General features: G+C 46.0%; 3 protein-coding genes and 1 pseudogene across 4 annotated transcripts in view; all 4 read left to right on the top strand.

Annotated features, from left to right (window-relative positions):
• The first annotated feature begins 258 nt into the window (after positions 1-258).
• Positions 259-8484, top strand: LOC310788599 (kinesin-like protein KIF3A pseudogene; annotated as a pseudogene). The gene is made up of 3 exons: positions 259-2150; positions 4502-4770; positions 8480-8484. The product of its transcript is annotated as a kinesin-like protein KIF3A pseudogene (transcript).
• Positions 8485-9578: 1094 nt separating this feature from the next.
• LOC310788598 (centrosomal protein 20-like) lies at positions 9579-10022 on the top strand (the record flags this gene model as incomplete). The annotated part of the gene is made up of 1 exon (XM_083650128.1): positions 9579-10022. The coding sequence occupies one exon, from the start codon at positions 9579-9581 to the stop codon at positions 10020-10022; it is 444 nt and encodes a 147-aa protein (XP_083506254.1).
• Positions 10023-13145: 3123 nt separating this feature from the next.
• Positions 13146-35860, top strand: sh2b1 (SH2B adaptor protein 1). The gene is made up of 10 exons (XM_083648574.1): positions 13146-13284; positions 14070-16213; positions 17945-18046; positions 18749-18840; positions 21410-21492; positions 23608-23784; positions 24343-24551; positions 26121-26295; positions 31829-31919; positions 35714-35860. Exons 2-10 carry the CDS (start codon positions 14495-14497, stop codon positions 35733-35735), a joined length of 2670 nt encoding a protein of 889 aa, XP_083504700.1. The 5' UTR covers positions 13146-13284; positions 14070-14494; the 3' UTR covers positions 35736-35860.
• Positions 35861-42860: 7000 nt separating this feature from the next.
• The window catches only part of atxn2l (ataxin 2-like), a 63103-nt gene continuing 45015 nt past the window's right edge, over positions 42861-60948 (top strand). Inside the window, 8 exon segments of the mRNA XM_083650244.1 lie at positions 42861-42964; positions 43408-43453; positions 43896-43952; positions 45504-45575; positions 49421-49610; positions 52810-52931; positions 56570-56661; positions 57448-57648. Of these exon segments, the coding sequence (XP_083506370.1) occupies positions 42948-42964; positions 43408-43453; positions 43896-43952; positions 45504-45575; positions 49421-49610; positions 52810-52931; positions 56570-56661; positions 57448-57648 (797 nt within the window). The 5' untranslated portion in view covers positions 42861-42947.

Here is a 60948-nt window from a genome sequence, read left to right as displayed (position 1 = left end):
TTACAATCTCGGTGACATCACTGATTACATCATCATGCAAGGATTTACGACAGAAACGGATGATGTCATAGACATTGTGATATCATAAATCCTTCCCTGCACAGGCTATAAGTAGGACCGGTAGAGTTTGTGTAAGCGCACTCAGTCCAAGTGAGTGAGTGAACGGGCACTGCACTAGTCAATACAACAATCACAACTTTACAGCGCTGGCATTATTAGAAGACAAATCAAATACTCGTCTTTCTGTAGTTTTTGCCCATGCCGAGCAATAAGGTTGATAAACCTGAGAAGTTGGAGGTCAGTGACCATGTGAAGGTGGTAGTGAGATGCCGTCCCCTAAACCAGGAAGAGAAAATGATGGGCCACAAGCATGCTGTCAGTGTGGACGAGAGTTTGTTGACCATAACTGTCAACAAACTTGAGACTCCCCACGAGCCTCCCAAGACCTTCACCTTTGACACGGTGTTCGGACCAGACAGCAAACAGCTGGATGTGTACAATCTCACAGCCCGCCCCATCATTGACTCCGTGTTAGAGGGTCACAATGGCACCATCTTTTCATACGGGCAAACTGGCACGGGGAAAACGTTCACCATGGAGGGTGTGAGAGCAAGTCCAGAAAACAGAGGGATCATCCCCAACTCATTTGCTCATGTCTTTGGCCACATCGCCAAGGCGGAGGGTGACACCCGCTTTTTGGTTCGTGTGTCATACCTGGAGATTTACAATGAGGAAGTGCGAGACTTGCTGCGCAAGGACCAGATGCAGAGGCTAGAGGTGAAAGAAAGGCCAGATGTTGGTGTATACATCAAAGACCTTTCTACTTGTGTGGTGAACAATGCTGACGACATGTACAGGATCATGACACTGGGGCACAAAAAACGTTCTGTTGGTGCCACCAACATGAACCAGCATAGCTCCCGCTCTCACACCATCTTCACCATCACCATAGAGTGCAGTGAGAAAGGTGTGGATGGAAACCAGCATGTGCGCACAGGCAAACTGCATCTGGTTGATCTCGCGGGTTTTGAGAGGCAGGGGAAGACTGGAGCCACAGGACAGCGGTTAAAGGAAGCAACAAAGACCAATCTCTCTCTTTCGACGCTGGGGAACGTCATCTCTGCCTTGGTGGATGGCAAGAATACACACGTACCCTACAGGAACTCTAAACTCACCCATCTGCTGCAGGATTCACTAGGAGGAAACTCCAAGACCATGATGTGTGCAAACATAGGCCCAGCAGACTACAATTACGATGAGACCATCAGTACCCTACGCTATGCCAATCGGGCCAAGAACATTAAGAACAAAGCCCGGATCAACAGAACTGGCCTTAAATGTGTAGACACATTTAAGGCCAGTTCTGTAGACCCGGGCCTTAATTTGGTAGCCACATTTAAGGCCAAGTACGAGGAGGTTGGCCCGCTTGGTAAAGGGGGCTATGGAACGGTCTATAGTGGTTATCGGAGGTCGGACGGTTTGCCTGTTGCAATAAAACATATTCACAAGGTAAATGTGCGCTACACACTAAGGCTTCGGAATGGTAAGTGGCATCGGGTTCCACTGGAGGTGGTACTGCTGCAGAAAGCAGGAAAGGGAGCTGAACCCAGGTCAGTTGGTAGCACTGTAGCCGTGACCCTGCTCGACTGGTTCGACCTGTCCAACGAGCTGGTCCTCGTGCTCGAGAGGCCCGTCCCGGCCGTGGACCTCAAAGCCTACCTGGAGGCCAGAGGAGGCCGCATCAAGGAACACAGGGCTAAGATCATCATGAAGCAGCTGGTTGACGCAGTGGCAGAGATTCAAGGCAAAGGAGTGTTTCACCGGGACATCAAGCTGCAGAACATTCTGATAGAAACGTGCTCCGATGCTCTGCGTGTACGGCTCATTGACTTCGGCTGTGGCTGCGTCCTGAAGAAAGGATCTTACACCACATTCTATGGAACCGAGGCCTACATCCCTCCAGAGTGGTATCAGCAAGGCTCCTACACAGCCGGTCCCACCACAGTGTGGGAGCTGGGGGTGCTGATGTTCAGGCTACTGGCTGGAGTTCTGCCATTTGACAAAAAGAGGCAGATTGTGCATAAAAATCCCAAACTGGGTGACGGCTTTTCCAAAAATTGTGAGGATTTTCTGAGAGGATGTCTGAAGAAGTGTGACTCTAGGCGTTTCACCCTGAAGCAGCTACAGCTCCACCCCTGGCTTCACCCTGGAGCAGCTGCAGGTCCACCCCTGGCTCGATTGATCAGGCCATCCTATAGAATGAGGAAAACTCTCCGTCCGTCTGTCTGAATAAATTTTTCTCCACAATGGGTTTATATATATACAGTATATATATGTGTTGGCCAATCATTCTGAAACTGCACATGAGCATTGAGCATCGCCATAGGCAGGGACTGACAGGACAGCCGATTTCCCATCTTCTATAGGGGGCACTGCACAGTGACCCACAATTACTCAACTGAGCATGCTCAGAATGCCGTCATCAGTGACACTTGGCACTGATGACATCACTCACTGATTACATCATTATAACATCACTCAATTGCGCAAGTAACATCACTGATGATGACAATCATCAAGGGCTCGAGTGACATCACTGGTGACATCTCCAATTGTATACACTGTGGGTTAGACCCACCCAGTCTGCTCAGCCAGGAAGGATGCCATCATCACTGATGACATCACTGATGAGATCATTGCTCGAGCGACATCACATTATTAGGTAATTAGGGCAATTACCTAATTAATGAAAAAATCCAGCTGTCAGGTCACCTGCACGGGTGCTCTTTACACTTCCTGAAAGTTTCAGCCTGATCGCATGTAAAACGGCATACAGTAGCTGTGGCCGCACAAAATTCTGCTCACACACACACACACACACACACACACACACACACACACACACACACACACACACACACAGAACCCCCCACCCCCCTGGGAGTTAGACCCACCCAGTCTGTTCAGCCAGGGAGGATGACATCACTGATGACATCATTGCTCGAGTGACATCACATCATTAGGTAATTAGGGCAATTACCCGATAAAAAAATCTGGCTCCATCAGGTCACCCGCACAGGTGCTCTTTACAATTTACCTGATCACACGTAAAACAGCATAGCTGTGTGGCTGGACAAAATTCTGCTCACACACCCACACACAGACACTTCTCATTCTTATTAGTATAGATATAGATACAGTAAGTGATATTGTGACGATCACCACGTCACGTCATTCAGGAGTTATCATTGATCAGATTAATGTCAGTCAAAAACAAAAGCCATTAAGACCTTAAAGTCGAGCTGAATCCAAAAATGACTTATTTTATTTTAGTTCAAATACCTGGGTATGCAGTGCACCTATTTAATAATGTATGCCAAAAAAAATCACAAAAATCTAATTTCTTTAGTTTTTCACACTTTTTCACATCAAAAGTTCATTTTTCAAGATTTCATTCATAACAGTAATCTACAGCTTGCTGACGTCACCTAGTACTATCAAATTTCTATCCCATTTCAACCAATCATATCACGACATGGCAGCTGTCAATCAAATCTTCATTTCAGGATAATTTTCTCTTCCAAAGAAAGAGAAAATGGCGCCTAGTGCCTGTCATCTGGCAGAATTCCTATCCCATAAACTAACTACTAACTTGGCCAATTGTATGTTGATATACACAATAAACTAAACTGTAATGCTTAAGAATGGAAAGAAATGTAACTGGCTCATTAAAACGCGCATTCCAGGAATATCGTATTTACAGCAATAGCGATAATCGCGCGCGCTTGAGAGCGTGGTTGTCAGGGGTCGCACCTCGGAGATTCCAGGCCGACGGGCTGCACTCTCCGCTCAGCAACACGAAGCAGCTGGCTGCCTGCGGCTCGCTGAGCTCCACTCAGCCACTAACCTCGCGTCAGCAGGCTCTTCCCGAGGAGAGCGCAACAACATGCTGAATCCCACTCGATTTGGAGGCGGAACCTGCCAGGATTGGCCAAAGCCCAATCCAGTCCCCAGAATTGTCAAATAAAATCATGGACATGATACTATGACCTGCCTCTCAACCTGTGATCTGACAAGTTATCTTTTCAGTCTGAAACGGACTCCGACGCACACGACGAACGGGTTCAGTTCGACTTTAAAGTTAATTTTAGGCTAAGCGAGCATGATAATGCTGCATGTAACATAAACTCGGACCGTAACCTATGAAATGTGATTTTTTTTTTGTCTTGTCATTTTTATCTTGTTTTACTGTCTATGTCTATATATTTGTTACCTTTGTATTTGAACTTGTGTACAATAAAGATAGTAAAAAAAATGTCATTCATTAACAGCTAATAGACTCATCGAGACGGCGATGAGTCTGCCTACAGACAGGAGGTTGAACGCCTGGCCCTCTGGTGTGGTCAAAACAACCTTGAACTGAACCAGCTCAAAACTGTAGAGATGATTGTAGACTTCAGGAAAAGCCCCCCTGCATTGCCCCCCTCACCATTTCCAACAGCACAGTGTCTACGGTGGACTCCTACAAGTTCCTGGGATCCATTATCTCCAAGGACCTAAAGTGGGAGGCCAACATTGGCTCCATCATCAAGAAGGCACAACAGAGGCTGTACTTCCTACGCCAGCTCAGGAAGTACAAACTGCCCCAGGAGCTGCTGGTACAGTTCTACACTGTCCTCTGCAACTCCATCTCTGTCTGGTTTGGCTCTGCCACCAAACAGGACAAGCGCAGACTTCAACGGACAGTCAAGACTGCAGAGAAGATCATCGGTGCCAACCTGCCCTCCATCCAAGACTTGTACTCCTCCAGAGTAAAAAAAAAAGGGCAGGAAAGATCATCACGGACCCATCTCACCCTGGCCACGACCTGTTTGAACTCCTCCCCTCGGGCAGACGCTTCAGAGCTCTGCACGCCAAAACCAATAGACGCAAAAACAGTTTCTACCCACAGGCCATTACTCTGCTGAACACCTTAAAACCACTTAAAACCACTTAAACCAGCCACTCACTTAATTTATGTTCATTGTTCACTGTGTTCACTGTAAACTCAAGCCTCGTTCACATTGAACGGCTCATATTTAAAATGCAATCCCTGTATAAGCCTTGTTTACAAACCTACGTAGCGTTGTTGCACTACTGTACATCCCCTTATATATTCATATATAAAATATATATATATAGATATAAATATATAATCTGTATAAACCTTGTTCACAAACGTTGTTGCACACCTACCGTACACTTTGACTGTACACTCCCTAATATATTCATATTTAAAAATAGCCACTTTACTACATTGTATATAGCACAGTCACCACATTGTATAGCAGTCACTGTAAAAAGAGTATTTTTACAAAGTATTTTTTACAAAGTATTCTTGCCTTGACTATGTGTAACCTTCTTTCTCCTTTTTTATTTTTCTCTATATGTGTGCACTTGTGTACTCTGTGTGTACTTGAGAGCAAAGCTAACCGGAGCCGAATTCCTTGTATGTGTTTGCATACTTGGCCAATAAAGCTGATTCTGATTCTGATTCTGATACATTGTTACAACCTTCTCTCCTATTCTAGATGTTACATTAGCCCTTTTCCAAACTGCGCTTTGTACCGCAAAATGACCGGAACGTGGTCTAATGCCTTCATGTGGGAAAGTTGTTGTTCCGGTATAAGCGCGACCCCGTCGTCGCGGACATTTCACCAGTTTCGAACCAGTCAGAAGAGCGGTATGCGCGATAACGGATACAAGTGAGAAACGGGTGCAGTCATTTTCCGCGACACCGGTCCTTCTCTGGGCGAGGTGTACACACGTTGCTTAACGTTCACTTCCAGCGTGCATCATCTAATCATTCGCGCACATCAAAGCAAACTACTTCCACATTTCGCTTTGTGCATTTGCTTTCTCTACATACATACAAGCGTTGGGCAGCTTGCAAGCCTCTGCCATTCTCGCTGTGTCTGTCCTGTGTGGCTGCTGCAAAGTGCGGAAGGACTGGTCTCTCTCGAGCAGAGAGGGGAGTTTTGCCGACCCCCCAAATAAGCTCCCCCCTCCCCCGCCCCCCAACATACAGGCAATTCCGCTGCTAGATTCCCACATGCGAGCGCTGAGGTGTGAAGGGAAATTCAGGGAAATGTCCGATATTGACTTACAGGTAATTTTCCGGTACGCATGTGGGAAAACGGCTATAGTTACAACCTTCTGTTACAACCGTCTCTCCCATTCTAGATGTTACATTGTTACAACCTTCAAGTTCAAGTTCAAGTTCAAGTTCAAGTTTATTCGTATGTCCCAGAAGGGCACTTTGGTTCACATCAGACAGTAGTGGATAATTACAACATCATTACTAGTTTGAGATTAGTAATAATGGCACACTTCAGAATTGAGATACATTATTACTAGTTTTAAAGTAATAAAGGCGCACTTCAATATTATACAATACATAAACATTTGTTGCATTATGTACAGATTCCAAAGGACCATCTACTGCCCTCAGCCGGGTCGCCACGTGCGCAGCGCCACCGTTGCATTAGCTCCTCAAACAACGCAAGTGGCTCGCTGTGATCAGCGCCAGATGGATGTATATCGGAGGAAGAGGGAGAGGGGGGGGGGGGGGTGGGGTGGATGGTGCAAGAGCTGAACAAGGCGGGGGGTTTGGGGGGGGGAAGAGCTCAGTTGCAGACGAAAATATCAGGAGAGCTGCGTCCTTGGCAGTAGAGAGTCCAGATTAGGATGAAATGTTTTGGTTGCCTGGAATTCCTTTCCGTCACACAGACCAGGGTCACACAGACCAGAAAGTCAACAGCAGGTGTCAAGTCTCTGATTGCCAACATTAGTTCATATTCTCCTTATTGCAGATCAGTGGAATTTCTCTGATATATCCAGATATAATCCATTTTTCACAGTTCAAATTCACAGTTCAAATTCACTGACCGCCCATCTCAATTTTCATGACGTCACAGCCTAGGGTCAATCGCTGTTGTCTTCCCGTGTCCCGTGGCGAAATCCGTCTGGGCAGAGGGTGGGGGTTCCCCGGACCCCAAAAGGTTTAGTTGATTTGCGTTGAGAGACCAGCTTATCCAATAAATCCATATTTGTCATTTCGAGTAGACAAATGCAAGTTTGCCCTGGGAGTTGTTGCAGGCAGAGGGAAAGAAGGGAGATAAGGGAGAGCGAGAAATAAAAGCGACTGCCCTGTTCAAGAGCTGGATGCGACCTTCTCTCCCATTCTAGATGTTACATTGTTACAACCTTCTCTCCCATTCTAGATGTTACATTGTTACAACCTTCTCTCCCATTCTAGTTGTTGAGTTGAGTTGAGTTGAGTTGAGTTGAGTTGAGAAAACTTTATTTATCCCCGGGGGGCAATTCAGTTTCTACAGTTCATCACCGTTGCAAGTAAACATAATGTATTTCATTTCGGTCACAAAATACAAAAATACATACATACACAAGAAGGGAAATAGGAAAGGAGCTCAGTGTGATCAGACCGAGATAGTGCATTTAGTTCCTCGTGTCCCTCCGCGTACATGGATCTGAGCCGCAAGGGTGCAGGACGCAACATTGTTTATACACATGTAAAGTGCATAGGGTGCATGTGTAAACAGTTGGTTTTAGAAATACATAAAAAATAAATAAAATAGAAAGTAAGATAAAAGGTAAAAAAATTTGCATACAGAAAAAAGTGCAAATGCTACGATACACAGTGTTATTGGTTCAGTGCCTACTGCATGCATACAGTCAGTGCAGTTTTCTACTTCTCTGCATTCAACAGCCGAATGGCTGAGGGAATGAAGGACTTGGAGTAACGGTTTGTTCTGCAGGAAGGTGCCCGATAGCGCCGTCCCAGCGGCAGGAGGGCAAATTTAGAGGACAGGATATGGTCAGGTTGGTCCATAAGACCTTTTGCTTTCTGAACCACTCGCTTCTTCCAAAGCGCGTTTATGTCACTCTGCTGAACTCCAATGATTTTGGAGCAGACTTTGACGATATTGTTAAGGCTATTTCTGTCCTTCACAGACAAACCGTTAAACCAACATATAAAGGAAAAAGTTATAAGGCTCTCAATATATGATCTGTAAACAGTGCACAGGATCGTTTTTGACACTTTGAAGGAGTTAATTTTCCTTAATAAATAGATTTTCTGTTGGCCTCTTTTAACAAGAGACTCTATGTTTGTGTCAAACTTGAGATGCGAGTCAAACACTGTTCCCAGGTATTTATAAGAATCAACAATCTGGACGTCTTCACCATGAATGGAGCTAGCGACAGGGTCAGCTTTCTTATTTCTAAGATCGATTATAAGCTCCTTTGTCTTTGATACGTTAAGATCAAGGAAGTTCTCATCACACCATTCGACAAAATCGGGAAGGGCACAACCGTGGTTCGACTCTGCCCCCTGGAGGAGCGACAGGAGTGCAGTGTCGTCAGAGTATTTGACTATAAGGCTGTTGTCCCTGTTAGATCTGCAGCTGTCTGTGTACAGGATGAAGAAGACTGATGAGAAAACGCTGCCCTGTGGGGAACCTGTGTTAGAAGTTGAAATACCAGACATAGAGCCATTTACTAGGACACGCTGTGTTCTATCCGTTAGAAAGTTTAAACACAGGAGCGAAAGTTGATCAGGGAAATTAAAATATGATTTAAACCTCTCTATTAGAATGTGGGGCTGCATTTTGTTAAACGCTGAGGAGAAGTCAGCAAATAGAATTCTGGCGTGAGATCCAGGTTTCTCTAGATGTTCATAGACTTTGTCGAGGATGAGGAGCTTGGCGTCCTCCACACCTTTGCCAGTTTGATAGGCAAACTGAAGTGGGTCTATCTTTTCAGCTGCCAGGGAGATGATCTCCTCCTTTAAGATTTTTTCTAGGTTTTTCATCACAATGGATGTTAATGCTATCGGTCTGAATTCGTTTAGTTCTCTAGGATTCTTTACCTTAGGAATGGGAATAATGGTGGACTTTTTCCAAATAGAGGGGAACTGACATTGGTCAACACACATCTGAAAGAGTTTTGTGAAAACCTCTCCACAGATGGTGTCGGGGCCTGCTGCCTTCTTTGGGTTTGTTCTTTTAAAGAGGCTAGTTGTTACAACCTTCTCTCCTATTCTAGATGTTACATTGTTACAACCTTCTCTCCTATTCTAGATGTTACATTGTTACAACCTTCTCTCCTATTCTAGATGTTACATTGTTACAACCTTCTCTCCTATTCTAGATGTTACATTGTTACAACCTTCTCTCCTATTCTAGATGTTACATTGTTACAACCTTCTCTCCTATTCTAGATGTTACATTGTTACAACCTTCTCTCCCATTCTAGATGTTACATTGTCATTGGTGCGGAGTTCCTCCATTTGCATAGTATCATACCGGGGAGCGGCCTCTCCCTCCGTTGACGTTTGGTTTGTAACATTACCAGTATTCTCTGTCTGTGACATCATCAGTGATGACATCAGACATTGTGGCATCGGCAGTGATGTCATAAATCCTTCCCTGCAGAGGCTATAAGTAGGACCGTAGGAATCACTAGTGTTTGCCTTACTTGTGCACACTCGCGTTTTTGTTTACACCACACTTGTTGCAATGGCGACCATCACTGAACTGAAATGCACCATGAGAGAAGCGCTGGAGTCCCACGGCGTCCTGAGCCAGCTGAAGGCTCGCATTAGGGCGGAGGTGTTCAACGCCCTGGATGCCCAGACTGACCCTCGCCCGCCGCTGTCCCACGAGAACCTGCTCATCAACGAGCTCATCCGGGAGTACCTTGAATTCAACAAGTACAGATATACTGCCTCGGTGCTGACTGCAGAATCAGGCCAACCTCAGGTTCCCCTGGACAGACAGTTCCTGGCAAATGAGCTGAAAGTAGCAGAGGATGCAGGTTCCAAATCTGTGCCCCTTCTGTATGGCTTGGTGTCCCATTTCCTGAGCAGTAGTGGTGAAAATGGATGGAAGGTGTTTCTGCGGAGCGCCTCTCTCCCAGCAGGCGCCACTGCCAGCAGCACACTGCCTGGACCTGAAGCCTAACATGATGATGCACTGGGTACGTTTTGCACAGCGTGGTCCAAAAAGCTGCTTCAGCACTATTCTGGATTATTGAATCTCGTTGCCCGTAGAAGCATGTTGTCCTGTTTGCACATTGTATCATAAAGTATCATTTTCAGCCATTAAGTTTGAATTTTGCTAAGCTGAATATGAATGAAGAAAACACTGCTTTTAAAATGTTACCAAATTATGTTCTCGTTCTATTCTGATTTTAATGTGTGGCTTAAACAATAAGTTGAATATTAAATTCAGTCAGATAAGGTGCTTTCGGACCGCAGGAACCTTTTCATAAATCTAGGAACAGTTGGGGGAGCTCTCCCCTTTTTGTTTTGTTCACAGGAAATTGGAACCATAGTAGTTCGTGGAACGCTGTTTAGAGGAACCGTTTTAGCTTCTACTCCACAGTAGCTACGTTTCCAGTACAACACGATTTTCAGACGGCAGCCCGTCTTTATTGTCACACAACACACTACAACACATGCATGCGGCCACAACACACACTCATGCTGACGGTGGCTGGTGAAATATGTCCTCTGCATTTGACCCATCCAGGCTTGTCCTTTCCTCCAGGGGGCAGGCCAGGAGCAGTGGTCGCTATTTCTTTCCAGCACCCGGGGACCTTCATTGGACGATCATTGGACCAACTTCAGATGTTGTCGTCACTGGTCAGATGACGATCTTCTGCATGTTTTTAGTGGGGGCTTATGTACGGAGGAACCCCCTGGGGGGTACGGGGAGAACATGCAAACTCCACACAGAAAGGCCCTTTCGACGAGATAGCCCACCTGGGCAGTAGGCACTGAAGATATGGGGGGGTCACAACTCCAGCCCACAGCGTCCCAGGTGGGAATCGAACCCAGGACCTTCGAGCTGTGAGGCGACAGCGCTTACCACTGCACCACCCCTACAAGAGGAACCTTTAGTGACTAAAGGTCTAAATCAGTCTAAATCAGAGATATGCACGTATTTACAAGTGTCACAGAAACATTTCAAAGCCACCTACCAAAGCAGAAGGGTTTGAATGCTGACTCACAAGCCTGAGGACAAATTGTCGATGCAAGAATAGATCGATAGATAATAATAGATAGAATAGATAGATAAATTTCACAAAGGAGTCGATGACATCACAACAGAGGGGGGTGATGTCATCACGCATATCTGGTCACAGATATCCACAGCTGGACCAACCGACCAACCATCCGACCAACCTACAGAGTAATTTATAGAGCTGCTGGCCAGCGTGCCAAATTTCAGCCTCCTAATAGGGCACAAACGGTGCCCGCTAAAGCGTGGTGAACCTTTTGTGGACCGACCAACGAACCAACAGAGTGACTTATAGAGCTGGACCATTGCTAGTCACAGCTAAAAATGTAATCCGGTAATTAACTACCTGTTAAACAATTTAATCAGTAACGTAATCCAAGTATCACAATGTAAAAAATAATGTAGCCTAACTGATTAGGCTACTTTCTGCTGCTCCCCAGGAGGACATGAAATGATCAATAATAATCAAAAAAAGTCCTGTAATACTAATTTCAGACCTTATGTGTCGGTTACAGCAGACGTTCAGCCAATCGAGCCTATCTGGTGTCGCCTGTTTCTCATTAATAATAATAAAACTAAGAACGAATCAGCGTGACATCATGGCCGCCCAGAAATGCGGAACCCCAGCAGTTAACGCTAAGTTGTGCCAAACAAACATTATCTCAAAAACTATACATCACATCGCTTATATTTGGACATTTCTGAGTGAGAGCAGAAAGCTCACAGGTCTGATGTATAATATAGCTACGGTATGTATACCGTATTAAAGTTGTGTGAACTGTCGCAGTTTTTAAAATGATGAAGTGAATTTAGTAAAAAGCACAGCCTGCTAGAGTGAGACACTCAAGGCTGGCTCCATAAGGTCCCATTATAAAGTTGCCCCCAGTAAGCCGTTTGTTTACCAACATTGCTCTCTCGTATAACATTATCCAGAATATCCAGGGGAAATATTTCCAGAGAGGCATGGTGGCACAGTGGTAGCGCTGTCTTCTCAGCAAGAAGGTCCTGGGTTTCGTTCCTGCCTGGGAGGCTGTGGGTGCTGGGGGTGTGTCCCTGTCCTCAGTGCATGTTGTGTATTCCTTTATAACTGGGAACTGGTAATCTTACGTTTCAAAGGTCATGAGCTGGGACGGTGACGTCACCAGAGCTGGTATTTCCCATTCCAAACTCGTAGGAGCCTCAGCAGCCCAGACCTCAAAAATCCAAGATGGCTGCGCCGCGCAACAATGGTAGTTATAATCGTAGTCAATGTTGTTTAGCACTTCTGTCTTGTTTGTGTCTCATTAAATCAGCTGTACACACAGCACTGCCTAACTTCTATCTGTGTGGACATGAGGCTGCAGTGTTTGTATGCGCAAAATGCCTTGTTATCAACTGTTATTGCTAACAATGGCTAGCCTGGCTAGCGACTGGATCTGACCAGTGAACAGTGAACTTCCCAGCTCAAGTTTTCTGCAAATGGAACGCTAACATAACGGATGTGACGTCATTTAGCCTCCACATCCCAGTTATTTTGCGATAAAGGAACGCAGGAATACTGCCCAGGTGGGCTCGTCAAAAGGGCCTCCAAGGGCCTTGGAGTTTGCATGTTCTCCCCGTGCTCCCCAGGAGGTTCCTCCATGTAGGAAGCCCCTGCTACAAAACATGAAAAAACTAACAATATTTCCATCTTCGGATTACAGTGCACTGATATTATCTGGTTAGTCTCTCTTTTTTGTGTGTTTTTTCTCTCCAGGTTTTTAGGTCTTTATTTATTTGCACTGCACCATCATATGATATCAAACATAAAGCAGACAATAAGAAGAGTCAATATTTACAGTGCACAGCCACTGGGATATTTACCTTTTTTTGTATCCTGAATACAGTAACGGGATTGCTGCTGCATCGTTACTTCCCAACCTGGGTCATTCATCAGAATCCAGCCAGCAGTCGGCGCCGATGCAACTTTGTGGCAGCTGTCAGACAGCATGAAGGAACACTGCGCTCACCGTCCACTATCGCGAGAAACCAACCGAGCAGTGCGAGAAGAACGGCTACAGGCAAGGCACAGCAATATTCATATTTAGCAACAACAACAGCAGCAACAACAACAACAACAACCATTATCAAATGATTATCACGCTAGCTGGTCTGGAAGAATGATGGTGCATAGTCCAGTTTCACAGAGACACGGATAGAAAGACTGGAGTGCGAAATACAGGTACAGAAAACGAGATGATATTGTGGTGAAGCAATATTGATAGCGAGCTAGCTAGCTGGTTTATTAATAGCTAGCTAACTGGCTAACGGTAGCGACATTAGCTTTAGTGTTAGCTCGCAAATAATCTGGTGAAAGACGATTCTGTGCTCATGTTAGCCAGTCAAGTAGCTCATTTACAGCTTACAGCAGAATCACAATGTTCGCTATACATCTAACTCGCTAAGCAGTGGAGTACATTCATGGAGGTCCGTAAGTAAGTAGCTAAACGTTAGGTAACGTTAGCTGTTGGCTAGCTGGGCAGCTAACGTTAACTTACACGTCTTAAAAGAAAGCTGAATGAGCAAGACTCACATTGCTTGCTAGTTAACGTTAGCAAGATAGCGAATGAAGCGAGCTGATTTCTCTAACTAGCTAGCTCTACGTTACTGGTGGATGTGCAATACATATGGGCAGTATATTGGCTTTGCTACTTGGCTAACGTTACTTGACGAGCAGTTTGTTTGTGTGACATGTAATGCTAGCTAATGATGGTAGATCAGCACCTATAAGAGCCAAAATGGTCAGATGTAACATCAGTTCGAAATCAAGCAAAAACAGACACCCTCTTGTTTTATACTGGGAAGACCAGCTAATAGAAGATCTAGCTAATAATGAGCAAAAATAATTGGTTAGTTAACCACTGAACATGAAAAATACAAGTTATATTTTGAATCATCTGAACCCAAATTCAGCTCTCTTGAGATGAATGACTATGCGTTTGTGCACAATGTGTTGTGTTTTGACAGGATGTGGCCATGCTCCTTTGGATGTATGACAGACGGTGAAGAAGAAGCAGTCCTTGTGAATCTCACACATCTATCCTCCTCTACCCTTCCATTGCCCGGATCACCAATACCAATTTATTTCTTTTTAAAATGTCAAATTATTTAACGTCATGAAAGAATGTAGCAAAGAGCTTAACCTTGTAAATATTTAACCTCTTCTAACCCCATCGTGCATGGGTTTGACACATTTCGTTTTTAACTGTTAAATCTAGATGGAGCTGAACACAACGCTTAAGTTCACACCCAATTGTAAATTATTAGACCAATGTGCCGTATTTGCCCCCAGTCAATTACCCCCAGCTGTGCAATCACTTCAGGTCTGCGTTGTATGTTTGAAGTGATTGGATAGATCATCAGTCAGTCAGTGCCACTGGCCTCTCAGGAGAATGAACGGCTCTCTTTTGACCCCGCCCAGCCCCCAGGCGGCAAACTCTTCTCCTCTGCCTCCATCACCCTCCCCATCCCCGTCCCCTCCGTCACCCTCTCTACTGCCCCTGTCCCCCCGGCCGCCTCCTCTGCCACCTCTGGTGAGCCCTCCACCCCAGGCTCACCCGTCCTCCCTGTCAGACACCCCCACGCCATCCCCTTCGCCTTGCCTGAGCTGGACCGAATTCTGTGAGCTGCATGCCCGCGTGGCGGCTGGTGACTTTGCCCGCCACTTCCGGGCTTTTCTCCTGGAGAACCCCCACTACTCCCCGGACTCAGCTGCTGCCTTCTGCCGCCGCTTCACCGACCGCTTTGTTCGTCACTTCCAGAGTGAGCTGGAGGGGGCGCCCCCGCCGAGCTGTGCCACTGGGAGTGAGGAAATGGGGAGCTGGGCTCCCCAATCAGATGCCACTTCCCTGGAAGAGGAGGCGGTCTCGCCCCTCGCCGTGTCTGGGGGAGCAGTCCTCCCGTGTGCCCCGACCAACCCGACACGGGCGTCAACCAAGCCTGCGCCGACACGGCTAGTGTTGGAGAACCGCAGCGGGGACAGGTTTCAAGACTCTTATGCCCACACCCAAATCCTGCCTCCATCCTCCTCCTCGTCTTGCTGCTCCTCAGTGGGAGGGAACAACGGGAGGCGTGAGGAGAGGGGGGCCATGGTTGCCCCTGGGAACGGGGAGGCTCCAGTTGAGGAGGAGGAGGACAGCTGGCTCGGGGTGGCGGCTGTTGGGGAAGATGTTGATCCAGAAGAGAGAGAGGCCGAGTCCACAGAGGTTTCCCTGGACAATACAGATCCCGCCCACACTCCTCAAATTCCACCTTCCTCCTCCACTCCTCCACCTGGCTCCAAGGGCAGCGGTACGCCCAAAGCAAAACTGAAGAAGCGCTTTTCACTGCGGAGCGTTGGCCGCAGCGTGCGGGGGAGCGTGCGCGGCATCCTGCACTGGCGAAGCTCCTCCAGCGACTCGGCTCCGAGCCAGAGCCAGCTGCCCTCCAGCTACAGCTACACTATGGGCGTGCAGGATGCCACCTTGGCTTCAGCCTCCAAGAGGAACTCTGGAACGCAGCCTCCGACGCCCACCTCCTCCATGCCCGTCTCCCTCTCCCTGCCCCTCTCTCTCCCGCACTCCTCCTCCTCCTCTCTGCCGCCCTCGTCCTCCAGCAGCGCCACATCTCTCTCGCTGTCCGAGGCGGCCCGGGACCGGCGGCGGAGCAACGGCGAAGGCGGCGAGAAGGAGAAGTGGAGCCATCGCCTGGAGAAGCTCAGGCTATCGCGCTCACCGCCTCCGGTCCTCACGTCGACGACCGTCGGCTCTCACTCCTCCACGCTGCCCCCCAGCAGCGCGGCCGCCGCTGCCATGGGGCCGCCCAGGAAGGTGGGCCGGCTAGTGCGGGAGGGCGGGGTGAGCGTCAGCTCGTCCAGCGACGAGTTCAGCGGGAGCCACGGCTTCACCGGCTTCTCCTTTGGCCTCCTGCATCACGGTACGGACAACAACAACGCTGCCTCCACGTCTGCTTCGGCGGCTCAGGCTGGGCCAGTGCAGCCTCTGGCCAGCGGGGGCAACGTGCCCTGGAGAGGAGGCCGCTGGCATAAATGTCGTCTGGTCCTTAGGGAGAGGGACAAAGAAGGTAGTGAGCGGGGAGAGGAGTACTACCTGGAGTTCTTCATCCCACCCAAGGTAAGTGAGCCCCCTCCTAAGAGACTTCAAATCATTTTGCCCACGGCTATTTTGTCAAGGTTGTATTTGATTATGTTTTATGTTTATTTATTAAAAAACGGACAATGCACATTAGTTAACATGTGCAACCAACTTACTCACCAAAGAGTAGCACTCAGCACAAGCTAGCTAAATGATGATAATGCTGACAGGCTGCCTGTAGCATCTGAAGCATAAAGATTACTGCCTTACATTCAATGGCAAGTGATATATAATGCACTTGTACCAGTGACTGCAATGATGCATGCAAAGGGAGAGTGACAGCAGGAGCAATGAAATGGAAAATCTACTTTGGCTGCTTTATTAGACTAGGAATTGCAAATGACATCAAGCCAACCTTCACAGTCCTCTCCCACAAGCCTCTAGGGTGGTGCTACTCAACCTTCACAGTCCTCTCTCCCACAAGCCTCTAGGGCGGTGCTACTCAACCTTCACAGTCCTCTCCCACAAGCCTCTAGGGTGGTGCTACTCAACCTTCACAGTCCTCTCCCACAAGCCTCTAGGGTGGTGCTACTCAACCTTCACAGTCCTCTCTCCCACAAGCCTCTAGGGTGGTGCTACTCAACCTTCACAGTCCTCTCCCACAAGCCTCTAGGGTGGTGCTACTCAACCTTCACAGTCCTCTCCCACAAGCCTCTAGGGCGGTGCTACTCAACCTTCACAGTCCTCTCCCACAAGCCTCTAGGGTGGTGCTACTCAACCTTCACAGTCCTCTCTCCCACAAGCCTCTAGGGTGGTGCTACTCAACCTTCACAGTCCTCTCCCACAAGCCTGTAGGACGGTGCTACTCAACCTTCACAGTCCTCTCCCACAAGCCTCTAGGGTGGTGCTACTCAACCTTCACAGTCCTCTCCCACAAGCCTCTAGGGTGGTGCTACTCAACCTTCACAGTCCTCTCCCACAAGCCTCTAGGGCCTCGCCTACTCAGGAGCCACATTGACACCAAAAAATTGTTGCAATCCACAAAATTCCCGTTCCTCTCCTTTTTTTATTTTATTTAGATTTTTATTTATTTATGTATTTGAAGTAGGACTTAAAAGAGCCACAACTACCCATAAAGGAGCCACATGTGGCTCTAGAGCCTCGGGTTGAGTATCACTGCTCTATTCATTCTCTACATCTCTTCCATGTCGTTTCTTAAAAACTTCAACTTATTTAGTAGTTAATTAGTATTAGTCTTATTTGGTAGGTAGTATTAGTCTGATTTAGTAGTTAATTAGTATTAGTCTGATTTAGTAGTTAATTAGTATTAGTCTGATTTAGTAGTTAATTAGTATTAGTCTGATTTAGTAGTTAATTAGTATTAGTCTGATTTAGTAGTTAATTAGTATTAGTCTCATTTAGTAGTTAATTAGTGGTAGTCTGATTTAGTAGTTAATTAGTATTAGTCTGATTTAGTAGTTAATTTGTATTAGTCTTATTTAGTAGTTAACTAGTATTAGTCTGATTTAGTAGTTAACTAGTATTAGTTGTGATGGGAGCTGTCAGTTGTGTTGTGATGGGAGCTGTCAGTTGTGATGGGAGCTGTCAGTTATGATGGGAGCTGTCAGTTGTGTTGTGATGGGAGCTGTCAGTTGTGTTGTGATGGGAGCTGTCAGTTGTGATGGGAGCTGTCAGTTATGATGGGAGCTGTCAGTTGTGTTGTGATGGGAGCTGTCAGTTGTTGATTTTGTCTTGTCTTTGTTGCCCCAGTCGTCCAAGCCCAGGCTGACTGTCCCATGCTGCTCTATTGTGGACGTGAGGAGCACCACAGCGCTGGAGGTCCCCGACAAGGAGAACACCTTCCTGCTGCAGGTAATCACTGCTCTGACTGTCTCTGTCTCTCTCTCTGACCTGTCCTCAATCTTACTCACTGCTCTGTCTCTGTCTCTGTCTCTGTCTCTGTCTCTGTCTCTGTCTCTGTCTCTGTCTCTGTCTCTGACCTGTCCTCAATCTTACTCACTGCTCTGTCTCTGTCTGTGTTCCTCACCCTGACCTGTCCCCAGTCTTACTCACTGCTCTGACTGTCTCTGTGTTCCTCGCTGTGACCTGTCCTCAATCTTACTCACTGCTCTGTCTCTGTCTGTGTTCCTCCCTCTCACCTGTCCCCAGTCTTAATCACTGCTCTGACTGTCTCACTGTGTTCCTCGCTCTGACCTGTCAACAGTCTTACACACTGCTCTGTCTCTGACTGTATCTCTTCCTCATGCTGATCTGTCCCCAGTCTTACTCACTGCTCGGACTGTCTCAGTTGAGCAGTGGAGCAGTTGGGGTTGAGGGCCTTGCTCAAGGGCACCTCAGTGGTGGTAATGAGAGAGGCGCAAGTGCTGCCTTTTCACTTTCCCCACCAGGCAGATTTATCCTGCCGGTCCCGGGGATTGAACAGACGACCTTCCGGTCACAAGCTCGTTTCTCTAACCGTTGGGCCACCACTGCCACAAATTTTCAACTAGCAGTTCCTCTACTTTTTTCCACCTCATTTGGATTCTCCCTTTATTTATTTTTTACCAATTTCAGCTGGAAGGCTCGGTGCAGTATGTGATTGAGACGCGTGACGCTGTGCAGATGAGAGCCTGGCTGAGTGACATCAGGAACGGCATCTGTCTCAGGTAAGCAGAGCATCACACACAGTGACATCAGGAACATCTGTCTCAGGTAAGCAGAGCATCACACACAGTGACATCAGGAACATCTGTCTCAGGTAAGCAGAGCATCACACACAGTGACATCAGGAACATCTGTCTCAGGTGAGCAGAGCATCACACACAGTGACATCAGGAACATCTGTCTCAGGTAAGCAGAGCATCACACACAGTGACATCAGGAACATCTGTCTCAGGTAAGCAGAGCATCACACACAGTGACATCAGGAACATCTGTCTCAGGTGAGCAGAGCATCACACACAGTGACATCAGGAACATCTGTCTCAGGTAAGCAGAGCATCACACACAGTGACATCAGGAACATCTGTCTCAGGTGAGCAGAGCATCACACACAGTGACATCAGGAACATCTGTCTCAGGTAAGCAGAGCATCACACACAGTGACATCAGGAACATCTGTCTCAGGTGAGGAGAGCATCACACACAGTGACATCAGGAACATCTGTCTCAGGTAAGCAGAGCATCACACACAGTGACATCAGGAACATCTGTCTCAGGTAAGCAGAGCATCACACACAGTGACATCAGGAACATCTGTCTCAGGTGAGCAGAGCATCACACACAGTGACATCAGGAACATCTGTCTCAGGTAAGCAGAGCATCACACACAGTGACATCAGGAACATCTGTCTCAGGTAAGCAGAGCATCACACACAGTGACATCAGGAACATCTGTCTCAGGTAAGCAGAGCATCACACACAGTGACATCAGGAACATCTGTCTCAGGTGAGCAGAGCATCACACACAGTGACATCAGGAACATCTGTCTCAGGTAAGCAGAGCATCACACACAGTGACATCAGGAACATCTGTCTCAGGTAAGCAGAGCATCACACACAGTGACATCAGGAACATCTGTCTCAGGTAAGCAGAGCATCACACACAGTGACATCAGGAACATCTGTCTCAGGTGAGGAGAGCATCACACACAGTGACATCAGGAACATCTGTCTCAGGTAAGCAGAGCATCACACACAGTGACATCAGGAACATCTGTCTCAGGTAAGCAGAGCATCACACACAGTGACATCAGGAACATCTGTCTCAGGTAAGCAGAGCATCACACACAGTGACATCAGGAACAACTGTCTCAGGTGAGGAGAGCATCACACACAGTGACATCAGGAACATCTGTCTCAGGTAAGCAGAGCATCACACACAGTGACATCACTAGAGGAGTCCTGGAGGAAAGGCCAGAGCAGCGCAGCGCCTGCTTGCTTCAGCTGGAAAGGTTGAAGTTGAATAAATCAGGAGGTTATCTGTCAGTAGTGTTTTACCGTTTGGTCTTAAGAAAACCTATCTATCATCAAAAGGTTGAACTCATTATGCTAAATTCCCTGATGATTTTTAAGTTGGATCGGAGTCTCTAGCTCTATGTACCGGTAGTTAAAATGGAGAGAGAATATAGAAGAAGTGGCCAAGAGTTTTGGCATGAAAAGTCATGTTAAACCTGTATCAGTACCATCCTTCTGATAAAGGATGGTTTTCGCCACAACAAAGGTAGTTTGTGGCTCAATATCACAGTTACCTAAAATATTCTTAAAATATGGTTTATGGCGTTGAATAGCAATAACATGTGTTCTCACTTCTCACCTGTCATTTTCATTTTGTTGTTGCAAACGTTGCCACCGAGGCTTTAGATTTTTCCATTTTCCTAACCTTTATTATCCAATTAAAAACAATGATTGTTTACAGTATTATTTTAATCCATTAATGTCCTCAGTGGAAGTTTATCATTTCCTTTCCGGGACAATTAGAATTAGCTGAGCTCAGCACAAATCCATTGACATTTTTCAAATTGGTCCAAGTATGAGGCCACGGCGCAGGTTTGAATGTAGAGAAATAAATGGAAGGTGAAAGTTTTTTTTTGTGTGTGTGTGTTTTTTTAAGAAAGTCAACTTTGTGTACCAATGAAGGCATGATCAATATGTGACATCAAAATGTCTTGTTTTGTCATGTCAAAAGAAAAACAATCACACCCAGGTGTTGAAGTAAGTGGTGCAGGTTTGCAGGTCAGACGCTTGTCCTCCACCTCCCTCTCTCTCCCCGCTCTCTGACAGGTGTGTGTGTGATTTGATTTGATTTGATTTGATTTGATTTGACGGTTACAAATTGAAATACAATATACTGAACAAAGTACAGACACGGATCTCAAAGAATAACATCAAGGATAAAGCACAATAAAGTCAAGACTTATTTCCATTGTGGTCCTTGGTCTAAAACAGGTGGATATAAAAAACAACAACAACAATATAAACATGAAATAATTAACAAAACAGTGCGTGTGTGTGTTTCGAGCTGGTCTCTCCAAAGTGCCAAATTCTCGCCAATGAGGACATTACTTATAGAACCGCCTGCACTGCTTAAGAAATCCGTAGGGCTTTTCCTTCCCATGCTAAATGTAGTGTTTGGACGTGAATGGCTTCATGTTAGGCTCCATGTTTGTGTTTCAGTACCATTCCATTGAGTCTGTGGGTTTGACCTTCATATCTGCTCTCTGTTTTCTCCCACAGTGAACAGGAAGACGTTGAAGGTGTGTGTGGCGGGGCGTTGGACATAAGCGGGACACCTGAGTTTGTCGATCGCCTTTCACAAGGTGTGTGTGTGTGTGTGTGTGTGTGTGTGTGTGTGTGTGCGTGTGTGCGTGCGTGCGAGCTTTACAAGATACTATGTTGCCATCCTGTGGGCCGCGAAGGGATTGCAAGTGGGCCACCAAATCATTTGCAAAACATTATGATCTTCGTGGGGGGGGGGGGGCATATATATAAATATAGGGCTGTCAATCGATTAAAATATTTAATCGCGATTAATCGCATGATTGTCCATAGTTCATCGCAATTAATCGCACAATTTTTTATCTGTTCTAAATCTACCTTAAACCGCTATACACGGTACTTACGCATCTCTGAGACTGCAGCGTCAGTCTGTTATCTAGTCTCGCTGGCCACAGGTGAGCGAGGCATAGCTCTCTCCCCGCCCCTCTCTCTCTCTCTCTCTCTCTCTCTCCCCGCCCCTCTCTCTCTCTCTCTCTCTCTCTCTCTCTCTCACTGTCTCGGACATCTTCTCAGTTTGCAGGACGTGTGAAGTCATGAAAATGCTGTGCAGTCCCTCACAAAGCAGGACATCTGCTCACCCTACTTGAAGCTGAACTTGCCATTTTATACCCATTTCTTCCTCCTTTTCTGCTCCTCACGGAGATTTATTTCTGCTTTACTTCCTCATTTCCAAAACTACGGGGCGGACCAAGGCACAAACCTCACAGAAAGTGCATGCGTTAATCGCGCGTTTTAAAAAAATAGTCGCGTTAAAAGGAATTTGCGTTAACGCGTTATTATCGCGTTAACTTTGACAGCCCTAATATATATATGTATATGTATATGTATATATATATATATATATATGTATGTATATATATGTATATGGTTCAAGTATACATACTACAGCATGCGCTGGGACGCGTCATCAGTGATGTTAACTGGGGTCGTGGGGTGTTTCGGGTCTGTCAACATCATACACCCTCGCCCAGTAGACCCAGCCGAGGCCGATTACGACCCCGACCCGCGTCCCAGGAGCAGCCGCTCACGGATCAGCCTTCCTACTCTGTCTGCAACGTTGCCCGCGGAAGGGTTGATCACGCCCAATCCGCTGCAATAGAGCTAGTGCTACACCGCAGCATTGTGAGACCTTCGGTGCATGGAGGTCTAAGGCTCTGTGGGGTGATTCCAGGCCGGGCACCTCCTTCGTCTCACCAGAACCTCCTGCGGAAAAAGGCAATCCTACCATGCCGTACCATGGGCAGGGAGGATGCCTCAAGGAGGCCTGTGCGCTGCACGTCATGCACCTGCGGCGAGCACCTCGCTCTAGCCTGAAGGACCCCAGGCCGCGTCGATGTTTACGCAGATTTTCAGGAGGCTAATCCGTAGCGTTTGTGGATTTCTCCCTCACGAGAGAGCCAGGCTGGGGTGCTAAAACCCATCCCGTACCGGATGCCGTCTCTCCGACCGTCAACTGTCTCTCCAGCTTGTCACCAAACTATACTTGGTTGTCACCTAGTCTATTCCCAAGTGTCACTGGCCAGGGGGAGCCAGGGGTTTCGGTTCAAGTATACATACTACTGCATGCGCTGGGACGCGTCATCAGTGATGTTAACTGGGGTCGTAAGGTGTTTCGGGTCTGTCAACATCATACACCCTCGCCCAGTAGACCCAGCCGAGGCCGATTAAGACCCCGACCCGCGTCCCAGAAGCAGCCGCTCACGGATCAGCCTTCCTACTCTGTATATATGTATATATATATATATATATATATATATATAGCCAAAAGACACTTCAAATCCTGCCTAAAAAAAGTGTAAACAGGGAAATGGCGATATTTAGGATTTGGGTTGAAACTCATGTCTCCAACTTTTTGAGGCTTACAATTAGTCACATATAAGACCCTTAATTACATTGTTAGAAGGTTTTTGTGGATTTAGGTTTCCAGGGTCTTTAATGGGTGCACTCTAATCAAAGCCTGTGTCAACACGCAGGTCATTGCACCTTCGATTCGCCGCAATATTCTTACCTTTCCCTCCAACAGTTTTCCTGAATCCTTTCATGAAGTGAAGTACTAACTACCTCTGTCCATACTGTGTTTCCTCTTATATACTGTATGTATTTAGTAGCCATGTATGAGTGACTGTCTCTTTGCTCTGCTGCTGCTGTTGTCTCAGTGTGTTATGGAGGCATCGGAGGCTCCTCCCCTTTGATGGACCCTCTCCCACCGGAGCTGCCGCCTCGAGCCCCTCTGGACGAACCAGACGGCCGGGTTCTCGGGGGAGGCGGGGCTAGTCTCGGGGGAGGCGGGGCTAGTCTGGGTACACCGTTTGCTGAGACGCCAGATGCCACAGGTCAACACTGTCTTCAGACTTTTTTTTTTATTCATATTTTTCTCTTTGAAGGAATGGAAAACGCTGTATCTTTCTTGAAATACAGAGCTGGGGTTGATTGGCATGGAGGAGATTGAAGTGCTTCACCCCATTTCATCTCCCTGTAATTCATAGTATGAATGGGGCTTCCGGATATTGCAGCGCTAGATTCCCTGCCTACCAGAGGGTCGCAGGTTCGAGCCCCCGTGTTGCCTCCGGCTTGTCCGTACGGGCACAATTGGCCGTGTCTACGGGTGGGAAGCCGGATTAAGGGTACGAGTCCTGGTCGCGGCACTCCACGACTGGGACAGCAGGGGGAATTGGCCGAGTACAATTGGGGAGAAATCTGAAAAACACCCGATTAAAAAAGAAATAAATCATTGTATGAATTACTGTGCTCCTGTATAATAAAAGCCTTTATATTAATGATTTACTACAACAGATACAACTTTGATATTTAGCTTTGATCAAAGAGGCAAAGAATTAAGATAGTAGATTGCAGTGAGCGTGACCCCTGGGCCCTTCCCTTCCCTTCCCCAGGCTCCTTCCTGTTCTCGGAGGTGTCTGTGGAGGCGGTGGAGCACCCGCTGAGTGAGTGCCAGTGGTTCCACGGCACGCTGTCCCGCCTGAAGGCTGCCCAGCTGGTGCTGGCCGGGGGCACAGCCAGCCACGGGGTCTTCCTGGTCCGCCAGAGTGAGACCAGGCGCGGAGAATACGTCCTCACCTTCAACTTCCAGGGCAAGGCCAAGGTGAGCTCGCTCTCTGTGTGTGTGTGTGTGTGTGTGTGTGTGTGTGTGAGAGAGAGAGAGAGAGAGAGAGAGACAGTCACACGCGCGCGCACGCACACAGGGTTTCTGCAAAGTCTTGAATGTTTGGAAAATGATTAATTTTAACAGTTGGATTTTTTTTTGTTAGGAATATGCTTGAATTTTAAAATACCCATTGAAAAATGCTTGATTTTCAACATATTTCATCTACACAATCACTCATGTAAACAAAAATATAGTAATATTTGAAATGAAACGATCGTGTCATCATATTTGTTTGTTTTCTCCAAGACGCAGAGTGGAGCGGACCCGAGCTAGACTGACTTGACTTCATGATTATTTAATCATGATCAAAACATACAATCCAAGTTAATGAACAGCTGGTAAAATAATCAGTGGCAATACTTTCACAATTAAATTTAAGTGTAACGGTTTAAATGTGATGATAAAGGCTTTGAGAGTCTGGAAAATGTTGGTTTAGAAAGTGCTTGAATTTGACTCTTAAAAAGCTGTAGGAACCCTAAGAAAGTTCCTAATTCAAGACATGAAGTGGATTTATTTTTGCCACGTACTGTATGCATCCATTCTTTTTGAAGGCTCATATCCATACGTTACTTTCACACTAGCTGTTGATATGTTGTGCCTGTATTCATTCTTTACACGTCAACCCTGCTAACAGCTCCCATGATGCACCACGTGCCCCCGCTGCTGTTTTGAGGGCGGGTCTAAGGGGTCAAAATTGAATGAGTGACAACTCATAGGCTAGCACCAATGAGAGAGTGGTTCATTTTCAAAAGTCAACAGTCAGGTTGGGTGGGCACGCCTGAAGTCGTTGATTCTGAATCACTGGCCAGGATTCCGACACCAGTTTGGGGCTAAAAGTGTCCCAGACCCAGAGAGAGATCTGCAGCATGCAGTAACATAGTGTATCAGACCCAGAGAGAGATCTGCAGCATGCAGTAACATAGTGTATCAGACCCAGAGACAGCTCTGCAGCATGCAGTAATGTAGTGTATCAGACCCAGAGAGAGATCTGCAGCATGCAGTAACATAGTGTATCAGACCCAGAGAAAGATCTGCAGCATGCAGTAACATAGTGTATCAGACCCAGAGAGAGATCTACAGCATGCAGTAATAACATAGTGTATCAGACCCAGAGAGAGCTCTGCAGCATGCAGTAACATAGTGTATCAGACCCAGAGAGAGATCTGCAGCATGCAGTAACATAGTGTATCAGACCCAGAGAGAGCTCTGCAGCATGCAGTAATGTAGTGTATCAGACCCAGAGAGAGATCTGCAGCATGCAGTAACATAGTGTATCAGACCCAGAGAAAGATCTGCAGCATGCAGTGACATAGTGTATCAGACCCAGAGAGAGATCTGCAGCATGCAGTAACATAGTGTATCAGACCCAGAGAGAGACCTACAGCATGCAGTAACATAGTGTATCAGAGTAAGAACTCTCATGGGTCTGGAGTTGAATCATGTGAATAAATGAATCCTATTTGCTGTTCTGGATGACTCATGACCTTGAACCTACCTCCCCCCCAGCACCTGCGTCTCTCCCTGAACGAGGACGGGCAGTGTCGCGTGCAGCACCTGTGGTTCCAGTCCATCTTTGACATGCTGGAGCACTTCCGGGTGCACCCCATCCCCCTGGAGTCTGGCGGCGCCTCGGACGTCACACTCATCAGCTTCGTGGGCGCCACCGCCGTCCGCCAGCCAGGTACGCTGAGAGCAAGCCCCGCCCCCAGTGGAAAGCCAGGTACGCCGAGAGCAAGCCCCGCCCCCAGTGGAAAGGGGTGGAGGGCAGGGTTTCCACTGCGTCCTTAAAATTTCCCTAAAAGTTGCATTAAGTTCAGTCTCGCTTTTAAATGTGTTTTTTGGGGGGGGGAAATGTGTATTGAGCACGCTGTAATAGAACTACAAAACCAAACATGTAGTCATTAACCACGAATGCAAACTGTGCAGTCCGGTCACAATTCATCGGAGCACATGTTGCGATATTTCTGGACTTCACACACGGTAGCTAAACATCAGTCATATAACAGCAAAGAAGACGTGAGCTGTTTCAAACCATGTTCCCTGATTCTGACATCGCTAAAATGTTCTTGCTAAAAATCGGCTGTCGTTTTTTTATGCCCCCGCCGGCAATAGCCAAGCCGGAGGCATTATGGTTTTAGGTTGTCCGTCCGTACGATGTTCGTTAACGCGATATTCGAAGAATGCCTTGATGGAATTTCATCAAATTTGACTCAAACGTCGACTTGGACTCAAGGATGAACTGATTAGATTTTAGTGGTCAAAGGTCAAGGTCACTGTGACCTCTCGAACGCCATTTTCAAGCTCGTTAACGCGATATCTCAGGAATGCCTTGATGGAATTTCTTAGAATTGGCCTCAAAGGTCCACTTTGACTCAAGGATGGACTGATTCGATTTGGGTGGTCAAAGGTCAAAGTTCAAGGTCACTGTGACCTCAAGACCACTCCTATCATGCTCGTTAATGCGATATCTCAGGAATGCCTTGACGGAATTTATTCAAATTTGCCTCAAACCTCTACTACAGAGGCTGAGAAATATACTGTATTTGTTGGTGAACATTGACAATTACTGCAGCACCAGTAAAGTTTAGCGATTGCCGTTTTGCAGTCCTCTGGAAATACAACGGCAAATTCGCCAAAACTGTCACTCAGCCAATGAGCCTTGGCTAGCGTGTCAACAGTCACATCATAATCTGGGTCTGAATCTTCTTATTCATTGATATCTTTGTCCTCAAGGTAACTCATACTCCGTTCAGGTCGTCAGCCTTTACTGTCTGAAACGTGGCTATGAGGGCTTTCTGAAACTTGGCAGAATTGCCAACGTTCACTAAAATCTTCAGGCTAATCAAAACATGAAATCAATGAATAAAGATTTTAAGGCTTGGGCTTTCATTTGTCAATATGGCTCCCGTCACTCGCATCGTCAGCCATGTCTAGTTGTAGTTCAGCTTTAAAAACGTTCCGCTCCATCAAAGAAAAAAGAAAAAACCCACAATGCATTTGGCCTTCCCTGCATACATTTCAGCGAATCACGATGCATTTCATCGGTCACATGTCTTGAAACAACGTTATACGTCACTGTTGACACCTGGGACTTGGGTGTTTCCCAGTGGAAAAGTCCCACCCCCCCACCGTCAAAGCATTCCAGAGCACAAAGGCAAAACGCAACCAAGAAACCAATAGCAAGACAGCTTAACAACGAGCAGAGCATCCTCCTTGCATATTTTTAAACGAAAATGAGGAGCAGCAACGACACATAAGGTTACAAACTCTATTATACATTTTATTTAGGCACTTCATACTTTGGACTACATACTCCATGGTTGTGGCCATTGTTGTGTGACGTCAGACAACTGATTCCCTAGCCTAGTGGGGGTAGATTTTTTTTCTCCCAGTTTTCAAGTCGGAGCTCCCACTTTGAGTGTCGTTCCAGCGCACTTTTCCTAATAGGAGGCCAGAGAATCCGGAGGTCTCAGTTGTCTGGAAGGCAGCATACGCCTCTGCGTTAAAGGGAAAACGACACATGCTGCTGCAGGTCTTAAAGGGATATACACACACATGCTGCATCAGGTAGCAATGGGTTAAGGGGACAGCGGCTATTTCACGATGCTCTTATGATTTTGGGATAGTGCTAACTGTGCTAAGTGTGCTAACTGTGCTAACTGGGAGAGATGTCATTAGAACAATAGAAGTTGAAGAAAAGGCTATAGAGAGGGGAAGGTCCTTTTAACTCATTCCCCACCAGAGTTTCAAAGGAAAAGGAAAAGTCACCAGTTTCTGATCATTTTCACTCATTTTACAAGGCCCACAGAATATTTTCTTCTATGACTATGTAAACACCAAATATCTTAAAGGAAGGAAGGAAACATCTACTTTCATAGAAAAAAAAAGTTTGATTCTACCTTCATCCGTTCTTTAGTTATCGACACTTGAATGTAGGTAGTGTTCACTGAAAATGTCGAGATTCATTTCTTGTTCTATTTGTACTGCTTATGATGAGGCAAGGGTTGTACTTTTTAGTCAAATGTCTTCAATTGATGTTGACTTTTTTGAGTTGGACGACTACGAGAAACTCGAGTTGTGTTTTAAACAAGGTATCTTCCTCACAGCAAACCTGACCTGCCAGGCATGTTTTAAACAAGGTATCTTCCTCACAGTAAACCTGACCTGCCAGCCATGTTTTAAACAAGGTATCTTCCTCACAGCAAACCTGACCTGCCAGGCATGTTTTAAACAAGGTATCTTCCTCACAGCAAACCTGACCTGCCAGGCATGTTTTAAACAAGGTATCTTCCTCACAGCAAACCTGACCTGCCAGGCATGTTTTAAACAAGGTATCTTCCTCACAGCAAACCTGACCTGCCAGGCATGTTTTAAACAAGGTATCTTCCTCACAGCAAACCTGACCTGCCAGGCATGTTTTAAACAAGGTATCTTCCTCACAGCAAACCTGACCTGCCAGGCATGGGAGCAAAGACAACACATTTTGTTTGGAGAGTGATGTATCGATCTGTTTCTGTGGGTCTGAGCAGTGTGTTGCTTTGCGTCTTATGTTGTTCTGAATGTACTGGTGCTGTGCTGTCTTTATTGTTTTTATTGCTGTATTCCCTGTGTGTCTTGTAGGCCCATGTGGGCGGGGCACCACAGTGTGCATGACACCTCAATCAATCAATCAATCAATCAATCAATCAATCATTCAATCAATCAATCAGTCATGATATCTGTGATGTCCAAAGGCATTCATGCTTCCCTCCACCTGCACATCCACACTGCCTTGTCTTCACCAGCCCTCCTCTTTTCACCTGTCTAGGGTCACATGTTGGAACCTCTGTGTGTGTGTGTGTGTGTGTGTGTGTGTGTGTGTGTGTGTGTGTGTGTGTGTGTGTGTGTGTAGCCGCTTTCACACTGGCCTTGAAAGCCGGAAAATGCACGGAAAATGGGATCCGCGCCTCCGATGTGAAAGTTGTGAATGCGGGTTGGTGGGTAATTCTCACAGCGCCGGGTTACCCTCCAACCTGCCTCCACTTGAAAGCGTAGGAGCGGCAAGACGGAACGGTGCGAATGGTCAGCTCATTCATTAAAAAAAATACAGGGGGTACCTAGTAAGTAGGTTAGGCTTTATGCTCAAACGATGTTGACATTAGTAGGTAAAATTAACGGATATAATAATAAGCTTCAGAGGACTATAGCTGTCTGTGGCGAGTTGGTCTGAGGATATTCCCTCTGCAAACCAGCTCCAGAACTGAAATCTGTCTAGCTAGCCAGTTGTGCATTCCCTTACAAAAACTACTAACGTTATAGTAGTCCTGTGCATTTATAGCCTATACTATTCCCCCGACGAACGTTATGCAGACTGCAGCGGGCGTGTCTTTCAGAACGGACGCTAATTAGGCTACTTCATGGGAATAATTTGCTTTACAAAAAACTGGAACCAAAATATAAGAATTAGCCTTGTACCTAATAGGCTACATGATGGTGCATCCATAAAGTGGATCAGATGAATATTGAAAGCTTTGTTACCCTGCGGCATGTGGACAACACTTTCCTGTTTTATCACTTTGATCCTTAACGAGCGCAGCTGCACGTCGTTGGCTGGCGTACATCGGCGATGTTTGGTTGTTGAATGAATTTGTTTATCATACAGTAGCCTAGGCTACACTAACCTATGAAAATATTAATTTGGGGTAGGAGGAGCTGGGTGGAAATGCCTCAGGTAACGGGGACTGGACTCGTGCTCTTCTTTGGTGACTCGTACTGGAACACTGGGGACTCCAGACTGGACTTTGACTCTGGATATAGTAGCTGCTTTCACACCGGCCTTGAAAGCGGTAAAAGATAGGGAAAATGTAATCCGCGGCGCGCCTCCGATGTGAAAGTTGTGAAAGTTGGTGGATAATTGTGTTACGCCTTTCGTTCCGCCAGTGGAGGTAGTCACAGCGCCGGATCGGCCGTCATCCCGTAGGAGTGGCGACACGGAACGGAGGTGCGAATGGTCAGCTCATTCATAAAAAAACTACAGGGGAAACCACCTCACACAGCAAGGAAGGCATAAGTGAACGTAAAAAAAAAAGTAGCCTATACAATCATGACTGCAACAGGGGCGCCAGGAGGAATGCTCCGTGCCTACACTATGAGTAAGTAGGTTAGGCTTTATGCTCAAACGATGTTGACATTAGTAGGTAAAATTAAGGGATATAATAATAAGCTTCAGAGGACGTCTCAGGCGAGCATCTGTCTGTGGCGAGTCGGTCTGAGGATATCTTCCCTCTGTTCATCTCTCCTCAAAACAATCCCAATTGGGGAAACCAGCTCCAGAACTGCAATCTGTCTAACCTGTTGTGCCTTTCCTTACAAAAACTACTAAGGTTATAGTATTCATGTGCATTTATAGCCTACTCCCCCGACGACGAGTAACGTACTGCAGACTGCAGCTGTTTGATATGCGGGCAAACGCACGCGAATTAGGCCACTTCATGGCAATAATTTGCTTTACAAAAAACTGGAGCCAAAAGATAAGAATGAGCCTTGTACCTAAAATACATGATGGTGCCTCTGTGATCCATAAAGTGGATCAGATGAATATTGAAAGCCTTGTTACCATGCTGCATGTGGACACTTTCTGTGTTGTGGGCATATTAAGGTGAGCTCTGATCAGACTCGTGTTTTATCACTTTGATGTTCTCACCTCAGCTGCAGGTTGAGAGCTGCTGGCGAACATCGTCCATGTTTGGTTGTTGAATGAATTTGTTTATCATACAGTAGCCTAGGCTACACTAACCTATGGAAATATTCATTTAGGCTACTAGGTGGAGCTGGGTGGAAATGCCTCCCCTCGCCTCATGTCAATGCGGGAGGGGTGGATGTCACCTGAAAGCACCACCCGGGGCGGAGGTTTGGTGGTGCCGCTTGGCTCTGTGTGAAAACAAATTCTGTGGCGAGGCTGCCGGCGTTGCGGGCCTTCTGAACTGCAATATTGCGCGATCTGTGTGTGAAAGTGCCTTCGAGACTGGTTGGAACATTTTAAATGAGCACTCCTGTAAACTCAATACTCCATCTCTAAGGACTTGTGTGTTTCTCTGAGAGGCATCAGATGATGATGAAGGTTGGTTTCCGCAGCAGAAGAGACTTCACCAGTGTAAGAGTCCACCATGTTGAATGCCTGGCTGTCTCTGTTGTTGTTGATGTTGTCTGTTGTTTGGTTGGCTCCTCCCTTGCAGGCCGGGACAGGGCAGGCAGCCGGCCCACAGTCTGTGATGTCATCACCACGCGCCATCCTGACTCTCCATCAACCCCCATCTCTGACTGTGTGTAAGTGATCAACCCCCATCTCTGACTGTGTGTAAGTGATCAACCCCCATCTCTGACTGTGTGTAAGTGATCAACCCCCATCTCTGACTGTGTGTAAGTGATCAACCCCCATCTCTGCCTGTGTGTAAGTGATCAACCCCCATCTCTGACTGTGTGTAAGTGAGACCACCACACGTGTGGGTGTGAGAGAGGGGAGATTAGACGTATTCACATGTTGCCCTGCGGAGGGAAGAAGCTGTAGTATAGACCTGGAAGAAGCTGTAGAATAGACCTGGAAGAAGCCGTAGTATAGACCTGGAAGAAGCTGTAGTATAGACCTGGAAGAAGCTGTAGCATAGACCTGGAAGAAGCTGTAGTATAGACCTGGAAGAAGCTGTAGTATAGACCTGGAAGAAGCTGTAGAATAGACCTGGAAGAAGCTGTAGTATAGACCTGGAAGAAGCTGTAGTATAGACCTGGAAGAAGCTGTAGTATAGACCTGGAAGAAGCTGTAGAATAGACCTGGAAGAAGCTGTAGAATAGACCTGGAAGAAGCTGTAGTATAGACCTGGAAGAAGCTGTAGAATAGACTTGGAAGAAGCTGTAGCATAGACCTGGAAGAAGCTGTAGTATAGACCTGGAAGAAGCTGTAGTATAGACTAGGGATGTTCATCAATTATCGAAAATCGATAATCGATCGTTAAGGATTGGAATCGATCCTGTGGCATTTGGATCGATTTTTTAATTATTAAAAAAAAAAAAAAAAAAAAAAAAAATTTTTTTTTTTTGGACTAGGTTTGGGTGGAATTCGTTCCTCCTCGCCCCACTCCATTGCACAGCCGACTAACGTGAGGTGGAGCTTCATATAGTCTCTAGTTTTCTGGCTGGGCACGGGCCTTTGTGCCAACAAAACTGTTTTAAACATGAGAAATTCACACCGGCATGCGCCGGGGACAGCAGTGTTGGAGAGGAGACACATTGAAATAAAGAGTTCATTGAGGAGAACACGTTGTCTTTCGTATTTTCTGCCATAGGCATTCATTTTGTTAAAAAAAAAAAAAAAAAAAAATTTAAAATTGAAAATATTGAAAATTTTCTAAGTATTAATAAAATCGATAATCGATAATTGATCGTTAATTCTCACCGATTATCGATTTTGGAAAATTTTCAAAATGAACATCCCTAGTATAGACCTGGAAGAAGCTGTAGAATAGACTTGGAAGAAGCTGTAGTATAGACCTGGAAGAAGCTGTAGTATAGACCTGGAAGAAGCTGTAGTATAGACCTGGAAGAAGCTGTAGTATAGACCTGGAAGAAGCTGTAGTATAGACCTGGAAGAAGCTGTAGAATAGACCTGGAAGAAGCTGTAGTATAGACCTGGAAGAAGCTGTAGAATAGACCTGGAAGAAGCTGTAGAATAGACCTGGAAGAAGCTGTAGTATAGACCTGGAAGAAGCTGTAGAATAGACCTGGAAGAAGCTGTAGAATAGACCTGGAAGAAGCTGTAGTATAGACCTGGAAGAAGCTGTAGAATAGACCTGGAAGAAGCTGTAGAATAGACCTGGAAGAAGCTGTAGAATAGACCTGGAAGAAGCTGTAGAATAGACCTGGAAGAAGCTGTAGAATAGACCTGGAAGAAGCTGTAGTATAGACCTGGAAGAAGCTGTAGAATAGACCTGGAAGAAGCTGTAGTATAGACCTGGAAGAAGCTGTAGAATAGACCTGGAAGAAGCTGTAGAATAGACCTGGAAGAAGCTGTAGTATAGACCTGGAAGAAGCTGTAGAATAGACCTGGAAGAAGCTGTAGAATAGACCTGGAAGAAGCTGTAGTATAGACCTGGAAGAAGCTGTAGTATAGACCTGGAAGAAGCTGTAGAATAGACCTGGAAGAAGCTGTAGTATAGACCTGGAAGAAGCTGTAGAATAGACCTGGAAGAAGCTGTAGTATAGACCTGGAAGAAGCTGTAGTATAGACCTGGAAGAAGCTGTAGTATAGACCTGGAAGAAGCTGTAGAATAGACCTGGAAGAAGCTGTAGAATAGACCTGGAAGAAGCTGTAGTATAGACCTGGAAGAAGCTGTAGTATAGACCTGGAAGAAGCTGTAGAATAGACCTGGAAGAAGCTGTAGAATAGACCTGGAAGAAGCTGTAGCATAGACCTGGAAGAAGCTGTAGCATAGACCTGGAAGAAGCTGTAGTATAGACCTGGAAGAAGCTGTAGAATAGACCTGGAAGAAGCTGTAGAATAGACCTGGAAGAAGCTGTAGAATAGACCTGGAAGAAGCTGTAGTATAGACCTGGAAGAAGCTGTAGTATAGACCTGGAAGAAGCTGTAGAATAGACCTGGAAGAAGCTGTAGAATAGACCTGGAAGAAGCTGTAGTATAGACCTGGAAGAAGCTGTAGTATAGACCTGGAAGAAGCTGTAGTATAGACCTGGAAGAAGCTGTAGTATAGACCTGGAAGAAGCTGTAGAATAGACCTGGAAGAAGCTGTAGAATAGACCTGGAAGAAGCTGTAGTATAGACCTGGAAGAAGCTGTAGTATAGACCTGGAAGAAGCTGTAGAATAGACCTGGAAGAAGCTGTAGAATAGACCTGGAAGAAGCTGTAGTATAGACCTGGAAGAAGCTGTAGAATAGACCTGGAAGAAGCTGTAGAATAGACCTGGAAGAAGCTGTAGCATAGACCTGGAAGAAGCTGTAGTATAGACCTGGAAGAAGCTGTAGTATAGACCTGGAAGAAGCTGTAGAATAGACCTGGAAGAAGCTGTAGAATAGACCTGGAAGAAGCTGTAGAATAGACCTGGAAGAAGCTGTAGAATAGACCTGGAAGAAGCTGTAGTATAGACCTGGAAGAAGCTGTAGAATAGACCTGGAAGAAGCTGTAGTATAGACCTGGAAGAAGCTGTAGTATAGACCTGGAAGAAGCTGTAGTATAGACCTGGAAGAAGCTGTAGTATAGACCTGGGAGAAGCTGTAGTATAGACCTGGAAGAAGCTGTAGTATAGACCTGGGAGAAGCTGTAGTATAGACCTGGAAGAAGCTGTAGAATAGACCTGGAAGAAGCTGTAGAATAGACCTGGAAGAAGCTGTAGAATAGACCTGGAAGAAGCTGTAGAATAGACCTGGAAGAAGCTGTAGTATAGACCTGGAAGAAGCTGTAGAATAGACCTGGAAGAAGCTGTAGTATAGACCTGGGCGGGTTGGGGGGGATTTCTTGAATGCACCGATGCATTCGTTGCAAATGTGTTCTTTCTTTACTCTGGATTGACCACTTTTATGGTTTTTGAAGCATCTTCTGGCGACAGCAATTTGTTGCGATCGCATTTACACTTCAGAAATCATGAAAGTGGTGTTCATTTGTGACGCTTATTTTCCTGAAAAAGACCTTAGAAAGCTTAGGTAAGACCTGTGTGTGTGTGTGTGTGTGTGTGTGTGTGTGTGTGTGTGTGTGCGTGCGTGCGTGTGTGTGTCAGTTTGGACTGCTTCCATGACTCCCATGGACTCCACGACCGCAGACGTCTCTCACTTTCATATTCTCTCTCCTCCCACCATGCTCTCTTTACCTTTTGCCCTCATTTCCTCCTCTTGCCTTCCCTTTATTTACACTTTTTTCTCTCTCTCTCTCTCTCTCTCTCTCTCCCTCACTCTTTCTCTCTCTCTCTCTCTCTCTCTCTCTCCCTCACTCTTTCTCTCTCTCTCTCTCTCTCTCTCTCCCTCACTCTTTCTCTCTCTCTCTCTCTCTCTCTCTCCCTCACTCTTTCTCTCTCTCTCCCCCTCTCTCCCCCTCTCTCCCCCTCTCTCCCTCTGTGCAGACTTGACCAGCAGACCCCGTAGCCCCCCTCAGCCCCCCCCTCCCCCGCTGCCGCCTGGGCGCCCACCGCCCCCCACCCCGCCGCAGGAGCGAGGGAGCGAGGCGGAGCCCGGAGGAGGAGGAGGAGGAGCCGCCCCGGTGACGACAGCACCCCCTGGTGGAGGAGGAGGAGGTGGCGGTGGCGGTGGAGGTGGCGGAGGTGGAGGAGGAGGAGGAGTGGAGGACTGGGAGGAGAGGGACAGGGACACGCCTCTCCGCCAACTGGAAGCCGCGGAGGGCGAAGAGCGCGAGGGAGCCAGAGCCCCACGTGCCATCGACAACCAGTACTCCTTCTTCTGAGGAAGAGAACAGCGAGGGGGAGGGGGGCGGAGTGTGTGTGTGGGGCGAGGGGGGGGGGGGGGGGGCGGAGTGTGTGTGTGGGGGGGGGGGGGGGGGGGGGGGGAGTGTGTGTGTGGGGCGAGCGGGGGGGGGGGGGGGGAGTGTGTGAGTGAGTGAAAGGGAGAGGGGATGAGGCGGCGTACATCATAGCCATTCATAACCAGTATTTGTTCTTTTGTTAGCAAGGTAGAGGTGAGGAGGAGGACGAGGTAGAAAAGTACTAACACTATATGAGAGAGAGAGAAGACTCTTAACGACGGAGAGCAGCTTTACAACACTAAATAACGGTACGTTTTTTTTTTTTTTTTTTTTTTGGTGTGGATTAAGCTTTTTGCCGGTACGCGTCACACAGCAGGCTCTCGTATGTGCAAATGAAATGCAGTGAGAGAGCTGAAGCCCTGTGAAGCCAGCAGTCCCAATACCTCACAGTGGTCCTGCCAAGACACAGCACACGCTAACCACACGCTAGCCACGCGCTAGCCACACGCTAGCCACACGCCAAACACTCTGCTAGTTCTACAGTGGCAAACCGCCCCGCCTCTCTCTCGTACGGAGAGGAACAATCTGCCGCTTTAAAGGTGCAACATGTAGCCTTTTAAATCATTCTGAGACACAAGTATCATCAGACTGGCCCTACAGGTTCCCCCTATAGAGTCGATGATCTGATTTTGCTGCATAGATTTGCATATTAATGAGGAAAGTCTGATTTTCTTGGAGCTACTACAATTTCTTCATGCTTCAGGATGCAGACTTCATATTAATGCCACGATGTGTGACGGCTGGGACACACCAGAAGCATCGAGCAGGAGCCTTGCCATTCACACCAGAAGCGCTCTGCTTTGCCCCGCGTGTTACAGCATGTCACACGATGTGTTACAGCATGTAACGCATTGTGTTACAGTGTCATACTGGTTAACACACTTACATACTGGTCGTCAAACCCGTCATTGGTAGAGCAGGTAGTTCTTGAGAGAGGCGGGCAGGGGCGGTCCCTTCCTAGAGCCGCCCACACTGAACGCCTGCACAGGTCCATCAGAGGGAGGGGCTCCGGATCGAGTCCGTTTATGTACCGGATTCGTATTTCGCAGTGTCCCCACACGGCGCTCACTGCGGGGTACACCTTCCTGCCCTCAAGTCCTCTGAACGCCGCCCCTAGATCATGTCCGTCCACTATGTAACCCAACGTCCCCTCGTCCATGTCCAAGACGACTAAGAGCGAGTCTGGTATTATGAAGGTGTCGTCGGGCTCCAGGGAGGCGGGGTAGGTTCTGCCCGCGTGGTTCTTGCCGTCGTGGTAGAGTTTACTCCGGCCCAGGTCCCAGGCCCAGGACTCGCTGTTGTTTCCCACCAGGGCCGTTTAGCCCACCGAATGCAGTGGTGCGTCGCCCGTGGCCACCCCGACCACGGCGTGGGACCGCCTCTGGCGCGTGGCCCAGCTGACCTCCCACACGTGCAGTCCCCGCGTGTAGCCCACCCGGCCGCGGATGGCGTACTGTAACACATACTACACATACTACACATACTGTAACACAATGTGTTACATACTGTAACACGATGTTGTAACACATTGTGTTACAGTATGTCACACATTGTGTTACAGTATGTGAAGACAAGTATGCTGCTGACAGGGAAATAGTTGGTAATTCATCCATTCATTTCAATCATTACCTCGTTAGCTTAACTGGTTATGTTTAAGTGGATGGATTATGGCCGGACATTAGGCAGCTTCTGGTACATTGTAGCCCACAGCGTCGGAGATTACGCTACAAAATAACCGTGTTTACTTTATTCCAGTTCATTTCTTTTCCACTTGATGTTTTAATACATTGATGAACAAGAAGAACAACAACACTGAACCTAAAACTAAAATATGTTTCATAAGGCTTTATATTTACCACAACAGCATCGATATCAAACTGAACAAACACAGATATAGATCAGCATATGCTGCAGCTGTGTGTGTTCCTTGTAAATGTGGCAGACAGCAAACCGCGGTGCTAAGGAGCTCATGGGACGACAGGGCAGAGGAAGACTCACTTGGGCTTGGTGAGGCTTTGTCTGTGCATCTGTAAGTTGGCAGGTGAAGATGGCTCATTCCTCCCTGCTCCTGCATGTAGGGAGAGGCCATGGCGAGTATGGTGCCATGTAGGGAGAGGCCATGGCGAGTATGGTGCCATGTAGGGAGAGGCCATGGCGAGTATGGTGCCATGTAGGGAGAGGCCATGGCGAGTATGGTGCCATCGTCGCTGAAGGCCAGCGAGGCGATGCTGGTCAGGAAGTGACACAGGCGCTTCTTGTTGAACAGGTCCCAGATCTTCTCTGAGCCACCTGTAGCAAAAGTGTTTCCAGTTCCATTTTAACTGCATACTTTCAACTTCATGTTAGCGGACATCTTTGGCTGGTCTTGCTCTTTTCGTGACAAGAGACTATGGATTCATGGAAGTGTGGGTTCAACGTGAAATTGCTGCATGTAGCACCTTGCTTATTGGCAAGCTACAGCTACAGCTAATGAAGCTACAGCTAATGAAGCGTCTGGTCAATTTGGCAAAGGCAACATTCAAACTGGCAGATTTGTGATGTTTTGTGAAACGGTCCCTTCAGACGAGAGAGACTGGAATGTGACGGGGCAAAGTGGCAAATACACTAGACAAGAAACATTTACCTCAATCACTCAGCAGCATCACTCAACCTCTCTCTCTCTCTCTCTCTCTCTCTCTCTCTACACTAACTTCTGGCTGTACCTTTATGGTAGAAAAGAAAAGGCTGAACTGGGAGAGATTTATTTTCTTTCAGAGAGAAATTATTGATAATGATACCCAAATACAATAATATTGATGGAAATAATGACGGTCGGAATAATAATAGTATTAATTTTATTTTTGTTTTTAAAGATACCTTTTTTTTGTATGCTTACTCCCATGTATGTGTAACACTTGTTCCAACCCCCCCCCCCCCCATATCCTGTTATTTCAGTTGAAATTTCTTTGTGCCTTGTTATTTTTGGGGGAAAGAAAGGAGAAAAGAAATTGCTATAACGCCTCATTCTCAAGGCTATCCCTCGCCCTCTCTCATGCTGTCCTCTTCTCCTCCTCAGCCTCATCCTCCGTTCATTAAGAAAATACAAAACAAAAGGCAGAAATAGCTGGAAAAAAAACGATAACGTCAATGAAAAAAATACCTACTTTTTCTACTTGTGCCTTTCTGTGTCTCGTCTCCTCTGGTCATCGGCCTTGGCCCTTAAGAGCTTGCCTGTTTCTTTCTGTCCCCCCCCCCCCCCCCCCTCTCTCTCTCACCTCTTTCTTTTGCTCAGAGTCATGTATTTGTCTGTATAAGCACCTCGCCCCCCCCCCCCCTCCCCAAATCCTGTTCTGTGTCCTTCTCTCAGTTTTCAAACTCTCTGTGCCTTTCTCTGTCTCTTTTCTCTCTTTGCTGGGACCGTGTTTTGAGGGCGGGCAAGTGTTGTCCACCCTGTGTGGTTAGTTTCAGGTACTACATTGAATTTAATGATAATGATATAATATAAATATAGTGAAACATACTGGTCTCTACTGTGTGATTTTTTCTTTATGTGATTTTGACATGGTTAGGAGATGGTTACGTCATGGGAAGTTGTCTCCACGATTTTTTTTTTCATCCTTATGTCCCCACCACTTTTCAACACCCGTGATCCATAAGGCAGGCGTGGCATATCCAGATGCTATTTAAACGTCGTGATTCAATTAAAACTGGACGGACAAACCCCGTCTTTATTTCTCACAAACACTGTGGCATGCAAACACGTGCACGGCAGCTAGTAGGCCTACACACACGCGCTTGGAGGCACAGTGAAATTTGTCCTCCACGTTTGACCCATCCTGGCTTGTCATCGTCCTCCGTGGTTCAGGTCAGGAGTGGTGAGCAGTGAAGCGCCCGGTGACCAACTTCTTCCAACGGTTGGAAGAAGTTGACCGCCGCTGGTCAGACGACCATCTTCTGCATGTTTTTAGTGGGGGGGTTATATATGGAGGAACCCCAGGGAGCAGGGGCGGACTGGGATCATAGTTCAGGCCGGGCATTGGATACCATGCAGGCCAGGCCAACACACGCGGACACACACAAAAATGTGGGCCGTTTGAAGCGAGATTTGGTGAATATAATGCTAACGTGATGTTACATCATGTTACCTATTTGTTCACTAATAGAATTCAACATTGCCTAGATAACTAAGTATAATATGAAGACGTAAAAACATGCCTCTGTACAAAAGCTTCACAGCAAACTTAATTTAAGGAAGAGTGCAGTCACAGTGTCCTGTCTTGGCTTGTCTGAGGTTAAATGCAAATACAAAAAATCTAACTGCTTCATCTCCACTTTAAACTGTATTGTGCAGTCCTGATAATCCCATAAAGCACATTAATGTGAAAGCAATAAGCATATAGCCTACATGTTTCACTTTATGCTCTGAAATTGTAGCCTACCTAAGGTTCCTCATTCTGATAAGTTCAACACCACCTCCAGCTCTGCAGGAGCACCTGCTGCAGTGCTAGTGCTGCTTCTGCCTCCTCCTCCACTTTTGTGAAGAAATCCCCAAAAGCAATCCAACCCATACTTTCAGTTTAGCCACTACTGTTTACATTTGACCAATGGGATTTGTTTTATATAGCATAATATAAATAGATAAATAAATACAAATTAGTGTTAATTTAATTTCTCTCTAATATTCTAGAGGCAATAGACAATTGTCTATGACTGATATTGTAGTTTAGGCCAAGACACAACATAGGCTCCTTGCTTTCCACCTCTCTGCACCTCTTTTCTTCTCCATTTTGGCACCATTGAACAACAAGCACCGCCCACCGGGGTCTCAGCAGCTTCTGACTGAAAAGTTAACTCATTCCTCCCTGCCTGCCTGCAATCTGCGCAACTAGGAACACGTATAGCCTACATACTGGCCTGCTGTTCAGTGAGTGGCCTGGCCTGCAATTTATTTTTTATTTTTTTGGCACGCCATGTCATGCCAGGCCACCGGGCATTTGCCCGAAGCGCCCGATTAGCCAGTCCGCCGCCTGCCTGGGAGCACAGGGAGAACATGCAAACTCCACACAGAAAGGCCCTTTCGACGAGATAGCCCACCTGGCTGTAGGCACTGAAGAGATGGGGGGGACCACAACCTCACCGCCCAAAGCTTCCCAGGTGGACTGGGAATCGAACCCAGGACCGATTATTGCACAGGTGTGCCTTTGGCTGGTTACAATATTGCTGCCTTCAAACGGGGTCGTATTTACCATGTTCACGAGAAGAGTCCATATGAATGCCCCCCTCCTGTGGTATTCACAACTTTGGAAGTGGGAATTTTCTGAAAACTCAAGTGTTCGAATACAAGAGCTAGCGACTATAGGAGGTTCCGGTGAGGTTTTTCAAAGTAAAAGAATGAATCTGCACAATTATAGAGCAGACAGAGGCGATTGGAAAATGATTATTTTCCACATTAAACTAATAAACTAAGCATTTAAATGAAGCTATACAATACAAATGATGTTTCTGTATGACAATAACAATAGAGGGTATGCATGTGATGTCACAGAGGCAGAAGTCACTGTGGGGTCACGCCCACTGAGTCACAGCAAGACTGAGCTTGAATGCAGTAATCAGCCTAGATAACTGACACCTGCTGCTCAGGGAGGAATTTGACGCCCGTGTTCCAGTGGGTGTGTATACCCTCTAGTCTATAGCATTATGTTTCAATAACATTGAGAACATTCTTCTCAGTATCTTAATATTATGTCAGGTATTAAAACAGTTGGTGTCAAACAGAAACATAATTTGTATTGTATACCTTCGTTTAGATGCTTTGTTCATTGTTTTAATCTGCGAACTAACCATTTTTCTATGCCTTTTAAAAACATGAATTACGCCGCTTTTACTCTGAAGGCTGAACGTCCAAACCGGAACTCTTATATTTGCTAGCTCCGTCAACCGGAAGTGTTATATTCCTTTATACGACGCAAGTAAAATGCTGCTCGGCTGATCCCTCCCACAATACATCCATCATGATCCATGGATCACTCGTATTGTGTATTTATTTGACCAACAACTAAACTTCCTGCTGATTGTGACAAAATAAATCCTCATGAATAATGAATTACATATGGGACAGTTTTCAGAGAAGAGCTCGCCCGCATTAGGATTGATAGGCGAACAAGCCAATGAGATGAAAGTTAAGAAATAATTGATGGAAAACGTATCCAATCGGCTTTAACAGACGAGCCATGGGTCGGGCTTGCAAAGAGATGCGTTCGTTAAACCAACTCGGTCGAGTTCGTTTGCACATGACTCCCAACTATGAAGTGCCACATATTTACGCATATTTCTTGATCACCTGCATTTGAAAAGCACGTTACATGTTTCTGTATTAGTGATATACAGACATGTTGTCATATTATAAAATATAACTATATAAAAGAAAAAGACTCGTTCGATTCGGGTGGCTGAACCCACTCCGCCACAGTTGACTCGTCAGTCGTCAAAGAGTATTTAAACAAAAGTAGCAACGGCGTACGGCCGTTTTGGCTTGGAAAAATGCCACCTTGGGCCAGTGTGACAACAGCACAGAACCATGACAGCCAATCAGACGCGTCTCCTTCAGGCCAAAATGGCGGATGTCCTGTGCGCTGATGTTGCAAGAGTCCCTTCGCTGCTCATAAATTCTTTTGTCGTCGTGTCACGTGATGAGTAGTTGCCGGGTTTGGGCAAATCGAGCGCACCTCGTGTCGTCCTGTGTTTTTGTTGTTGTTTTCGACAGACAGACAGACGGTGTGTGTGTCTGGCCTGTCATCTTCTGACTTTAACACTGAAGCGACGAGAGCGGAATAACAGGGATGCACATGACTAAAAAGTACACGTTCAATACTAACATCAGCTAATCTGTCAGTGTCTAATGTTAATCCAGTATCACTGCCAGATAACAACAATGTCTGTTTAATAACGTCGTGAGCAAGGCTAAGCTAACAGAAGCTAACGCTAGGTGAAGATATTACAACAACGTTAACGTGAGACAGTCTATTTCTCTAACTTCGTCAACAAAAAACTGTACGCTAGATGACCTTAGTTAACAAAGTCTGTACCGAATGGGTGGATGTCAGTCTTTACATTGCTCGCTCGCTAGCTAGCTAGCTAGCTAACTTAGTTTCCATGCCGCACAGGGCTGTGTGTATTGTCCTAGCCGGACCATAACACTGTTGTCTGTCTGTTAACGCCTTTGCAGAGGTAGAGGCCTAACGTTAACGTTACTGGCCGACATTCCGTTTCCAAACTCCCACTTTGTCTTTCTTTTTTTAGGACAAGGAACACGATGAAACCCCCCTCACAGACGCAGTCATCTCCTGTGAGTACTCAAGTGTTGACAACTCTGACGTGTTTATTAGAAAACTTAAGTCCTGAGTTGGTGGCTGCCAGAGAAAACCACTCCTTGATCTCAGCCAGGCTTCCTATTTCGGATCGGGGGGGTGAAGGAGTGAATTCTCCATGGTAGTAGCATTGCAAGGTTAGCTTGGATCCTGACCTGGCGAGTGTTGCCTTTTCCTCCTGTGGAGGCGAGAGTAAAAAACAACAACATATTTCTCCTGCAAGAGTATCAGAATAAACAACACACCAAAGAACAGCAGGGATGTAAACTAGTCACTTTTAGGTGACACAGTCACTTATTTTTTTTATTATCCCAAAATAAGTTAATGAATTCTGAGTGGTTTTGTGTATGTGTCACCTTTTTCACTCTGCATGCGTTGGCATCCCTGAACAGTGTGGCAGTTAGTGTTGTTTATTTGCAGGTATTTGAAGGTGTTTACAACAACGCCCGGATGCTTCACTTCCTCACTGCGGTAGTGGTAAGTAGCGTTCGCTCCTGTCATTCAATCTTTGCACCAAGAGTCTATCAGTCTGACGACGACTAAAATAAAACTCTGGGACAGACGGTTGATATTTCTGGGTTTCCGGTGGAGAGAGTTCTGCTTCTGTGCTTCACGGTCATTGTTTATAGTCCAGTTGTCATGGGAATGGAGTTGGAGTGGATGGATTATAAGTGGTTTTGGTCCAGACACATTTTGGCTAATCTCTATGAACAGATGACTGCATACAGTATGAGACTTCGTCGGACTGTCAACACCGACGGAAGCGGAAGTCTTTGGCGCGGACGTACCCACTATACCAGAAACCCCAAAATATCAGCCTTGTGTCCCAGAGTCCTAGTCGTCAGACTGATAGACAATCAGTCAATCAGTTTTAACCCTTAAAATACTCTGTTATATATATAAATAAATATATATATATATAGATAGATAGATAGATAGATAGATAGATAGATAGATATAGATGCAATTGTGCTTTGCTCATATTGTCATTGACTCTTTATTTCCTGTACATTCCTGTTGAGAGTAGCAGAGGACTTTGAAATTGATGCATTAAAAAGCACCAATGTGTGCATAAATATTCACCAGAATGCAGGAAATGAAGTATGTGACACTCAAAGTGTCATGGAGGAGGATCCCCAGACGTCAATGAATGCTTGATTAGTGGTCCGCGGTCATGGGGCTGCTGGCAAGATGTCCCTTAGTTTTCCACATTGAAGGTGGTAACCCTACTCAGTATTGTGATGTCAGCAATATTATTTATTTTATTGACATTTTAGATTTGTTTCCAGTGAGATATTGAGTTTATATAGTGACTTTGCTGTCGTAAACATTGCTGATGCTGCTCTAGAAGCATTTTAGTTATATTTAAAATATAAATGCAGTCTAATCATCTTTTGAGTTTATTCTTTAATAATATATATTTGTTTAAAGCAATTACTGAATTTAGTAATGAAAAATAACCAATAGGAGTATCGATCAAGAACCAAAGCAATAAGGATGAATGAGGGATGCAAACACAAGCTTCACCGCACAACCTGGACACCAGTAACAAAGAAGAAGGAAAAAAAAGTTCAGACCAAAAAATAAAAACCTGGCCAGCACACATGGTGTCCAGATTAAACCTGGCCAGCACACATGGTGTCCAGATTAAACCTGGCCAGCACACATGGTGTCCAGATTAAACCTGGCCAGCACACATGGTGTCCAGATTAAACCTGGCCAGCACACATGGTGTCCAGATTAAACCTGGCCAGCACACATGGTGTCCAGATTAAACCTGGCCAGCACACATGGTGTCCAGATTAAACCTGGCCAGCACACATGGTGTCCAGATTAAACCTGGCCAGCACACATGGTGTCCAGATTAAACCTGGCCAGCACACATGGTGTCCAGATTAAACCTGGCCAGCACACATGGTGTCCAGATTAAACCTGGCCAGCACACATGGGTGTCCAGATTAAACCCTGGCCAGCACACATGGGTGTCCAGATTGAGCTGCATCTCCTTTGTCTCCCTGCTGCTTGCAGGGCTCCACCTGTGACGTGAGAGTGAAGAACGGCACCGTGTACGAAGGCGTCTTCAAGACTCTGGGCTCACAGGTAAAACGCCTGTTGACATCGACATGGCCAGCGGAATGGCTTCATCGCCTCTATCGGCACTTTCTCTGGCTTGAAGTGTGAAGATGCTCTGTAAAACAGTATCACATGAACCAGCTCCGTGCACTAGAAGCAGGTCTTGAAATTAACACGTGTAGTGTAGAGGTAAAAGCACTTGCCTACCACCGCAGAGACCCGGGTTCAACTCCTGCCAGCGGCACTTCCGGCTTGGTCAGGCGTTCCTACAGACACAATTGGCCATGTCTGCGGGTGGGAAGCCGGTGGGGCATGAGTGCTGGTCGCTCCACTAGCGCCTCCTCTGGTCGGTCGGGGCGCCTGTTCGGGTGGAGGGGAACTGGGGGGAATAGCGTGATCCTTCCACGCGCTACGTCCTGCCGGTGAAACGCCTTGCTGTCAGGTGAAAAGAAGTGGCTTGTGACTACACGTGTCGGAGGAAGCATGTGCTAGTCTACGGTTCTCCCCAGGTCGCAGAGGGGGTGGAGCAACAACCGGGACAGCAAGGGGAATTGGCCCAAGTCCAATTGGAGACAAAATGGGAGAAAAGTCACCCAAATAATTTAAATTAATTGGTAATATTCCTAATCCACGAGACACTATGCCAACACAGATGTGGCAGCAGAGACAGTTCCTCTAATGCCGCCTAGTGGCTCACTCCAGAACAGCATGAACCTCCGCCCACCTGCATGCAAGTCAATAGGACCACAACCCCACTTCTCACTGAAAATATAAAGTCAAGACATTTTCCATGAGAAGTTATGGTCTCAGGAGCTAATTTCACCTCCTTATGGTGTTTATTTATTTACACATTAAAAACAAAAACACACAAGATTGTTCTGGTAGAGACAGGAAACCCTATTGGGCTTATTCTGGGTCTCACTCTCTACACATTAAGTGTGCCATTCAGTGAATATGACAGGAGGTTATTTAGGGTCATGTTTACCTGGTGATTGACAGGCTGCCTGTACATATGACAGGAGGTTATTTAGGGTCATGTTTACCTGGTGATTGACAGGCTGCCTGTACATATGACAGGAGGTTATTTAGGGTCATGTTTACCTGGTGATTGACAGGCTGCCTGTACATATGACAGGAGGTTATTTAGGGTCATGTTTACCTGGTGATTGACAGGCCGCCTGTACATATGACAGGAGGTTATTTAGGGTCATGTTTACCTGGTGATTGACAGGCCGCCTGTACATTTGACAGGAGGTTATTTAGGGTCATGTTTACCTGGTGATTGACAGGCTGCCTGTACATATGACAGGAGGTTATTTAGGGTCATGTTTACCTGGTGATTGACAGGCTGCCTGTACATTTGACAGGAGGTTATTTAGGGTCATGTTTACCTGGTGATTGACAGGCTGCCTGTACATTTGACAGGAGGTTATTTAGGGTCATGTTTACCTGGTGATTGACAGGCTGCCTGTACATTTGACAGGAGGTTATTTAGGGTCATGTTTACCTGGTGATTGACAGGCTGCCTGTACATATGACAGGAGGTTATTTAGGGTCATGCTTACCTGGTAAATGAGCGGCTTTAGGTCAGGAGGTAGAGCGGGTCGGCCAATGACGCAAGGGTTGGCCGTTCGATCCCCGCTCCCTCCCAGCTGCTGTCGCTGTGTCCTTGGGCAAGACACTTAACCCTCCTTGCTCCCGATGGTGTGTAGGCACCCTGCGTGGCAGCCTGCCGCCATCGGTGTATGAATGGGTGAATGTAGACTATCTACTGATTGTAAAGCGCTTTGGATAAAAGCGCTATATAAATGCAGGCCATTTACCATGTTTACCTGGTGATTGACAGGCTGCCTGTACATATGACAGGAGGTTATTTAGGGTCATGTTTACCTGGTGATTGACAGGCTGCCTGTACATATGACAGGAGGTTATTTAGGGTCATGTTTACCTGGTGATTGACAGGCTGCCTGTACATATGACAGGAGGTTATTTAGGGTCATGTTTACCTGGTGATTGACAGGCTGCCTGTACATATGACAGGAGGTTATTTAGGGTCATGTTTACCTGGTGATTGACAGGCTGCCTGTACATAACCTCCTGTCATATCATATGACAGGAGGTTATTTAGGGTCATGTTTACCTGGTGATTGACAGGCCGCCTGTACATATGACAGGAGGTTATTTAGGGTCATGTTTACCTGGTGATTGACAGGCCGCCTGTACATATGACAGGAGGTTATTTAGGGTCATGTTTACCTGGTGATTGACAGGCCGCCTGTACATATGACAGGAGGTTATTTAGGGTCATGTTTACCTGGTGATTGACAGGCTGCCTGTACATTTGACAGGAGGTTGTTTAGGGTCATGTTTACCTGGTGATTGACAGGCTGCCTGTACATTTGACAGGAGGTTGTTTAGGGTCATGTTTACCTGGTGATTGACAGGCTGCCTGTACATGGCTGGAGCGCCTCCAGAAAGGCTTTCTGGGGACAAGGAGATGGATGTTGACATCTGATAGGCAGCAGCTTCTCATGTCTGGCAGACAGTGTTGAGCAAGTTACTTTCAAAATGCAATATACTACATATTACTAGTTACTTTCATTTGAAAGTAATAAGTTACTTTACAATATTACTGTCTGCGTAGAGTAATGACATTGCCGCCCCGGAACCATCCCGAAAAAGAATTTAAACCAGTTTGAAGTCAAGTCAAGTTTATTTGTATAGCACATTTCATACACAAAGGCAGTTCAAAGTGCTTCACATAAAATGGATGACATAAGAAAAAAAAAAAAAAAAAAGTCAGTGTAAACCCTCAACAATTCTAAATGTTATCCTTTTCCTTTGTTATTGTCATCTTTCGTGGTTATTTGCATAAAACAGGGTATCCACGGGGTCTTGAAAAGTATTACAAGTTGATGAATCAATTTAGGGATAATTAAGACCCTTAAAAAGTATTATTGCTGATGGTGTTAAATGAGCATACTGTATGATATCATCCCATATCGATCACAGACCCCTGAATTGAATCGGTATCGTATCGTGGCAGACTTTGTGATATCGGAAAATATCGCATCGTTGTCCAAATAATCTATATAATATTGTATCGTGATAGAACTTGTGATTTACTTGTGATCGGTGCATTTATCGTTGATGTGACGAAAGTGGTGTTGAGGTCTTGAAAAAGTCTTAAAAAAGGTCTTAAAAGGTATTGAATTTAACTTCAACAGTCACACACAATTTGATTAGGAAATGATTGTATCTTTATTTAAATATGAGCTTTGATATAAAAAAAAGTACCTCAATTTGAGACTTGTGTTACTTGACAAAGTAACTGGTATGATATTGCTGAAATCCTATTGGTAAGTTATATTACTGAGTTACTGCTAAAAGTATTATATTACTTATAATATGTGACTTTTGTAATGTACTGCTGGCAGAACAAAATGAATGAGGGCAAACTGCAAGCTTCTGGAAGTCTGTGTGACTTTGGTTTGTAAACTAACCAAATGCAAAAAGGCAACAAAGTAAACGCTTCTGTTGTGCGAAAGGGAACTGGTGGGAATAGCGTGATCCTCCCACCTGCTACGTCCTGCCGGTGAAGCTCCCTACTGTCAGGTGAAAATAAGCGGCTGGCCACTACGCATGTGTCGGAGGAAGCATGGTGCTAGTCTACGGCTCTCCCCAGATCGGCAGAGGGGGTGGAGCAGCAGTGGAGCAGGAAATCATGAAAAAACAAATCAGTGCATATCAGACAAACATATGCCGATACTGATATATCTGTGACTGTGATAGGCCAATATCGGCTGATAGTCAGGCTATAATTCAGTGGGTTACTCACTGTAACACTCACTGTGGTTGACTGGACTCCACAGTGTGAGCTGGCTGTGGACGCTGTGCATAAGAGGAGTGAGGGAGCTGCCAGCGATGGAGGAGAGGAGGGGGGAGGGGGAAGCCCGTCATCACTCCCCAAGATGGAGGAGATCACAGACACCATGATCTTCAGCCCCGCTGACCTGGTCACCATGACCTGCCGTGACGTGGACCTCAGCTTCGCTATCAAAGGTACCCTGACAGCTACACACGTTACTGGCTCTCAAACAGAAAGGTAATAATCATTCAAAAAGAACATTATTTTGTATGACTGCATTGCTGTCTGTATTCTTTATCAACTCTGTGGAAATATCCTTCACATTTGGAAACCAATTGCACCGACCCCTGAAATTGATGGTTATACAAGTCAATCATAACCTTCTCAAGAAGCAAATAACATTCTGAAAGGATTTAACTCCCCCTCCCAATCAAACAAAACAAAACATGTTTTTTCAATCAGGAATTATGAGGCATTGTCATATCTATTTTATCGGTGCAATACCAGCAGAACATACAGTATACTTATACAAAACACCACAAAGTATCGGTGCATTACCCGCAGAACATACAGTATACTTATACAAAACACCACAAAGTATCGGTGCATTACCCGCAGAACATACAGTATACTTATACAAAACACCACAAAGTATCGGTGCATTACCAGCAGAACATACAGTATACTTATACAAAACACCACAAAGTATCAGTGCATTACCAGCAGAACATACAGTATACTTATACAAAACACCACAAAGTATCAGTGCATTATCAGCAGAACATACAGTATACTTATACAAAACACCACAAAGTATTGGTGCATTACCAGCAGAACATACAGTATACTTATACAAAACACCACAAAGTATCAGTGCATTATCAGCAGAACATACAGTATACTTATACAAAACACCACAAAGTATCAGTGCATTATCAGCAGAACATACAGTATACTTATACAAAACACCACAAAGTATCAGTGCATTATCAGCAGAACATACAGTATACTTATACAAAACACCACAAAGTATCAGTGCATTATCAGCAGAACATACAGTATACTTATACAAAACACCACAAAGTATCGGTGCATTACCAGCAGAACATACAGTATACTTATACAAAACACCACAAAGTATCGGTGCATTACCAGCAGAACGTGCAGTATACTTATACAAAACACCACAAAGTATTGGTGCATTACCAGCAGAACATACAGTATACTTATACAAAACACCACAAAGTATCGGTGCATTACCCACAGAACATACAGTATACTTATACAAAACACCACAAAGTATCGGTGCATTACCAGCAGAACATACAGTATACTTATACAAAACACCACAAAGTATCGGTGCATTACCAGCAGAACATACAGTATACTTATACAAAACACCACAAAGTATCGGTGCATTACCAGCAGAACATACAGTATACTTATACAAAACACCACAAAGTATCGGTGCATTACCAGCAGAACATACAGTATACTTATACAAAACACCACAAAGTATCGGTGCATTACCCGCAGAACATACAGTATACTTATACAAAACACCACAAAGTATCGGTGCATTACCCGCAGAACATACAGTATACTTATACAAAACACCACAAAGTATCGGTGCATTACCCGCAGAACATACAGTATACTTATACAAAACACCACAAAGTATCGGTGCATTACCAGCAGAACATACAGTATACTTACAGTATACAAAACACCACAAAGTATCGGTGCATTACCCGCAGAACATACAGTATACTTATACAAAACACCACAAAGTATCGGTGCATTACCAGCAGAACATACAGTATACTTATACAAAACACCACAAAGTATCGGTGCATTACCAGCAGAACATACAGTATACTTATACAAAACACCACAAAGTATCGGTGCATTACCAGCAGAACATACAGTATACTTATACAAAACACCACAAAGTATCGGTGCATTACCAGCAGAACGTGCAGTATACTTATACAAAACACCACAAAGTATTGGTGCATTACCAGCAGAACATACAGTATACTTATACAAAACACCACAAAGTATCGGTGCATTACCCGCAGAACATACAGTATACTTATACAAAACACCACAAAGTATCGGTGCATTACCCGCAGAACATACAGTATACTTATACAAAACACCACAAAGTATCGGTGCATTACCCGCAGAACATACAGTATACTTATACAAAACACCACAAAGTATCGGTGCATTACCAGCAGAACATACAGTATACTTACAGTATACAAAACACCACAAAGTATCGGTGCATTACCCGCAGAACATACAGTATACTTATACAAAACACCACAAAGTATCGGTGCATTACCCGCAGAACATACAGTATACTTATACAAAACACCACAAAGTATCGGTGCATTACCCGCAGAACATACAGTATACTTATACAAAACACCACAAAGTATCGGTGCATTACCCGCAGAACATACAGTATACTTATACAAAACACCACAAAGTATCGGTGCATTACCAGCAGAACGTGCAGTATACTTATACAAAACACCACAAAGTATTGGTGCATTACCAGCAGAACATACAGTATACTTATACAAAACACCACAAAGTATCGGTGCATTACCAGCAGAACATACAGTATACTTATACAAAACACCACAAAGTATCGGTGCATTACCCGCAGAACATACAGTATACTTATACAAAACACCACAAAGTATCGGTGCATTACCCGCAGAACATACAGTATACTTATACAAAACACCACAAAGTATCGGTGCATTACCAGCAGAACATACAGTATACTTATACAAAACACCACAAAGTATCGGTGCATTACCCGCAGAACATACAGTATACTTATACAAAACACCACAAAGTATCGGTGCATTACCAGCAGAACATACAGTATACTTATACAAAACACCACAAAGTATCGGTGCATTACCCGCAGAACATACAGTATACTTATACAAAACACCACAAAGTATCGGTGCATTACCCGCAGAACATACAGTATACTTATACAAAACACGACAAAGTATCGGTGCATTGCCAGCAGAACATACAGTATACTTACAGTATACAAAACACCACAAAGTGTGTGTGTGTGTGTGTGTGTGTGCATGTGTATTTGTGTGAAGGTGTATTGAATAAAGCTGTCTTTGTGGCAGTTCATGCAAGATGGCGCTGTAGCAAACTTTCTCTTTAGGAATTTGTTTTGTTTATCATTCATCTGTGTGCGGTCTTTGTGTGCGTGTGTGTGTGCGTGTGTGTGTGTGTGTGCGTGTGCGTGTGTGTGCGTGTGTGTGTGCGTGTGTGTGTGTGCGTGTGCGTGTGTGTGCGTGTGCGTGTGTGCGTGTGCGTGTGTGTGCGTGTGTGTGTGTGTCTCTGTAGACACGTTCACAGACACGGCCATCAGCTCTGTGCGGGTGAACGGGGAGCACAGAGAGAAGGTGCTGCAGAGGTGGGACGCAGGAGGCAGCAACGGAGACAACTACGACCTGGAGGCAGACGCAGTGAGAACACACACACACACACACCTACACACACACACACCTACACACACACCTACACACACACACACACACACACACCTACACACACACACGCACGCACACACACACTAGGGTTTGGCGGGACTCTATTTTTGATACCTTTAACCCTTCCCCAGTTGTTTCTGGTGGTGTATGGTATTACTGCCTGATTAAAGAGCGTGCTGCAGGTTATTATTATTTAACTTTTTTCAATTTACAGTTTAGGCTCAAGATTCTTATGAAAATCCCCCCAAAAAAACAGTAACAAAATTAAAACATGTCCCCAGGGCAGAAATATGGAGAAAAAGGTGGCATTATATAATGCCCGTGCTAAAAAAAAAGAAGCCAACTGGGCAGATAATAACAGCTGTCACATCACTCGGGCTACTGTACTTCCTGTACAACAGAAAACTTTCCAAAACATGATACAACTGTTCTGTCCTTCGTGGCCCACATAACCCAGAATCAGCGTTGCCAGACGTATGATAATTATCGTGTTCGTATGATCATCTACCTCCAAAAAGGATTGATATCGTACCCTCTGGTACCATAATTCAACATTTACCATCTGGCAACACTGCCCAGAATGCATTTCGGCATTGAAGTGAGCAGGAGATTTCTCCCCCAACCCAACTGTTTAGTTTGGGCTCTATAAAAGTTAATATCTATGGTTAATATGGCACTTTATGAAGTTTTAATAATCTTAGTCGACAAACATAATTAGTAGACCCCCAATATGATATCGGTTTATCAAAATAACGGCTATTTGGAAATATAATTTTGGAGGACCAGAGACCACACCTCCGACCAACCATCTCAGCTGAGGCAGCCCGACTCCTGGCTGGTCTCAGGCAGATAACAGATCCTCGGTGTGTGGGGATAATGATCCGAGGAACCGTCACAGCCAGGTGTTATGTTCCATTTGCAGGTTTTCAGGGGCGTGTGCCAGCTGCTTTACAAAAAACAGTCTAGATGCAGCTGTGTGTGTGTGTGTGTGTGGGGGGGGGGGGGAACAAAAGAGAATCCTATTGCTACCAATCCCACATATGAATGCAAACCTGCACCATGCTCTTTAAAAGTCACATTGTAGGGCTTGGAGGGAGATGCCAATTTCATTTTGTAGTCGCTGCTATACCGTTTTCCGCCACAAGGTGGCTGCGCTGCTGCATTCCACTTACAGTAACTTGCATGTTCCAGTTGTGTCCTCTTGTAGCCTACAAATGATCCACTTGCCTGCTGACACACAGACACACATGTCAGTACAAGCTCAGGTCAGGTGTGCTTATGTAGGCCCAGTGGATCCCACACACACAGACACACATGTCAGTACAAGCTCAGGTCAGGTGTGCTTATGTAGGCCCAGTGGATCCCACACACACAGACACACATGTCAGTACAAGCTCAGGTCAGGTGTGCTTATGTAGGCCCAGTGGATCCCACACACAGAGACACACATGTCAGTACAAGCTCAGGTCAGGTGTGCTTATGTAGGCCCAGTGGATCCCACACACACAGGCACACATGTCAGTACAAGCTCAGGTCAGTTGTGCTTATGTAGGCCCAGTGGATCCCACACACACAGACACACATGTCAGTACAAGCTCAGGTCAGGTGTGCTTATGTAGGCCCAGTGGATCCCAGACACACATGTCAGTACAAGCTCAGTTCAGGTGTGCTTATGTAGGCCCAGTGGATCCCACACACAGAGACACACATGTCAGTACAAGCTCAGTTCAGGTGTGCTTATGTAGGCCCAGTGGATCCCACACACAGAGACACACATGTCAGTACAAGCTCAGGTCAGGTGTGCTTATGTAGGCTCAGTGGATCCCACACACACAGACACACATGTCAGTACAAGCTCAGGTCAGGTGTGCTTATGTAGGCCCAGTGGATCCCAGACACACATGTCAGTACAAGCTCAGTTCAGGTGTGCTTATGTAGGCCCAGTGGATCCCACACACAGAGACACACATGTCAGTACAAGCTCAGTTCAGGTGTGCTTATGTAGGCCCAGTGGATCCCACACACACATGTCAGTACAAGCTCAGGTCAGTTGTGCTTATGTAGGCCCAGTGGATCCCAGACACACATGTCAGTACAAGCTCAGTTCAGGTGTGCTTATGTAGGCCCAGTGGATCCCACACACACAGACACACATGTCAGTACAAGCTCAGGTCAGGTGTGCTTATGTAGGCCCAGTGGATCCCACACACACAGACACACATGTCAGTACAAGCTCAGGTCAGGTGTGCTTATGTAGGCCCAGTGGATCCCACACACACAGACACACATGTCAGTACAAGCTCAGGTCAGGTGTGCTTATGTAGGCCCAGTGGATCCCACACACACAGGCACACATGTCAGTACAAGCTCAGGTCAGTTGTGCTTATGTAGGCCCAGTGGATCCCACACACACAGACACACATGTCAGTACAAGCTCAGGTCAGGTGTGCTTATGTAGGCCCAGTGGATCCCACACACACAGACACACATGTCAGTACAAGCTCAGGTCAGGTGTGCTTATGTAGGCTCAGTGGATCCCACACACACAGACACACATGTCAGTACAAGCTCAGGTCAGGTGTGCTTATGTAGGCCCAGTGGATCCCACACAGGTTTGCACAGTGATGGAACATTCACCGCCTTTGATGCAATAGTACATTTCCATAGGATTGTCGGACAGCCTCCAAAAACCTGGCACACTGACATTTGAATTTAAACTGGATGACGTCTGACTTTACAAAAAGAAGAAGAAGAAAAACTGCCCCACCCACCCCAACCCCCCAGACTTTTACAAATGGCAGTGTCATGAGTTAGCATTAGGGGTGCCACTGGTATAGCCTGGTTAAAACCATCCTGATGCCTGATCTCACATCCTGTTTCGCTCTACGTATCAGTCTGGACTCCAAGCCGTCCACAGTGATTTCAGTGGGCGGGAGTACTTGCCTTGACAGACAACTCCTTCAGCCAATCAGCGTCGCCAAATCCAGTCCTTCAGCCAATCAGCTGACAGATCCAGTCAAATCCAAATCCACTCAGAAGAACGGTGAAAACGTCTTTGCCGCAGAGAAACCCCGCTGTGGCATATAATAATTAATACTCCTGATCTTGTTTAATTGTTCTCGTTGCTGCTCGTTGCTTTGGGAGCCGGAGAGCCACGGGGGCAGCCATTACCGTTTTGCCAGCCGCAACCCTGATTGGCCGGTTATGATGTCAACTACGAGGCAGGTGCCTGATTGGCCTGTGTGCACTTTGTAATTTCTGAAAAGGCCAGACGGTCCCGCAGAACGAAACAAACTCTGAGTTCATGGTTTTCCAGGCTAGGCTACCACTGGTAAAGATGACACATACAGTACTTTAATCAAGATGACAGTTAAGATGACACATACAGTACTTTGACCAAGATGACAGTTAAGATTACACATACAGTACTTTGATCAAGATGACAGTTAAGATGACACATACAGTACTTTGATCAAGATGACAGTTAAGATGACACATACAGTACTTTGATCAAGATGACAGCTACACTTTCTCCACCAGTAATACTAATCCAGCTCACATCATATGCATTTGACTTGTCTTTTGATCTTTGATGTTTTCTGTCTGTCTGTCAGTCAAACGGCTGGGATGCCAATGACATGTTCAAGTTTAACGAGGAGACGTACGGAGTTAAGTCCACCTACGACTCCAGCCTCTCCATGTACACGTGAGTCCTACCACACCCCAACCCCAAATACGCTTAGACTGATATATCAGTTTACCAATCAATCAATCAATAAATAAATAGACTACAGGGATGCTGTATTTTTGTAGGCCAACCCGGAAGTTAGGAGGTCAATGGGGTTTTAGGTTAGATGTTGAAATAAGCTCTGTGGTTAACAACCTTTATGAAACTGTGATATTTGAGTTCAGCAAGATACTCTTCACATGAACACCACTTTGATGGTCTTTGAAGCGTAAATGTGATCGCCAAAAATCATGATTTTCAGAAAAGCTTAAAGACTAAAGACAAAAATCAGGTTTTCTTCATGTTCCTTCAGTTGGATGTCTGAGCTTCTCTGTGCAGAGTTTGACACTAGAAGCTGTTTCCACAAAGTGGAACCTTTCTTAGAGCTCCCTGAAAAGGCCATTTTCAACAAGCAAGATTCGTGACATCACGAATCTTGCAGCCAATCACTGTCCAGTATTCAGCAGTTAAAGCCCCAACACATTCTCACTCCAAACTCCCCATAGACTGCAGAACGCTGTTGGAGTGCCCAGTCTCCTCCATATAATCAATCGACTTGTATTGGCCGACTCAAAAGTCCATCAGAAAACATACTGTACCACATTATAAACACACTAACACCGCACAACCCCCGAAAACAACAATAATGTCTCTGTCTAATATATCAGTCTGACCCTGATAACTCTAACTCCTGCCATGAAGTTCTCCAGTTCACACAGCTGAGAACAACCTTCCTGACGTGTGTGTTGTTGGTGTCTCCTGCAGCGTGCCTTTGGAGAAAGGGAACTCGGACGTTTACCGGCAGCGCGAGGCGCGAGCGGCCCGCTTAGCCAACGAGATCGAGGGCAGCGTGCAGTACCGCCGCCGCGTGTCCCTGGAGAACGACGAGGGCAAGAGCGAGGAGGACAAGTACAGCGCTGTGGTGCGAGAGGACAGGGCCAGCCCAGGCTTCTCCTCTGCCAGCAGGTGAGACGCAGCCCGGCTTCTCCTCTGCCAGCAGGTGAGAGGCAGAGAGAGAGAGAGGACCAGGGTTCCTGGTATGCCGGTCTGAAACATCTGGAAAACTCAATTAATTGGATCATTTCCAGGGCTTGAATAGTTTGGGAAGTTGGAAAAAAATATGGAAAATGTTGTGGTTGATAATTCTAGCTTTTATACCGACCTGTAGTGATGCGCGGGTCACCCAGACCCCGCCGGGTCCCGCGGGCTGGCCCGCCCCGCAGGCGGTCTGGGTTGGCAAATTATGAAAATATGGCGGGTGCGGCCGGGGCAGGCTCAGAACGTGACAAAGCAACATTATAATTTATACCATGGTCTGGGTGAATACTCGATTCTGATTGGCTGCAAGGTGTCCATTATTTTGTGATATTGTACAGTGATAATGGACACCTAGCTAAATGGTCTGTTCACCATTCATATCAATGCGCCATAGTTTCATCAGTGTTATCAGGAGAGCAGTTTGAGCTCTATACCCCCATTAAGGGTTAATATGACAATTTTCTAAGTTGAGAAAAAAATGGAGTCGGTCAAAGTAACTATTTAAATCACCCCTGTGTGCTCAGTTTATCAAAAATAACTCTTATTTACAATTTTGATTTTCGTTTCAGAGATTTTTAACCTCGCGTCACCAGGCTCTTCTCGGCGACAAAGAGGATATTTCCCTCGGCTCGTGCACGAGCGGGGGCGAGCCCTTTGAGAGAGAGAGACAGAGAGAGAGAGAGAGAGAGAGAGAGAGAGAGAGAGCTGCACTTTTCACTTCCTGAAACTCTTCGCTCTTAAATGTTAATATACTTGGCCAATACGTATCTATCATACAAAATAAAGCAAGCAGCCAAACGGTAATGTCTTCATTTAATGTAGAACGCAAAACATCGTTAAACCTGCATTCCTGTGATGAAGTTAACGTTTGAGTCGGCTTTAAAACGGAGGTTGGTGGAGGTGGGAGGGACTATTTTATTTCGTGGAAGACTGATTTACAGTATGAATAACAGACATTTAGCCATTTAGATTGCTTTATTTATTACACATGGAAATATAAATGACTGGTCTTATTGTTTTGTTGGCAAGTGACCATGGTATAAGCGGGTTAATGCACTTCGAGGTGTACATTATCACTTTTTAAGGGACTTCGCGGAGGCAACCATCCTCGGCTTCGCCTCGGACGGTTCACGCCTCTCGCGTCGTCCCTTAAAAAGTGATAATGTACACCTCGTCGTGCATTAACCCTTACATAATTGAGTTAGAGCAGTGAAACACGCAGAGTAACCCTTTATTAAGACGTGAACTCTCTCACACGTACACACAATCAGAGAGTCTGAAGCCGTCTGCACCTGCTGCACTAGTAAAGAAACACTTCAAATGAGGTAGCCTATGTGCTCTCAAAACAAACATTTTGGAAGGATTATTATATTATTATTTGAAGTCTCCATAAAACTAATACCACCGCAGATTTTCTGTGTGGACTCGACTGTGATCTATTTGTCAACTTTACTGCAACGTGAGTAGGTTACGTGACCAATTGAGAGCGCATGAGGTAATTAAAAGAAATGGGAAGGCATAAGAAGTGTTTCTGTAGCCTGTCTCTACCTGCTACCTCCATTTTGAGACCTTGGATTAATTGAAGAAAGACCGATAATAGTTGAGTTTGTAGCGCCGACGAAGCAGAAAGAACTCAACGACATGAAAGCAGCCGCGCAGCATCCAGAGCAGTAAAACTGTTGTCGCGCACCGGCCGGCACGCATGTGTGTGTCTGTCTGTGAGAGAGAGAAGCACCATCACACATGTGTGTGTCTGTCTGTGAGAGAGAGAAGCACCGACACACATGTGTGTGTCTGTCTGTGAGAGAGAGAAGCACCGACACACATGTGTGTGTGTGTCTGTGAGAGAGAGAAGCACCGACACGCATGTGTGTGTCTGTCTGTGAGAGAGAGAAGCACCGACACACATGTGTGTGTGTGTCTGTGAGAGAGAGAAGCACCGACACACATGTGTGTGTGTGTCTGTGAGAGAGAGAAGCACCGGCACACATGTGTGTGTGTCTGTCTGTGAGAGAGAGAAGCACCATCACACATGTGTGTGTCTGTCTGTGAGAGAGAGAAGCACCATCACACATGTGTGTGTCTGTCTGTGAGAGAGAGAAGCACCGACACACATGTGTGTGTCTGTCTGTGAGAGAGAGAAGCACCGACACACATGTGTGTGTCTGTCTGTGAGAGAGAGAAGCACCGACACACATGTGTGTGTGTGTCTGTGAGAGAGAGAAGCACCGACACGCATGTGTGTGTCTGTCTGTGAGAGAGAGAAGCACCGACACACATGTGTGTGTCTGTCTGTGAGAGAGAGAAGCACCGACACACATGTGTGTGTGTGTCTGTGAGAGAGAGAAGCACCGACACACATGTGTGTGTCTGTCTGTGAGAGAGAGAAGCACCGGCACACATGTGTGTGTCTGTCTGTGAGAGAGAGAAGCACCGACACGCATGTGTGTGTCTGTCTGTGAGAGAGAGAAGCACCGACACACATGTGTGTGTCTGTCTGTGAGAGAGAGAAGCACCGACACACATGTGTGTGTCTGTCTGTGAGAGAGAGAAGCACCGACACACATGTGTGTGTCTGTCTGTGAGAGAGAGAAGCACCGACACACATGTGTGTGTGTGTCTGTGAGAGAGAGAAGCACCGACACACATGTGTGTGTCTGTCTGTGAGAGAGAGAAGCACCGACACACATGTGTGTGTGTGTCTGTGAGAGAGAGAAGCACCGACACACATGTGTGTGTGTGTCTGTGAGAGAGAGAAGCACCGACACACACGTGTGTGTCTGTCTGTGAGAGAGAGAAGCACCGACACACGTGTGTGTGTGTGTCTGTGAGAGAGAGAAGCACCGACACACACGTGTGTGTCTGTCTGTGAGAGAGAGAAGCACCGACACACGTGTGTGTGTCTGTGAGAGAGAGAGAAGCACCGGCACGCATGTGTGTGTGTGTCTGTGAGAGAGAGAAGCACCGACACACGTGTGTGTGTCTGTGAGAGAGAGAGAAGCACCGGCACGCATGTGTGTGTGTGTCTGTGAGAGAGAGAAGCACCGACACGCATGTGTGTGTCTGTCTGTGAGAGAGAGAAGCACCGGCACACATGTGTGTGTCTGTCTGTGAGAGAGAGAAGCACCGACACGCATGTGTGTGTCTGTCTGTGAGAGAGAGAAGCACCGACACACATGTGTGTGTGTGTCTGTGAGAGAGAGAAGCACCGGCACACATGTGTGTGTG

Source organism: Poromitra crassiceps (genome assembly GCF_964638095.1).
Source record: "Poromitra crassiceps genome assembly, chromosome: 13".
Taxonomy (NCBI): domain Eukaryota; kingdom Metazoa; phylum Chordata; class Actinopteri; order Beryciformes; family Melamphaidae; genus Poromitra; species Poromitra crassiceps.
This window is presented reverse-complemented; position numbering and strand designations above follow the sequence as displayed.

Excerpts from the sequence above, each read along its gene's own strand:
- sh2b1 (XM_083648574.1), top strand. The coding sequence starts at position 14,495 with ATGAACGGCTCTCTTTTGACCCCGCCCAGCCCCCAGGCGGCAAACTCT. Across the intron at positions 18,047-18,748 it reads AGAACACCTTCCTGCTGCAG|CTGGAAGGCTCGGTGCAGTA; the intron begins GTAATCACTGCT and ends TACCAATTTCAG. Across the intron at positions 18,841-21,409 it reads AGGAACGGCATCTGTCTCAG|TGAACAGGAAGACGTTGAAG; the intron begins GTAAGCAGAGCA and ends TTTCTCCCACAG.